Source organism: Lates calcarifer, linkage group LG10 (genome assembly GCF_001640805.2).
Source record: "Lates calcarifer isolate ASB-BC8 linkage group LG10, TLL_Latcal_v3, whole genome shotgun sequence".
Classification (NCBI taxonomy): Eukaryota; Metazoa; Chordata; class Actinopteri; family Centropomidae; genus Lates; species Lates calcarifer.
The window spans coordinates 426,193-489,531 of record NC_066842.1 but is presented as its reverse complement, the minus strand read 5'-3'; the positions used below and the strand labels follow the sequence as shown (position 1 = coordinate 489,531).

The window sequence follows — 63,339 nt, the reverse complement described above, 5'->3', positions numbered from 1 at the left end:
TACTATGATGTTTTTTGAAATTTTGGATGCCATACTATGATGTTTTTGACAATTTGGACGCCATGCTATACTATGAAATTTTTTTACTTTTTTGGACGCCATGTTATGACATTTTTTTTACCTTTTTGACACCTTAGTATACTATGACATTTTTGATGATTTAGGACGCCATACTATACTAAGACATTTTTTGACCATGGACATCATACTATACTATGACATTCTTTTTGACGATTTTGGACACCATACTATACTATGACATTTTTTGACCGTTTTTGATGCCTTACTGTACTATGACATTTTTGACAATTTTGGACACCTTATTATATTATGACATTTTTTGACAAATTTTGGACGTCATAACTATACTATGACAGTTTTTGACCAGTTTTTGATGGCCCGTACGTGTACTATGACATTTTTGACAATTTTGGACGCCATAACTATACTATGACATTTTTTGACCGTTTTTGATGCCGTACTATGACATTTTTTGACTATTTTGACCACCTTAGTATACTATGACATTTTTTGACCATTTTTGACATCATTTCTATAATATGACGTTTTTTGACTATTTTGGATGTCATACTATACTATGACATTTTTGACCATTTTTAATGTCATACTATACTATGACATTTTTTGGGACATTTTGACAGATTTTGACGCCTTACCATGTGATAACATTTTTCCACATTGTTTGACACCTTACAATACTATGGCATTTTTTGATGGTTTTTAATATCTTATTATATGACATTTTGAACCATTTTTGGATGCTGTGCTATACTTTGACATGCATCTTAAAACAAAGGAACTATCTTAAAGCAGCCATTTTACCTTTGCTGTCCACAGACACACATATTCACACACTCACATTCTACAAGGTGTTTGTGGCTTGGGTTAGATTTTGGATTTGAGTTCTGATATTGCACTGTTTGTCATTTCATTTAGATATTTTGCTAATTAAATCTATTACTGTGTACATAGTCCTATTTGTACTAATCATATTGTTTATAATTTTTGTATATATAATCTTGTTTTATATCTTGTCTTGTTTATATCATGTCTTCTTCTATTTTTGCTGCTGCAACACTGAATTTCTCCACTGTGGGACTAATAAAGGATTATTTTACTCTTACTTAAATAAATACTTCTGAACACTGAATATTTTGTCTGTTTAATATTGTATGAAAGTGACTATTTTTAGCCAGAGACCACTTGTAGCCAGAGGTTAGGGTTAGGGTTACAGCTTTTTTGCCACTTGTAGCTAGAGGTTAGGGTTAGGGTTACAGCTCTTAGCCAGAGGTTAGGGTTAGGGTTACAGCTTTTTTGCCACTTGTAGCTAGAGATTAGGGTTAGGGTTACAGCTCTTAGCCAGAGGTTAGGGTTAGGGTTACTGCTTTTAGCTGCTCGTAGCCAGATGGTTAGAGTTATAGGTTTTAGTTGCTTGTAGCCAGAGGTTAGGGTTAGGGTTACAGCTTTTTTGCCAGTTGTAACTAGAGGTTAGGGTTAGGGTTAGGGTTACAGCTCTTAGCCAGAGGTTAGGGTTAGGGTTATAGCTGTTTTTGCCAGTTGTAACTAGAGGTTAGGGTTAGGGTTAGGGTTACAGCTCTTAGCCAGAGGTTAGGGTTAGGGTTACAGCTTTTTGCCACTTGTAGCTAGAGGTTAGGGTTAGGGTTACAGCTCTTAGCTAGAGGTTAGGGTTAGGGTTATAGCTTTTTTTGCCAGTTGTAACTAGAGGTTAGGGTTAGGGTTAGGGTTACAGCTCTTAGCCAGAGGTTAGGGTTAGGGTTACAGCTTTTTTGCCACTTGTAGCTAGAGGTTAGGGTTAGGGTTACAGCTCTTAGCTAGAGGTTAGGGTTAGGGTTATAGCTTTTTTTGCCAGTTGTAACTAGAGGTTAGGGTTAGGGTTAGGGTTAGGGTTACAGCTCTTAGCCAGAGGTTAGGGTTAGGGTTATAGCTTTTTTTGCCAGTTGTAACTAGAGTTTAGGGTTAGGGTTAGGGTTACAGCTCTTAGCCAGAGGTTAGGGTTAGGGTTACAGCTTTTTTGCCACTTGTAGCTAGAGGTTAGGGTTAGGGTTATAGCTTTTTTTGCCAGTTGTAACTAGAGGTTAGGGTTAGGGTTAGGGTTAGGGTTACAGCTCTTAGCCAGAGGTTAGGGTTAGGGTTATAGCTTTTTTTTGCCAGTTGTAACTAGAGGTTAGGGTTAGGGTTAGGGTTACAGCTCTTAGCCAGAGGTTAGGGTTAGGGTTACAGGTTTTAACCACTTGTAGCCAGAGGTTAGGGTTAGGGTTACTGCTTTTTTGCCAGTTGTAACTAGAGGTTAGGGTTAGGGTTAGGGTTACAGCTTTTAGCCAGAGGTTAGGGTTACAGGTTTTAACCGCTTGTAGCCAGAGGTTAGGGTTAGGGTTACAGCTCTTAGCCAGAGGTTAGGGTTAGGGTTATAGCTTTTTTCGCCAGTTGTAACTAGAGGTTAGGGTTAGGGTTACTGCTTTTAGCTGCTCGTAGCCAGATGGTTAGGGTTATAGGTTTTAGTTGCTTGTAGCCAGAGGTTAGGGTTAGGGTTACAGCTTTTTTGCCAGTTGTAACTAGAGGTTAGGGTCAAAGCTATTTGCCAGAGATGAGAGTTTTTTAGCCTCAATTATACATTTTAACTGCAAACTGCAACAAGAGAGTAGTTGGTCAACTCAAACATTAAGCTGCAAAACTTTATTGATTCTGTTCCAGACAACATTTAACAAACAACAGCAAAGATGATGACACGTTTGACCACTTGAAGACACTTTTTTCTATTCTCTCACCCCACATTTGCTGTAGTGATGAACATATGCTTAGTCAAGTCTTAGACATCTCTAACAACATTTAAGTACTTTTGTTATCCTCTTCAGGTGACGTCTTCTCCTTCTCCTGCAGAGACAGAACATGTTAGTCACAGAAACTGTCCAAAGCTTCAAGTCCTGAAACTACAAACATTATTGAAGAAGAAAAAGAAAGTTTAATTATTTTTCAAATGCTTCTATTATTACTTTTCCTAATCTTATTACAAATAATATTCCAAATTATTTCTTACATTTGACAGACAGTATGACATTTTCTGACACTGACCACAAAGTAGACAATTTTGGACGCCATGCTATACGATATCTTTTGACCATTTTTGACACCTTACTATACTATGACATTTTTTGGACATTTTTTACACCGTACTGTACTATAACATTTTTTGACTTTTTTGGACGCCATACTCTGACATTTTTGACCATCTTTAACACCATAGTATACTATGACATTTTTTTGGCCGTTTTTGATGCCTTACTAAACATTTTTGATGCCTTACTATACTGTAACATGTTTACATTCATTTTGGATAACTAATACTTCTACATTGCCTTTATATTACAGATTAATTTTAGTATAACTTCACAGATTACTTTTTTCCATTACGTTACTTTTATATTACATATTTGATGCTAAATACATTGAATACTTTAATACTACAGATAACTTTAACTATTACATCCTTCTTCTGATATTAATAGTTAGTGATTTCTTTTAAATAACATTACTTCTATTAATACAGATTAGAATTAAGAAATATTTTATTGATCTCATTTTTAAAGAAACATTTTCTTACCTTCACCTTTGGTGGATCCTGTTGTTTCTGTGAATTCAACTGAAACACACAGAACATTTGTTTAAAACCATTTGTTTAAAAAAAAAAAAAAAAACATGAATCAAAAATAACTATTACTAACAAGGTTTAACTGGTCATTATTTTGCCAATACTTTAAGGTAAGAGTCTTTTTATTCTTAAATTCTTTCTTTTCTTTGAACTGTTCTTACATGAACTCTGTAAATAAACTTAATTAATGGGTCAAGTCTGTTTTTTGATAAAGAGTAAATCAAATACTGAACATAAACAGTTTAATGTCAGTGTTCTGTTGTTGGACAGTTGTTGTAAAGCTGTTTGTGAATTACCTGGAGGCCTCTGTCCTGGTCTCACAGAACTTCTTCATTGTATGAGGACTCTGTGATTGTGGACGATGTCTCTGAGATCACTGACAATGTCTCCATGCTGTTAAATCAGTGACTCCCATCACCGCTGATTCTTGCGCAGAGCTCTGCGAAGCATGGGACAATGTCTCTCCGATCATGGACCATGTCTCTGATCGTGGACGATGTCTCCCTCATCCTCAACAATGTCTCTCCGATCATGGACCATGTCCCTGCGATCATAGATGACGTCTCTGCGATCGCGGACAATGTCTCTGAGATTATGGACAAAGTCTCTGCGATCATCGACAATGTCTCTCTGAACGCCGGCAATGCCGACTTATCGGGGACCGAGTCACCACGAGTCATGGACAATGTCTCTGATCGAGGACGATGTCTCCCTCATCCTCAACAATGTCTCTCCGATCATGGACCATGTCTCTGCGATCATGGACGATGTTGTGGACGAAGTGGTGACACCTGGAGGAAATCAAAGAGAAACATAAAAAGGAAAATGATCAATACACTACTACCTATTCCTCATCAACAGTTTAACCATGAAAAATCTGGCAAACATTCAACATTACAGCAGCTGAACCACAACATTTAACAAAACTTTAGAGGCCGTTTCAGAAAATCAACAGTTGACTGTCATCACCTCCTGAAGAACCAACAACAACAAATATTTGATAAAAAGTCAAATGATTATTAATTGTCTATCAACTGATCACTGAAGCAGCCACGTATGTTTCTGTGAAGTGCACAACAATAAACACTAAAAATAAGAAACACTATCAGTTAAATAACTTTTTGAATGCAGGATATTAACTTGTTTTCCATAAACCGAGACCTTATCTAAGTCCAGGCTGTGCAGCTGTGACCATCTCTGACTTCTGTATCATGTTTATACACACAACTGTGGGTCAATAGACAGCTATCAGGAACGGACTCAGAGCACAAACGCACTTTAACCCATGCAAACAGAAAAGCCCAAAGGCATCACTGAAACGTGTGGCTGATGTTAACGCTGACATCCAGGTGTAAAGCAGCCAGCTAAAGACACAATATAACACAACATGAACATGTTCAGTTTGTCAGAGTCACAAAGAAAAGAGTTCACCTTCAGATTTGATGCACTGATTTTTATTTTTACAATATTAAAGACAATTTTCTATTTAATCGTGTAGAATTAGAATTAGAATAAATAAATACATGGATGAATAATATTTAATAATCCTTCAGCTGTGGAGAACAGTGAACAAACAGAAGTGTTAGTAATAACAGGAAATTATGCAGAACTATAACACTGCACATATGAAGATGCCTGTCAATATAAAAAGTAAAGAAATTAATTGTAAAATCTCAGTAATACCTTTACCTGCCAAGTCATAGTTACACATGATCACTGTCTCTTTTAAAAAGTGTCCAAAACAGTTTGAAGTGATTTTAGTCTAAAGCTTCAAATTGAATGACTCATTTTCCACATTTCATCACAAATAAACTGATGCTCAACACAAATTAACACGGTATTAACGATCTCAGCGTTAAGAACTGTCTGACTTTATGGATCATTATCTTCACTGTTGGCTGCTGTTGTCATTTGTACTTTGATTTAAAGGCTAGCGCTGCTGAAGTTCTATTATACATCCTTGAAGTCTGCAGCACTCATGAACGAGCCGCACCAGAACACGATTCCCAGACTGCTCATTGGTTTGTTACACATAACGGTTGACAGACGAGCCAGCAGACATGCTTGTTATTTGGCCTATCGGCTTCTGGCTGTGAGTCACGAATGATCTTGAGTACGGGCTGGAGAGTCAAGAATCTGATGATTCCTGATGTGTTTAGTGTTTCAGGGTCGTATTATTGCAGATTTATGAATAAAGACATTGTGGCCATTTTGTTGGCCGACCCCTGACGACATAACGGTCATCGCAGCTTCCTGCTGCGGCAGCGCAGGAGGCTGCAGAAGGTTTTCCTGAAGGTGACGTTGCACAGAGCGTAGCAGCCGGGGTTGATGGTGCTGTTGATGTAGGTCAGCCAGTATCCTGTGGTCCACAGACTGTTGGGGATACAGAAGTGACAGAAGGTGGCGATGACGGCCATGATGTTGTACGGCGCCCAGGTGAGGATGAAGGCCAGCAGGATGGCCAGGATGGTCTTGGTCACCCTCCTCTCCCTCGCCATCACTCGACGCCTCCTCCTCTCCTGAGACCTGAAGCTGGGACTGGTGGAGAACACTGCAGACGCCTTCCTGTGGAGGTCGGCGTTGGATGACGAGTCGTTCTCGATCTTGTTGTAGTCTTCGTCTCGGCGGGGGCGGGTCCGAGTCAGACAGACGTCCGTTGGCTCTGACGTGTCTCCGGGACTTCTGGACGCTCTGTGGTTCCTTCTTGTCTTCGGAGTGCTAGACTCTGACTGGTTCTGAGACAGGTCTGAGCCAGGGTCACTAGTCACCCAGCTGCGTCGTTTCAGGAGGAAGTCTTTAACGGACGGACTGGATGTCCTGAGTGTGCCTCGCTCTGACCGGAGCATGCTCAGGCGGCTGCGGCTGGCGGTGGACAGGCGGCTGTACAGGACGATCATGGTGAAGGCCGGCAGGTAGAAGGAAGGAAGCGTTGTCCCCAGAGTGACGGCGGGACTGACCAGCAGCTGTGTGTAACACTTCCCATCAGGGACGACTCGTCGGCCCCCGGCGGTCTGCCAGCAGAGGATGGCGGGGGCCCAGAGGACAAAGGACAGCAGCCAGGCGGCGCCAATCATTAGACCGGCTATCGCGCCCGTCCGCCGTACCGGGTAGCTGAGTGGCCGCGTCATGCAGAAGTACCGATCCAGACTGATGATCAGCAGGTTCATGACGGAGGCACTGCTCACCACGTAGTCCACAACGAGCCACATGTCGCAGAGCGCAGCCCCCAGGGGCCAGTGGCCCCGCAGCAGGTAGAGCGTGTACAGGTTCATGGAGAGCAGGCCAATGATCAGGTCGGCCACTGCCAGGCTCAACAGGAAGTAGTTGTTGATGGTCCGCAGGTGGCGGTTGACCTTGATGGACAGGAGGACCAGCGTGTTGCCTAGCACGGTGATGATGCTGAGGGAGGTGGTTACCATGACGATGAGGATCAGCTGAGCGGTGCTGTACGGACACGCCGCTCTGATTGGAGGCCGACAGGAGGCATTAACGCAGGGGCGGAGCCAAGCTGAGGCATTCAGGTCTGGTTCAGGTGCTGGTCCCATGTTTCCTACAAAATAAAACACACGGACTCAGACTGATTCTGAAGAAAGAACAAAGGAGAGAAGTCAACTACGACTCCCAAGATGCATTTCACTGCACAAACAGCCAATCACAGAGCTTCACAGTCTGTGAGCTGAAGTTTCCACTTTGTAGAAAACTGATAAAACATTCAGCTGTTTAACCTCTGACTGACTTCTTCTCCACGGCATCGACAGCTGAGGCTCATGGGTAATGTAGTATTTAGATGGAGCTGAAATCATTCACAACATAAATCTGTCATCCAGTTTCCCCAGGTAGAAATAATGAAGCATCAAAACTGTACTTCAACTAATAAATAATATAATGAGTTGACTAATCAATGAGTTGATCAGCAGAACATTAATCAGAATCTATTCTAATGATCATTTAAATCAAAGTCTCCAAACGTTTGATGGTTAAAGTGTCTCAGTGAACTGGTTCTTCCTCCAGCGCTGGTGTCAAAAATATTTCTCGTTATTTTACTGATTAAAAGAGAAAATAACCATCAGATTAATCAATAATGAAATGAATCATTCAAACTTCAGTCAGTGCTGTTTCCTGGGGGCACAGGGACGAACCTTCAGCGGCCACTGGGGGGCAGCATTTCTGCAGGTTCATCAATTAAAGACTTAAAAAAACCATGAAGACATGAAGTTCGACTGTTCATCGATATGAATGAATGACTGTTTATATCACATTGTTTTCAGCAGTTTCCAGCTGAATGTGACAATAATTTGTAATGATGTCATTAATCTAATGAATGTGAGCTGGACCCTGATCAGCTGCATTAAAATGACTGGACGTACTTAGCACTGAGCTTCATCATATTTAACACTTTCAGAAGAACTGAATCAAAACCTGCAGAGACTGAGGCTGCAAATGGTTATTTTTATTATTGATAAATCTGATGATTATTGTCTTGATTAATCATTAGTCTATAGAATCTGCAGTGACGTCGTCAAACGTCTTGTTGTGTTTGACCAACAGTTTAAAACCAGAGACTCAGTTCACTGTGACAGAGGAACCAGAGACAATTAATCAATTGATCGCCAAGAAATGAATTTTCTGTGGATCAATCATTACAGCTTTTTCAGTGTAGAAACACTGTTACAGTAAAACTCCTGCATTCACAGTCAGTCCAACAGCAGTACTCGTGATGCAGAATGAGTCGTGTCAGATCATAAACACTGATGCATCAGTGTCTCCATCACTTTCCTGTTACAGCTGATTTTAATGACTCTTTATGAACATGGGAAACCGGAGAATTTCCTGCTCTTTATTAATAAACAGAACAATTCAGGAGAAGAAAACTACAGCTACAGTATTTCCTTCTGAGACGTAGCGGAGAAACATAAAGTGACAGAAAACTCATCAGTGTTGATGTAAAAATCATCTTTGATATTTAAAAATATTAAAATCTGAAGATAAAAATTAATTTCCCAACAGAGTTCAGAGACTTACCGCTGGTCCTGGAGCAGCTGAGTTCAGCTCAGTGTGTTGGTCCTCAGGAAGCAGCAGCTGTTTATATTCAGCCTCAGTGTCATTAAGAGAGTCTCCTCTGCTGCTGTAACTGACCTCAGATCAGTCTCAGGTTCACGTGGGACGTAATGACACATTACTGAGAACACAGCTTCCGTTACCATCTGAACTCATCCATCTCAGCCGTCAGTCGTTCAGACACAAACTGATCCTGGATCAGAGACGTCAGCTGGATCTGATGACGGAGAAGAAAACAGATGTACTGTTAATAAAGAGAGAACGCAGACCAACTCACCTCTCACCTGGCTGCGCTGACGCACAGGTGCACTCTGGTACGCTGTGACATCACTGCCTCCTTCGTCTCCTTCACACAGGTGAGTCTGAGTGAACTTTGACCTGTGAAATCTCACAGCTGTCCCACGTCCAGATGATCAGTTTTCTGAAAATGCTGAAATATCCACCTCAGCATTAAAAAGACATTATCCAGGTGCAATATGGGAAATGTAGGAGCCAGTGTTTTTGGACTAAAAGTCAGAGCAGCTCCACCTCTGCTGCTCAGACTTAGACTGTTTTAATCAGACTGAAATCACTAACACTTCAGATCTGGAGCCTGAGCTCAGTTACAACCAGGAGCTGTACTTTACTCAGTTACTTCAGAACATTAAGTTACTGAGGTGTTTATGTTCTGTCTCCACGACAACGATGATCCACTGATCAACTAACAACAATTACACAGAGATTATTTATGTTCCTGGTTCATGAGGCCTGACTGATAACTGATCTATGACTGACTGATGAGCTGATTGATGACTGATTGATTAGCTGATTGATGACTAATTGATGACTGATCTATGACTGATTGATTAGCTGATTGATGAGCTGATTGATGACTAATTGATGACTGATTGATGACTGATTGATGACTGACTGATGAGCTGATTGATGAGCTGACTGATGACTAATTGATGACTGATTGATGACTGATTGATGACTGACTGATGAGCTGACTGATGAGCTGATTGATGAGCTGACTGATGACTAATTGATGACTGATTGATGACTGATTGATGACTGATTGATTAGCTGATTGATGAGCTGATTGATGACTGACTGATGAGCTGATTGATGACTAATTGATGACTAATTGATGACTGATTGATGACTGACTGATGACTGATTGATGAGCTGACTGATGACTGATTGATTAGCTGATTGATGACTGATTGATGAGCTGATTGATGACTGATTGATTAGCTGATTGATGAGCTGACTGATGAGCTGATTGATTAGCTGATTGATTAGCTGATTGATGACTAATTGATGACTGATTGATGACTGATTGATGACTGATTGATTAGCTGATTGATTAGCTGATTGATGACTGATCTATGACTGATTGATTAGCTGATTGATGACTGATTGATGACTAATTGATGACTGACTGATGACTGATTGATGACTGATTGATGACTGATTGATGACTGATTGATGACTGATTGATTGAGCTGATTGATGACTGATTGATGAGCTGATTGATGACTGATGACTAATTGATGACTGACTGATGACTGATTGATGACTGATTGATTAGCTGATTGATGACTAATTGATGACTGACTTATGACTGATTGATGACTGATTGATTAGCTGATTGATGACTAATTGATGACTGACTGATGACTGATTGATGACTGATTGATTAGCTGATTGATGAGCTGACTGATGACTGATTGATGACTGATTGATGACTAATTGATGACTGACTGATGACTGATTGATGAGTTGGTGTCCTGAGGTTCATCAGCTCTCGCTGCCTCCACCTTCACTCCACCTCTGATTCTGGTTCAGCTCCATCTGAGAAAATCACCGTCGTCCTCTGAATGTGGATCTGAACTCGTCCCTGTTCACCTGATGTGGACCCTCAGACCATGACCTCTGACCCCTGATGGAGGAGGAGCTCAGTGGACGCCATTTTGACTCAGGTGATGAGGTTTTCTCAGACAGAGCTGGAACAGAGAAACCAGAGTTTAATAGTGGATTCACTCCCTGATGTTACTGTTGCCTGATATTTGTCGTATTCTGTTTACTGGGATCCACAGCTCGTTATTCACATCATCATCATCATCAGGAGAGAAACGATCTGAAGGTTTTCTGGGTCCGGTTTGACTCGTGTTCCTGCCTCTGACGTCTGAAGACTTTAACAACTCAAAGATGAAGAATCAAAGAACTAAAACTCAGGAATTTGCCCGATAAATTATTTATTAGCTTTGAATCTAAATGACTACCTGAGTGTGTGTTTACATCACTGTCTGCTAATAAAAGCTGAGATTAACAGGAGATAAAAGATTTGGAGCTCGACACATGAATATTCCTCCAGACTGGAACCAGCTGATTTTTTTAAACACATTATGGATGAATCATGACTGAATCACCGTCAACGACTCCACCTGGTCACAGAAAAACTCTCAAAGCTCTTTAATTACATCACGTCTAAAAGTCAAAGCAGAGAATCGCAGCTGTACAAACTCCACAGTCTGACAGAGCAGGGTTTGGTGACAGGTGTACCTTCCTTATTTATCTGTTGCATTGTTGAAAACGGTGACGCTCTGTTCATCATTCACAAGAGAAGAAGGGGGAGGAGGGGGGAGGGTAAAGTCACCCCCCTCCCTCCCCCAAACACACACAAAACAGACACAACATCACCCAAACAACGTTTTTAAAATGTTCATTGATCAAGTAAAGCCAGGAGGAGCATTCAGATCACCTGCTGTTTGTGTTTCTCTTTACATGCAGCTGCTGTCCTCCCCCTCCCTCCCCTCCCTCCCCCCTGTCCCTGACCTCACCTGGACTAAACCTGCAGGAAATAAAGGTTAAATAAAAAATAAAAAGTAAACAGCTCTGTCTCCGATCACACAGTGTCTCTGCACAGCTCCAATCAGGGCTCTCCTCCTCCTCTTCATTTCATAGGTCCGTTTACCCCCCCCCCCCAAAAAAAACACACATACACAACTTAAACACTATCAGTACATGAACCTCTATGCAGCTTCATGTGTGGATGGCTAAGCACATGTGGAATAAGAATAAAAAAACAAACTCTAAAACAGCTGCGAGCGTTGGCGGCTGTACAGTCTCACAGGCTGCAGGAGGAAAAGTAGAGCTTGATCAAAAAATTCAAGTTTTCTTCTGCAGGAGTTCGAAGACGGGGGGGGGTTAGTTTTCCACCACAGGAACTGAACCTGGAGCTGAAGGTGAGGACAATCTGTGTGATGTTCAGGTACCTCAGATTCATATACAGATCCAGAGACTCTGTGTCGCATCCCTTCAGACGCTCCATAAGAAACATCTGATGCTGTTTAAGCTGTTTGTCTTAGTGGATTCTAACAGGAAGATTCCGTCAGTCTGAGGCAGGTGTTTACACTTCCACAGAAATGAACGAAGCCCACCTGTAAATGTTGTGAGAGACTCAGTCTGACAGTCGGCGCTCTGCCGTGTGATCATCAAGTAAAGATAAAGAGGAATCATTAAACACAGGAGAGTCTCAGTTAAAGATGTCACAGCCAAACAGGAAAAATGTGACCGATGATCTGATCTGGAGTCAGTCTCCTGGTCTCTTGTTGCTCTGTTCAGCTGACGACCTGCTGAAGGTGGGATCATTTAACGATACCGAGGAAAAGGAAAAATCTGATCAGAGCTAACGACTGACTGAACTCTGATCAAATATGACGTCTGTGCTTCAGTGGCAGAACCAAAAACCAATGGTTCCTGCAGGTTCAGGTTCTGAGGATCTCCAGGTTCCAGGTGGTTCAGTTCCCGTGGTGGAAAAGTGTGACCAGATAACACCGAGCAGAGAGATGCTACACGTCTCCTGCCTCTCCCCAATAAAACACACCACCACACACTCACACACGTCTCTGTACTCACACAAACACACACACACACACAACAGGAGCCTCTGTTTGGACCTGGTGACTCAGATTCTGACCTGATCCAGAACTAACATCTGATTTAAACGACGCTGAAGTTGAAGTCTGGTTTCTCATCATCAAACCTCCTGCTCAGACTGAAACCACCTCAGACTGTTTTAAGTCTTCAGCAGGAACCAAAGAGCTCAGAGCTGAGAGCCACAGACAGAGGGGGGAAGGTGTTGAGAGACGGACCAACAGTTGGTTTGAGTCTGAACATGAGATTTAATAAAACCAGTCTTTGTGTGTTTCCTTCTACGGGTCCAGACAGAATCCAAACTTCTTCATCGTCCACAGGTGTTTATAAAGTTAAAGTAAAGCTGAGGCTCAGCTCTGTTATTAAACCAGCAGAGTCTGGACCAGAGGGAAAAACCAGGATCATGAAGTTTAGATCAACAGCCGTCGTTGTCGGTCTCATGGTTTCACACCAGCTCCAAACAGACTCACACACACATCAAACACACCATAGTGCAACTGGGTCTGGTGGGTATTTTAGAGGGGGGAGGTGTTTGGAGCAGCCCCCCCACCCCCGCCCTCAAACAGGAAATGGTTCGTCTCCTCTTCAGCCTTTTGAAAAAGAAAAATCATTGTTTGTTTGATGAACTGCAGCATTATTGTAGAGACATGCAGTAGATTCAGTTCATTCAGTCTCAGTTCATTCAGTCATCGATGATTGATTCTCCACACGGCGAGGACACGGCGGGAACGTCCTCCATGAGCTGCAGCGTCCGGCCTCCGACGCCTTCCTCTGTTCAAACATCATAATTACACACGGTACAAAAACAGGCTTCAAAATAAAGTAGTGCTGAATTCACTTTGAACACTTCAATCACGCACTATTTCACATCAAATTCAACATCACATGGCACCGAATGCAGCACGTTGGAGTAAATGTGTGTGAGAAAGAGATACCCCCGTCCTCCCCCGTCCTCCCCGTCCTCCCCCTCCCCCTCAGACATGGCACTTTGATACACAGGAACCTTGTCTTCCATGACGCTGAGCAGAGAGGAGCTCAGCACCGACCGGCCTCCGTTCAACTAGAAGCCCTTTCTGACGAGGAATGATCGCGGTTCAGCTTCAGTTTAAGTGCAGAGGAAGTGCACGCCAATGCCACTCATGGTTTCAGGGTGAGGCGGGGTGAGGCGGGGTGAGGCGGGGGTTCTTGTGTCCCTTCTTTTCCAGGCGGGAGACCCTGTGCAGAGTCGAAGCAGCACCCATTTCTTTGTGAGATAAGGCTTTGAGGAGCGCCCTCTATGAAACCCGTCGGCCGACGCTCTGCTTCTCCTGGCCGACAGGAGAACTACCTGCTGTACGGGTCGCCGGGGTAACTGTTGGGGCGGGCCCCCCCGCTGCCGCCGGGGAGGGGGCTGTGAGAAGAAGAGGAGGAGGAGGAGGAGGGGGAAGACAGCAGCAGGGAGGAGGAGGAGGGACCCGGTAGGGAGTCGTCGTCCGTTCGTCCTCCGTCAAACACGTCGTCCATGTCCACAGCCAGAGACAGGCCGGAGGGCCGGGGGCCCGACAGCACCTGGGGGCCCCACGCCGGAGCCAGCTGTTCAGACGGGTCAGGAGCACGGGGAGGGGGGTACGATGGGGCGATGAGGAGGGGACCTGAGGAGGAGGAGGAGGAGGAGGAAGGGGTGGTGGCGGCGGGGTCGGCCGGGGGCCTGGAGGCCCCGGATCCCGTCTGGGAGCCGCGGTGGATGCGGTGGCTGACGATGATGTTGTTCCCGAAGCCGCCCATCGAGGCCATGGTGGTGCTCTGCTCCCGCTGAACCACGGCCGTCATCCCGCCCTCCGCGATCAGCCGGCGGATCCGAGCCAGAGCGTCTTCACCTGAACCAAACTCCGGAGACTCTCCTGGACCAGAGAGACCAAGGACAGGTCAGCACACAGTCAGAGGTCGAGTCAGACATGGTTTATACTTCAGTGTATCAGAGGGCCTCAGACCACAACAGAACAAACAGAGTTAAAGTGAGCAGTGTGTCTGTGGAGGAGCGGTACCTGAAGCTGTGGATGTGTTGGCCTCGGCCGAAGCTTCACCCTGGACCCCGTCCTGAGCTCTGCTGCTCTGAGACGCCTCCAGCTGCGCCTGAGCTGCTCGACTGGTGGAAGGAGTCTCAGGAGGAGGGACGTCTGAGGAGGGAGAGAAGAACATCCGTTAGATCCTTTACAAGAAACTAAAAACTGAAGTGTCAGGGTTAGAGAGCGTGAGTTAGTTTCTACACTGACGGACGTAAAACGACTTAAAGGATTAACACAATTTAGCAGATTCATTTGACTGAATGTTTTTAGCCCTAAAGATGTAATCCTCAGTCTCTGCCACCACCTCAGGATATCAGTCAGATTAATGTTTGGATATCATCACACAGTCTGGGTCTTCTCTCTCCTCAGAACAGTAAGAGCAGACCCAGTGAAGTGATGCCTTCACATGCTGTTTAATTAGCTGTGGGTGTGACAGGAAGAGCTCTGGGTTCATTACAGTCATATTATCATCATTCAGCTTTCCTCTCCATCATGTGTTTCCTATGAGCAGGAAGTCAGATCAGATGATGTGATTAAACAGTGGAGGTGGTGGTTTACGTCAGTCTAATATCTGATGGTGTCAAGTTAACGTGTTGAGCTGTGGCTCAGTACTGAGTGGCAGCTGGGAGACGCTGGGCTCTGATAGGTCCCTCTCCGTTTGTGTCTCAGCGTTCTGCAGCTGGACGATCGGCGTCTGGGTTCCCTGTGACGTCACCGAGGGGGCGGGGTGTCGCGGCTGTAGACCAATCGCGTTCATCAGTCCCATGTCTCTGTCCAGCCTCCAGCCGGAGCGGTTAGGTCTGAAAACACAGCCCAGATGCTCAGTCACAGAAAACAACAGGGTCAGACCTCAGGTCAAAGAGTTCGGTCTCTCTCTGCAACACTCACTCTCTGCTCTTCAATAAAACACACAGACAAGTCTTCATCAGACTCCTCACTGCTCTGAAGGAACTCGTGACTTTACATCACATAACTGACGTTCATCCAGCAGGAAACTCTGCACAGTCCTTCACTCCAGAAACTCTGACACTAAAGCCTTTGTTTTACATGGTGAAGGTGTGAACGGCCATAAACACAGACAGGAACAGTGATCGACAGCCTGCAGGTTTGACACTGACTCACAGCTGTTTTTCTTAAACTCTGTCTGGTCTGTTTGGAGGATGAACACACAACACACACAACAACAGATCTTTGTGGACAACCTCTGATAAGAGATTTACATCTCACACACACTCACACACTCACAGTACAGGAAGTGGGACCAGATTATTTTCTGTAGCTAATTTACAGATGTCCCCTAAACGCCTCACATGCAGGATACTGTGCCGGCAGTGAGGCGTCTGCAGAGAAACCTCCACTCAGACAGAAATGATTTGGCCTGTGACTGTGACAGAGCTGTGATGTTATTCACCTGTGGGAGCAGGTGAGTGATGGAGCTGTGGAGTTCTTTGTAGTGTTTTGTTTGGACACAGTCTGTAGCAGCAGAACATCTGATCCTCACACACGTCACATGAAAAGTTACAGGTTTAAGACTCTCACCCCGGTCTGTCAGAACCTCGGCTCCGACTGGTTCCACTGTTGTTGACGGAGAATAAAGGTTCACTGCTCGACTCTCCGGGGCTCTCACCATCGCTGCGATAGAACCTAAACACACACACACACACACACACACACTCGTTAATTCACTTCCATTCAGGAAGTCCTAAAAGCAGAGGAGGGTTTTCTTCGTGGAATCTCACAGACCACGACCTCATTAAACACACTAATTGAGCTTCTCCAATGAATGCTCTTCCTGTTCAGATTGACCATTAGGATAATCACATCAGTTCACTGCTCGCTGTGGAGGAGGAGCTGAGGCGACTGAAGACAAACAGCTTCACGTTAACGTTCATCCTCAGTCCTGCTCAGGTCCTGCACCGTTTCTCTCGGAGTCCGTCTGGATGTCAGAGACCAGGACCTGGATTTAACATGTCTCAGCCGAGTCTCAGAGTCATGCCTTTTTCTCCTGCATCCTTTAAATACTTCCAAGATATTTACCTACAAACTAACAGTGATGCCATCTTCTGGATTCACTTTAGTCCTGGTTAATACTCTCACTAACGACCACACATCAATATCATCTCTCACTGGAGTCGTCCGTCTGTTTGTTGAAGTTCAGAGTACAAACTGAAATATCCTCTGAAGGTCGAGTGGAGCAGAGTTTGATGGTGAACAGCTGAAATGAGGCAGCCTCAGTAAACAGAATAGAGACAGTGATGGAGACTCACACAGGCCGACAGATGACCAGGTCTCCTTTGTTGGTTCCATAAGCCAGACCCATCCCAGGATCCGGCAGCCAGCGAGCCGAGTTGATGCTGACATGGCGCCTCTGGTCTGGAGCCATGGGGTAAACCACGTTGAACACCATCTGAAACACACACACACACACACACACATATTTAACAGCTGCAGCTGTGTTTACACACAACAACAGTAAAACTGAGAACTGATCCTCTGGTTCTCAGATTTCTCTCAGCAGGAGCAGAAACCGTTAAATAATGAACCTCAAAGCATTTTTTCATCCAAATGTAGTTTTTATACAGAAAGCAAATATTTAATTATCAGATCATCTGATGATTCAGCTTCATTCATTTTACTGCTTTACTGCCACAAACAGCTGAAGGACGCACAAAGAGAGAAACAGCAGGTCATAGTATAGAAGCTGAAAGCAGCCATTAAACCATGAATTCATTAATGAATCAACAGTCGGCTCTAAGATATTAACTGAGCTTGTTTTTCATAGAAATAACATTTTCATTAAAGAAAATGAAGGTTTCTTATTTTGACTGAAATGTCCCTTTAAACTGTTTCCATTCATTCAGACAGTTCATGTTTGTCAGGTTTCTGTCTCTACACCAGCATCACACAGGTGAACCAGTAGAATCTGTTTTTACTGATCTCTATTGTGTATCAGCTGCAGTTAGAAGACTCATGTCAGGGTCAGTGAAGTCAACGAAGGACGTGGTTTTACTGTCTCACCCTGATCGACGTCTCTCCTCCGTGAGGCTGCTGCAGGCGGAAGACTTGCGCCACCATGTGGTCGGTGGTGGGATGCAGCAGGATCCTGCGAGAGGCCAGACCCACCATCACGTAGCAGCCCATCGGAGACAAGCTGACGGAGATGGCGTTCGGACCTGTGGAGGGAAACATCAAACTGTGATTCTTCTGACAGTGACGTGTTTACAGAGTGAGAGCTGCTGATCGTGGGAGAGGCTGTACCAAATCTCTTGGTGTAGAGCATCTCTCCCAGGTTGTGTGGAGCCAGAGAGTAGATGGCCAGGATGCCCTCGTCTGGAAAACCCCGCTGGCTGCTGGGAATGAAGACGGCCAGCAGCTGACCGTCCGCAGAGATGTCGCAACTCGCGTCGTTGTAGATCTTACAGTTTGGCACCAGGACGTTGACCGAGGCTAGAGGAGGAGGCACGAACAAAAACACGTCTCTCTTCAGTGTTTCCTCAGCATCATTTCTCTGTGGTTTCCAAACACTCTCTCTCTAATTATGAGCCCACATCACAGGAAGTCTGTTTTTTGTTTTCTATCTTTAATATCAAGTGGACAATTTGAGGGGACGGAGAAATATTACAGTTAAAAATCACCACCAGGCTGCTCCATCACTGGAGATTTTCAGTAGGTTTTTAAGTTCTAACTCCAGATGAAGGATTTTAGACGTCAGACATCTTTAGTAAAGAAACAAGCTGAACAAACAGCTGCTCTCTACGTCCTGAGTCCACTCAACATCCTCCCAGAGAAACATCCACTCTTAACATCAAACTGTTTCATTCAGAGTTTTACTGGTTTGAATCAGCTGCTCTGTTTGTTTGGAGAGGAGGAGACTCTGAGGAGGATCCAGCTCCTGATCCATCAACACTGAAGGACTCTGAACCTAACCTGTGCACGTGTGAGAAACCCTGCAGTTCAACCAAATATTCAGTTTCAGTTTGAGGATTTTCAGAGGCAGTGAAGTATCGAGTACCACCAACAACCAACAACCAGTCCTTAACTAAATGACAGTGCAGCTCCTTCATCAGTAAAAACCACCACAGACTGAAGTGAAAGTGCAGGTCAGTGTTGTACCGTTGCTGATCTCAGGCAGGTCGAATTTGGTGAAGTCCCACCACTGTAGACGGTAGGTGGTGTTTGCGATGTTGCTGGCGACTGCAGACTGTCCGTCCCCGATTGACGCCCCTGAGGAAACACAACAGATTCTTAAACACAAACGAAAAGCTGCAGATGAACAGCACGTCTCTCATTTCCTCTGAACTGAGAGTTTGTCTGGTGAAGCAGAGAAACCGAAGGAAGCTGGTGCTGGTTTCTGAGCCTAAAATAGTGCTTCTGGTTTCGTCGTGTTTACCGGCAAGGACTCTGTTGACAGAGGAGTGTGTGGCCAGGCCGGGCTGCCCTCTCTCATGGAAGATTCCAGCATAGGGCAGGTACTCAGGGAGGAGGAAACGCCTGCAGGAGAACCAGACACAGAGAGGAAATATAAAACCAAACCTGAACTGAGAACATTCAAATTCAACTTTAACCATGAAAACTGAAACCAGATGAAACCAAACCAGGTTTACGTTTGTGTGTGTTAAAGTCTGGATCAGAGCAGACTCACCGTGGGACGAAGCGACCCAGCGAGGGTGCAGACATCCTGGCGTTACGGGGCGTCCTGTGCCTCGCTCGGTCTCCGTTATCACTGGAAAAAAGTCAGGTCAGTTTTATTCATTCAGAAACAAATCTAGTGGAGAGGAAACACTTCCTGAGAGGAAGAAACCCTGATCAGAGGACGGATTGGTCCATTTTAATACAATACACTGTGACTGTTCCTCCTCTCGACACATCAGTGTTGTGTTGTAGATCACACAGCATTAGATAAATATAACCACACAACTGAAACTTTCAGCTGCTCCAACAACACACTCGTCCCTTTCACACAGAGATCACACTACACTGGCATTAAGATGCTTCACTGCGTCTTTTTATATTGGCTCTCTTTTCAGCTCTGGGACAACCTCCAGTGTGGATTAGAGGTGGGACAGACGTATGCAGTCATATCAGAGCTGAAGCAGCTTCATGTCATTTATCATCCTGGTACTCAGTCAGGACACGGTCACATTTCAGAAGCTGGTTCTCACAGAATGAAAGCAGAGTCAGAGACCTGAGTGTGTACGGCTGTAGCACTGTAACACACACTGTTCACCACTCGACGACTTTTTCTTCTCCACTATTTAAAGTCCGTCTCCGTCTATCCCCCAGTCTACACTCTGTCTACTCACACTTGTGTGAACAAACGGCCCATAATGCATTGCATATCTGACCTCACGATACAGAACGGCGAGGAGGAATGACGACACAGCGTTCCTGCCTCAAACAGTGTAAAACAGGCATCAGTCAGTCTCATACCATAACGCTCCAGCTCCTCAGAGCTGCTGCGACAGAAAAACAGCAGCTCTGACCAGACGCAGAGTCAAACTTACTCCAGCTCCTCAAAGTCCACGTCACTGTTGTCCATGGAGCTGGACGGGTTGCTGGCGGGACTGTCCGATGAAGACGACATGGCCCGCAGGCGGTTCTGCTGGTAACGGAGCGAGCGCTGGCGAATGCTGTCCCGTCTGGACAGATACTGGATCATCCTCTGGGCGTAGTAAGCAGCTGGAGAAAGCCTGGACAGGACAGGAGACAGGCTCAGGGTCATAACTCCATCCTGTCTAAACCCAGAACCAGAGAGGGTTTGGACCCGTCTACAAACTCAGTGACCCCTGACGTTCAGCCCTGGCACAGGAAGTCCCTCTTTTATCTGCTGTTATGAGAAGTGTGTTCGCTTCAGCAGAAACTTGGCTGAGAGGTCAAAGACACGTCCCACTGCTCAGTTTGAAAATCGTTTAACGGAGTAATTACAAGGTTGTTTTAACTGGTAAAACAGAGGGAGTCAGCGTTTCCAGCTGCTGTGACTGCTGAGGGAGCAGTTTATTAAATGACACGGCACACCACTGACTCAGCCTCTCCTGAAAACCACCTTTAATGGTGACAGAGAGAAACTCTGGTTGGCACATGTGTGATTACAGCAGCAGCAGAGTCCTGGTCATTTCAGTCAACAAACACTTCAGCTGCACATGAACTCTGCTGCTACAGGTTTTTATTAGAGCTGTGTGATTCCACCATTCAGATGATGAGCCTTTATTCTGTGGCGTCGCAAAATGTTTCCATCAGCATGTTGTCTGACATGAAGTGTTGTCAGAAGAAAGACCTGCTGCAAACTAATACAATCAAAACGGATTTTGGACTTTTTTATTTTTGAGTAGAACTTTAATCCATTCTTTTGTTGAACAACAAAACTTCTCTCTGAAGTTTGCAGCCCTTCTTGTGAGTGTTTGACCTAACGTCCTGTCTGGCTTAGGTAAGTGAGGTGTGTGTGTGTGTGTGTACCTGGCTGGATCGGGGTAAATGGGGTGGTCTCTTGATCCCGACATGTCGTAACGAGACAACGATAACAGAGATGATTCCAACAGTCGCCTGAGAGAGAAACAGAAGGACGAATGTTCCTGAGACAAATGTTCATGTTTAACTCAGCTTCAGGCTAAAAGGACATGTTGAACCTGAGACACATTATTCTGACAGTTGAGCTACAGAGCGATGACAGAGACAGCGTACCTCCTCAGGGAGTCCTCGTCTGGGGGGTCAACAGGCATTTCTTGGCTTAAGGCCTCCGGTGGCTCTGCCGACCGTCCGGCAGTGGCCTGCCGGTACACCCTCTCCCACTGCGCCGTGTCCTGGTTGTACACCAAGCCCACCGTCTGCTCTCCAGGCTGGCTGGAGGACGGGGCGATGGGGAAGGCCACTGTTCCCGCTCCTCCACCCCCGGGCGGAGGCGGCTGCTCGCTGGGCTCCGGAGGCGCCCTCCTCTCCTGGGTTTGGGCTTCTAGTGTCCTCCTGCTCTCTTCAGGCTGCCAGGGGGAAGAAGAAGAAGCAGGGAAGGAGGAGGAGGAGGAGGGCTCCAGAGCGGAGGCGGAGGTGGAGGAGGACTGGTTTGTGCGCTCCCAGCGCTGAGAGTCGTGGTTGAAAGTCAGCAGGTTGTGGCAGGCCCGGCAGCGGTTCAGGTGGCCTCGGGAGGCCGGGGGTGGAACGTTGTTCTCCAGGCTGTGGGAGGAAGGAGGGGGAGGGAGGGGAGGCTGGTAGTGGATGATGGTGGGGGTGGTGGAGGAGGAGGACGAGGAAGGCCCGGGTCTGTCTGGGTCCATGTTATTATTCAGCAGCTCCTGGCTCTGCTCCTGGCTCCCGTCCGCCATGCCGCCCCCTAACGGCGGCTCCAGGTCCTGCATGCGGTCGAACTCCATGAAGTAGCGGCTCAGGTTGCACTGCAGCACGTTACGGAAGGACGCCGTGTTGCTGCGAGAGCCGTCCCAGAACGGGTGGTGCCCACTGCTTGTACCGGCAGCGTCCCGGGCCCCGGGCCCTCCCTGCTGGGGGAAACCCCGGCCCTCAGTGGCAGAGGTGTAGACAGGGGAGTGAGAGGAGCCGTCCTGCTGACGGAGCACTGACAGAAGGCTGATGGAGGAGGAGGAGGAGGTTCTGGGAGGCAGCATGCCCGGGCCGACGCCCCCCTCCCTCATGCTTAGCAGGTTGCGTGTCCAGTCGGGTCCTGCTCTGGAGGCGGAGTGCGGCTCGATGCCGCTCGGTGCAGGTGGATTCAGAGAAGTGCCGGTGCTGTAGTAGACTGAGGTAAAGGCCGAGGGCCGCTCTGACGGCTGCCTGGGCTCCGTACGGGCCGAGGAGAACGTGGAAGCTGAGGGAGGCTGGGGGGCGTCGGCTGACACCCTGGGATCAGAGGGGGGCGCAGAGGAACCGTTGGTGGCCAGGGAAGGGTTACGATTGACCGAGCAGCGACTGCACAGGCAGACCATGCCCAGGTGCTGCGTGCAGCCAGGGAATGGAGGCCCCCGCTCGGAGCTGGGGAACTGGGCCAGATGCATGCTGGGAGATTCTCCGACGTTGCTTCCATTTTCACCAAGAGGGCGCGGCTGCTCGCCTCCTGCCTGAGCCCCCGGGGAGCGAGACGACAAGATGTGGAGGAAGTTGTGGAGGATGGGCGTGCGGCGAACCGGCTGCGTGGGCAAGAAGGAGCGCTGACGGAAGTGAGGCATCTCTACACTGTCCATAGGAACCTCAGAGTCCTCCTCGTTCTGACAGAGAGAGGAGCAGCAGTCAACATCAGCTGAAACTCACCTGCTGCAGGTGCATCACTGTGTTCAAACTATAACATGTCAGTACAAAAATCTATTCTCACCTGCTGATTGGACGGATTCACTATCGCTGTCAGCAGGTTGTGACCCAGAGGATCAAACCTCACCAACCTGAAATCAACACGACAAATAAACAACAGAGAAAACATGCTTTAACACAAACACTCGTTTTCAACCTTCATCTGAAACATTCAGCGAGTTTGAACTTTGAACTAATGTGACTGTGTTTCCAGCTCCTGAGCCTCATCAGGTCTCATCGCTGTCCCTCTGTGACAGACAGCCACACTCTGTTCGACCCACCGGACTCTCTCCGTGTCGCTGCCCGTCTTGACCACGGCGAACGGCTCCGGTCGGCTCCAGTCCCAGAAGTGGAGCTCGTTGTTGGTGGCGATGAGGAGGAGCTGAGCGGTCGGGTGGAAGGCCAGGGAGGCAATGGCAACATTGCTCTCTGTAAACCAACTCTCACTACCACCCTGCAGAGAGAACACACAATGTTTCCTTACAATCACAGTCCTTATTTCACAGGCACCTTTCTGTTACACTATCATCAGGTTTGACACATCCCAGAATCAACCTCAGCTCATCACATCACATCAACAAGGACTCCTGCACACAAACTCAAAAAAGTCACACAAACTCCTTTAGACTGTGTTAGAGGTGACGTGAAGCCTCCACCTCCTCCTGTCTGTGAGTCCTTTCTTTCTGTACAGTTTTAAATATGATCTGCATCAAATCCACAATCAAATACCAGGTCACCTGACAGGCCTGGAATAATGACTGTGGTATTTAAGTTGTGATGTCACGACAGAAATGCAATTTCAGGTCTAACGGCTGTGTCCTGTGGCACCTGCTGACATCAAGCAGCTGTGAATTTTACAACCAGATCTCAGTGACTAACAAAACTAGGTGATTTAAACAGTAGTGATGGACGATAACAACATCGACTGACTGAAGGATAAAAGGTGCAGGACGTCGTCCGTCGCAGGCTGGCGGCTTTACATTTCCATTTCCAGCTCATGTAGACGTGATAACAGACGCTTCAGTCAGTCAGAAACGTCACAGCTGCTGTCGTGAATCTGTGCTTTTGTTTACTCTGTGTCAGAGATGACTCCTTGTTTACACAGCGTTTGAGCCGTGGTCAGATTTCATCCTCACTGAGTCGTCTGACAACACAGGCACACAAACATGGAGATGAGAGGAACTGTGTTCAGAAGCCTGGTTCACAGGGTCAAACTCACATGCAGGTCCCAGATGCGGACTTCGCCATCAAGGCACCCGGAGGCCACCAGGCCGGGTATGGTGGGGTGGAAGGTCACACACCAGGGGGTTCTACGGTGGCCCACTAAGGAATGTAGGCACTTTCCAGTCTTCACCTCTGTTATGTAAATGTTGTGGTTCACATGTGTGGAAGCCATGAGGGTCCTGAAGAGACAGGAAGTGAGATTAAGTCTCTGTCATTAGCATTGATTGAACGTTTGTGAGCTCTGTATAAAAACACGTCAGTAAAAATGAGCTTTTCGCTAAAACATCTGGAAGTGAAACTCGGGGTGTTGTCAGTCTACCACAGATTCAGTCTGAGTTCCAGTTCACATTAAAACAGATCCAGAGGTTTTCCTGAAACACTCTCTTCTGTTCAAGGTGTTTCATGGATGTTCTCACCTGTCTGGACTGAACGCCAGCAGGAACGTTGAGCGAGGGCTGTCCGGCAGCTCCACTTTCTGTCAGAGGACAAACAGACAGACGTGTGTTATCATACAAAGAAGAGTTCAAATCAATTAGAACTGATCTTCTCTTCTCATATGACGTAGCTTGTTGTAAAACGAAGTCTACAGTTTCTATTTTTATTTATTTTCCTTCTGCAGGGGACCTCATGATTTCTAATCACCTAAAGACTGTTTGATTGGTTTTCACTAAGAAAGATGACAAAGCCTGTTCTGCCAAACTCAGACACAGTCAACGACAGTCACCAAATAAAGACGACAGCAGAATTAATCATCGGCTCTTTGGACAAATGAGTTTCTCTACAGACTCTCATTCTGTTGTCACATCATTAACTGATCTGGGTCAGTCATATATAACCCCCCACCCCCAGACCCCGACCCCCGACCCCCCACCTGTCCTCACCCCTCCTCCCCCTCCAGCCTGGACTGAACAGAAACTGGACATTTATTCTCACTGGGAAACATCTGAACCAGGTCTCGTGGTCTGAGCCAAGATTCAGACGCACATTCACAATAAGAGCAGTGTTGGTCGGGGGGGGGGGGGGGGGGGTCTGTGGGTTCAGAGTCTGTTCTGTTTTAACAAAGTCAAGTTAGAAGATTAATAATGAATGGATCAGTGTGTAGTGATGAGATCTGAGAGCTGCTGTTGGACACAGGATCACGGTGACCTGCAGCTCACCTCAGCTTCACCTGAGAACACCTGAGTCTCTTACTGAGTCAGAGACACACTCAACTCATACTAACCTGTTAACGACCTGAAGGTTTCTGACACGATGCAGTGACAGGAAACAAACACTGTTACTGTTAAAATCTGTTTATATCTTAAAGGATCCCAGCAATAACCATCAGAGTTCCCTTTTCTAAACTAATCAACGACCTACAGATGTAGGTGTCCAGTTTATTAGGTACACCTGTACAGGCTCGTCTGTTCTGCCTGTAGGGTTCAGTTTGGTTTGTTAGTGATGGCGTTGTACTGGGCCATGTCAGACTCAGAGGTGGAGAAAACACACCTCAGTATAATGACGTGTGCAGGTGGAGTTTATGGAGCAGGTGAGGTGGACCTGAGGACAGGTGAACAAAGAGATGATGCTCAGTGTGATAAACTGACTTTAAACAGAAACAGGGCTCAGGTTGGAGTCCACAGTGGAACTTCCTGAATCCACACCAGTGTTATTGTTTACATCCCCCAAAGCATCATGGGAAGTGTAGTGAGTGTGATGAATGAAGACAAACATGTCTCCAGTTCCAGTTGAGTGAATTCTTGAGTTACTGTGACCTTTGACCTCTGACTTTGACAAATCTAATCAACTGAACGTTTGAACGTGTGTTCATCTCCTGTGACTGTGGCGATAACTGAATGAATCTGAGCAGCTGTGAGGATCCAGGCTCAGGGTCCTGGTCTTTGTTCAGTACCTGACTCTGCCATTTCATCCAGCGGACTTTCTCCTCCACCAGCAGCTGCAGGAGCCGCTGAGAGCCAAAGGTCTGGGATCCTCGCTCCCGGCTGGACAGGATCCGGACCGAGTTCCTCTGACGGGACGCCATGTTGCTACCGGTGGCCTCGGCTGATTGGCTGCTCACTCCCACTGCTGCCAGTCCGTCGCCATGCAGAGTCTAGTCTGGGGGGGGGGGGGGGGTGAGAGGAAATCACAACAACACAAACTTCATGAAAAACAGTCGGAGGAGGCGCAGTGAATCTGATCATGTTTGATTAAAGGAGGACGAGGTCAGAGAGGTGAACTGGTCTGATCAGGATTAGACCTGAAATACCTGAGCTCAGTCAGACCAGTCACACCTCACAGTAAAACATCTGAACAGACACGCTCAGTCAGAGCTGCAGCTTACTTTCATTATCAATTAATCTGCTGATTATTTTCTCTAGTGATCGATCAGTTGTTTTATCTATAAAATACCCAAAGCTCAGTTTCCATGGTGAACGTCTTTGTGTGTGCTTTGTTTGACTTTATTATCAGATCATTCACACTGGAGAAGCTGAAAACCAAATTTAAACACTGATCCAAATAGTTGATTCATTTTCGATTAATTGTTCCAGCTCCAGTAAAAATCCACTCAGTTTATTCCTTTATATATGAAGCTTCCTTCTGTCAGAATCTGAGCTGAGATCAGCTGAGTTTCTGTCACGATCTAAAACTAAATTCACTCTAAGATCTCCTGCAGCTGATGAGAACTCGTCACATGAAATCATATTTGTTTAAAAATCATGTTTTAGTTCAGATCTGTCGTCCGTCTCTGTCGTCGTTTTATTGATCTATTTATATCTAAATTATCAGTTCATAAAATCTTACTATCACTTCCTGTTTGTGTTGTGCGTCTGTCACAAACCTGTTTACTGTTTACATTTTGTACAAGCTGCACTAACAAGGTGCTACACAAATAAAGTGAGACGTTGACTCAGGATCAGTTTACAAAACAATAAATCTAATTATGATTATAGATCAATAAGTAAGCTGAGAGGAAACAAGACGATGTGTTAAACTGGTGATTTATCACAGAGACAGAAGCTCCTGAAGTGACATCTGAACCCAGAGATTCAGTCAGAGTCACAGACAAGAACTGATACCAGAAGACTGAACCATCAATTAAACCACTAATGATTTATCAGCAGTTTCCAGTGAACTTTAACTGGTCACTTCATTAACTCTCTGCCTGTGGAAACAAGCGTCAGCAGGTGAAGAAACAAACGACCACAGTCAGAGCTGCAGTTTGTCTCTGGTTGTTTACAGCTTCAGTCCTGGATCATTTCCTCAGTCACTGAGCTGTCACACATCACAGATCACATCTGAACCTCACAACACAAACTTAGCATCAAACTATTTTTATCTTCCCTCACTTTGCCTTTTGTGTTGCTTTGCCTTGTTCTTTATAATGAAGTGAATATGTGTGAATATATGTGATGTGTCATCAATCCACAACTGTCAGATAATCAATACTGACAATAACAGTCAGCTGCAGCTCTATAATCTCTGTAACACAGAGAATATGACAGGTGTTGGTTTCATGTTTCATATTCCTGAATTAAAAACTGATCCAGTGTCAGCGTCTGCAGACACATCGACATTAAAGCTGCGACTAATGATTATTTGTCTAATCGATCAATCTGCTGATGATTTTTATTCATCATTTTGTCTGTTAAAGAACAAGACAGAGAGAAAAGTCCGTCTCAGTCTCACAGAGTCACAGAGCAATAAACTAATCAGTATTTAGTTTGAACAATGATCAAAGACGATCAGTCAATATCTAAAAGTTGCAGATTCTCTTCCTATTAATCGACTGATAAATTGAATAACATTGTGGCTACCAGCTTTACACTCTGACAGTGAACTTGAGGCTGTGATCACAGACATTAAACCCTGATCTGAGTGTCAACAGTCTAAAACCAGATGTGGTGGACGTCACCAAACAAAGACCAGCTCCTCGGTCCTGGGCTCTCACAGAGTCTGAATGCCACAAGCCAGACCAGACCAGCCTGGAAAGAGAATCCAGGCCCATTTCAGGCCGATCAGGTCCAGTCTCTCCTCAGACTCGTCCCTGATCCCACCTGGTCCGGCCCGGCGGCAGCAGCAGAGCTCTGCGGTCACACTGCTCCGTTCCCACTGTGAATGTTTTGAATTTTTTGGATGTGTATGAATGTGGAGGAGAGCGGGGGGGTGGGGGGAGTTCAATCAACTTTCACTGGGATAAATAAAGTCTGAGGAACGAAAACACCAACTCCTCAACAACTGTGAATTCAACACAGCCTGGAAATAACAACTGATCTGTCCATTACATTCTCAGCTAAACTGATTAATGCTTTGATTTCTACAAGAAAACATCAAATTCTTTTTACTTTAAAAACAACCTAAACAATGAATCTCTTATCAAAAGAGCTGCTGATTAATTTCCTGTTGATCGATTAATCAATTGTTTGACTGAAACCTGAACTAAAAATGAACACCAACAGTTTGAACATTTTCTCTGTGTGTGATGTTGATGAATCAACCTGTTTGTGGTGTTTCATATTTGTCTGCTTGTTTTAGCAGGTTAAACTGTTTCCTCCACTTTATCTCTCTGAGTTTAAACACTGAGCTGTTTCTAACCCAGCCACATTTACACTGATATTAACATTAATGCTGATTCATGTGCAGCCACATATAAATATACAGACAATAAACTTCTTACACACTAGAACTGCAACGATTAATCACTTAATCAATCAACAGAATATTAATCAGCAACTATTTAGATATTCAAAGGTTTGATTCATCAGTAAAATGAACAAAAACTTGTTTCCAGTTTCTGAGTTGTGAGGATTTGATGCTTCTCTTTGTCATATGAGACAGTTAACGAACAATCCATTAATCAGGAAACTAATCTGCAGATTAACAGACAGTGAAAGTAACACAGCTTGAACCAATCCATCCCTTCAGATAAAAAACGTTCTCCATTCTACACAACTTAAAGTAACATTTTACATTTAGAATCAGAGACGAGCAGCCACTCTGCAAACTCCACCTATCCATATTCACTGTTTCATACACAACAGATAGAAACTGGACATTACAGCAGTGAAATGTCTGCACCACGAACACAACACAGCCTCTACATTAAACACGGGTCCATTTAGATTCTTGGTGTTGGTGATTATTCTCTCTGAGCCTGAGCAGGTCAGAGACAGGCTGATTATTTCCCACCGTCAGTGTCAGTGTGAGTCTGACAGTGAAACTAAATGATCTGACCTGAGGATAAAAGGACATTTAATGTGTGTGAGATGAAGCCACACCAAAACAAACATTTATATCCGTTAAAACACACAGAGCCCGCTGCCTGCAGACAGCTGATATCTGAGCTGTAATTCAGCCTGACAGCTTCTACTCTGACCAACACGACTCCAAACCAAACTGCAGTTTAAACACAATCGTTAACAACCTGTTAGAAAGTTAAATCAGGGGATGTTAGCCGCTCTGAGGCAGTTAGCCGAGGAGCTACATTAGCCCGTTCCGGATACAGCTAACAAGCCCACGACCTGGAAAAACAGGCTCCGACTTTCTAACGATTTTAATCAGACTGACGCGAACCCACAGATATTATTTACAAACGTTACAACGACACTGGTGTGGAAATGAGGAATAAAACCGGAATGTGTGGCCTACCTTCCTTTATCCCGTCGCTCTCCGGCTGTGCCATCACAGGCGTGCTAACAGGCTAACAGGGGCTAGGCTAGCTCGTCAGCTAGGAGCTAGCTCGGCCAAAAACGGAAAATGTGGCCGCTGCAAAGAATAAGCAGTCTGACGCTAACATCGGTGTTTCACGGTTTTTCTAATGAACAGCGTCCACTGACATCAATTGACAACATTCATATTATCAGAGGGAGGCGGAGAAAAGGCTTTTCTAAGGCATTGGTCCAATGTTTTATTAGCTGCCCGACGCCGAACTGCTACTGCGTAACTAGCTAGCTGCTAGCTAGCCACACAGGCTTATCAACAGAGCACCGATTACAACTAATCGAACGGATCACACAAACCTCCATTCACCAAAAGCAGGGTTTTATGATGTAATCCTGAGAGGAAAATAATAACAGTTATAACAAAGAAAATATTCTTTGTTTTCCTAGATTTTTACTAAATCCTTTTGAGATATTCTCTCAGTTACATCCACTGGAGATTGATGTAACATGCAGCAGGAGGAGGCTGCTCTTCAATCGACTGTAAACCCTGGAAATAATTCACTTGTCAGTTTGGATGAAATTTTTATTTCAATGCTATGAAACTGGTTTTATCAGTTTAAAGATATTCACTGAAACCATCACGAACTAAAACATTATTAACTTCACTTCCATTGAAGCCATTTCAGGAAATGAACGCGGTGGTTGCCATGGAAACCAAGGATGTTTTATTGATGATGTAAACAGCTGATTATGTCAGAGGAAAATTAGCCACCAGTCACAGCCTCAAATAACAGTAATAGGTACTAATACTTCAAGTGGTGGAAGAAGTACTCACATGTTGTACTTCGTAGTACTAATACCACAGAACAGAAATACTCTGTAACAGCATTCAAGACGTTACTTCAGTAAAAGTACAGAAGTAATGGCAAAATATATACTTCAGTAGCAAAAGTAAAAGTAATCAATGAACAGTAATAGTAATAATATGAATAATATACAGAATATGAATGTATGTATGATTATTATTATACTTTGTGATTTACAAAACCTTTTGGTTTAATAAATGTATTTAGTTTAATTGTTATCTACCACTAAAGCATCACAGACAGACAGACAGACATGGGACTAAAAACAACTGACACCTTTTCACTTTAAAGTTTTAAATTCATTGAAAAAAAAGGAAAAACAGAAAAAGAAGAACATTTTTAAAATGTTTTTTTTCTTTTTTGTATTCTGATCATTGATGCATTAACATGTTCATCACTTTCATGTTGGTGATGGTGAAGCTGATTCTAACTATTCTCACACTGCCGAGCAGTTTCATCGTTATTTACATGTTAATCAAGTTTTGTTTCAGTGCTGTGAATCTGCAGAGTCACTGTGATAAATGTACAATATTTACCTCTGAGGTGAGTTTAAATATGAAGCAGCAGAAAATGGAAAACTGCTTTCCACCAGTTATTACCACAACACATGATGTTTGATGGTGTGATTCTGATGATATTTCTGTTTTAGTCTCAGATATATTTGGAAAGTTCCTCACAGATCTCTTCCACAAACAAAATGTGAAACGGTTTAAAAGGTACAAACTGTGAACAGCTCTTTTTAAATTTCTGTGACTTTTCAAACAGTTTGTGTCTCTTGTTATGTCTCATGTAAATCACTGTGTATTGTGTTGTTGCTGTTGAATAAACCATCCAACAGTTTTATTTATTATTCTTATTTATTACAGCCTCACAGCTGCTTCATCGACTCTAGATGCAGTTTCTGTTGTTTCTGTGCTGAATGTAAGAAACTGATTGGATCAATGAAGAGATCAGAGGAGACTTTCCTTTAATGAGAAGAGAAACAATCTGATAGATGTTCTATATTCAGACAGAAACGAGTCATTAAAGACCTACACAGGTTGGTTATATAAGACGATGTGTCACCAGGAAAACCATGAAACCACACAGTGCATATATGAGAAGAACTAACACAAATGTCAGACTGTCCAACAAACTGAGGAGGAAACACAACACAGACGGTCGTTATGGAGAAAACCAGGAGTCTCACACACACACACACACACACACACACACACACACACACACACACACACACACACACAGAGGATGGCACAGCAGGAGTTGTGTGTTGAACAGCAGGAAACCTCCTCAGAAGTTTTCCTTGTAGAAGTTGAAGCCGAAGTGTTCACACTGAGCTTTGATGACTTTAGCCAGAGCAGGAGAGCCGCAGTAAAACACGTGGACCTTCCCTTTATTCTCCTCAGACACCTTCTGAAACACCTGACACACAAAGGCCCCGTTAACTGAGGAACAGAAACATTATGAGGCCTCACCTTCACCTGCTGCAGCACTGATCCTAAAACCAGGAAGTCAGTTAGCATGTTAGCATGTTAGCTCTTCCTGTTGTCAGTGTGTTTCTGGTTAAATGTCTGAAATAAGGTCTGTGGTTTTAACACAAGCTCAAGACATTTTCAGGTTTTATTCTCCGACATAAAATGGGTCAGTAAATCCCCCACTCCTGATGTTTGAAGCTTTTACGTGTCTTAAAAAAGGCGGTTGCTAACGAGTGTCTAAATGAGACTACTGAGGTTGTCGGGGACGTTAACATGAAAACCCATCTACTCACCAGTCCACCTTTACAGCCTCGTTGTGTTTCTACTCACGCTCTTTCAAACTCTCACTAACTTTCTAAGAAGAAATCCCATTGGCTTTCTGTGGAGGAACCAGGCTGATGCTAACTTCAGGTTGGACTACAGAGACACATCATCACTGTGGGACTGTACTGTATTTAGATCTGGTTTAAACCTGACAGTCTCCTCACCTTCCCCCACTCAGGTCTTCCAGGTTGGGTCCTGGTCCTCAGTCCAGTGATGGAGTCTCTCTTCTCCTTCTTGGCCAGCAGGTCCAGCGCCATCTGCAGGCCGATGGCCTTCATGTCGTTCTTACTGAGAGCTGACGTCATGTACATGTGCATCTCCAGGAAGCGGCCTGAGAAGAGACAGGAGTGACTCTGCAGAGGTTGTCCACTCTCTCTCTCTCTCTCTCTGTTTGTTTAATGTCTCTCTCTCACCTTCTGGCTCCTCATCAGCCTGGTCCATCTCCAGTTTAGTCAGTAAACTCACAAACCATTCAAATGACTTCTGGTCTCTGTTGATCCAGATGAAGTCCACCTGCAGGGTCACATCAGACACATCATGTCACACTCCACCTGTGATCACTGATACCTGCTCCTGTTCGGCCTTTTCTTACTTTGCGAAGCTTCATGTCGCTGTCTTTGATGTTTTCACACCAGGAGTAGTTACAGTTGGGACAGTTCTGCTTCCTCCGGCGGTATCTGTGTCACACAAACACAACATCAGGCAGCAGCTGCATCACACAACAGCTCAGTTTATACATAAGGAAGTCCTCCACTGTCTGTCCCTGTCTGTCCCTCATGTGTCTTTGTCTCTTGCTTCTTTTTAATGTCTAATAATGAGACTCGCTGTGATCATTTGGTAAAAACTGAAAGGACTTTTAGAGTTGTAATCATTTCCAGATGAGACTCTGAGGAGTCTCCTCTGCTCTGTGTTTCTGTTTCTACATATTCAATCAATACAGTCCTGTGTCACACTGAGGCATGCTGGGAGATGTAGTACCCCTGTGAGCTCGACCTCTCCCAGCATTTTCACACAACAATCCCAACTACATGTTATTCTCTGCTCTGAGCTGAAGCATGCTGGGAGATGTAGTTTCTCATGTTTCTGTCAGTGATGCAGCTGCTGCTCCTGAACCTGATCCAGGATCTAAGCAGGTCTGATGGAGGAGTGGAGCATCTCACCGGTACATGATGCTCTGCAGGATGGAGGCGAAGGGCGTGATCCCGATACCGGCTCCGATCAGGACGGCGTGTTCAGAGGCAAAGATCTGTCTGGTGGGAGTCCCGTACGGTCCGTCTACGTAACACTGACACACAAAACAACCAGAGTCTAATCACACACACGCTGATTAAAATCATGTTTCTGATCAATAATCACATGTAATTATCTGCAGCAGCTTCTGTCTCTGCTACAGTTACAATAAGATCCATTCAGCATCAGGCCAGAGGTGGTGGAGTAATCTGATTACTGACAGTCTCTGATTACCTGAGGAATCTGCTTTATTGAGTGTCTTTCTGTGATACGACCACTAGGAGTCAGCAAAGACCTGATCCTGTTTCTGTGAATGTTCAGGTGGTTTCTCACCTTGATGTTACAGAACCGGTGGTTTTCACCAAACTTGGCAGAAACCTGCAGTTTGAAGAGAGAAGCAGCTGATGAGGAAACATCCACAGCTGATATTGTTCAGGTGATGTTTACTCCTGCTTCCTTTACCTCTCTGAGCGGAGGAGCCTCTCCTCTTTCTGCCGGCCCCAGCTCGTCCAGAGGAGGCTCCACCGGGGTCACGCAGGACCGGGAGCCGTTCTGTCGGTACATGGTCAGCTCGATGGCGTCGTCCTCGTTAGACGCTACGGCGGTGTTACAGTCTGAGGAGCTGAACAACTCCTCCTGCAGAGACAGCACGGGGAGGAGGCTTACACATCATTTAATACGACCAGGCTGTGTGAGTGTGTGTGCGTGTGTGTGTCTGTGTTGGACCTGGGCCTTCATCAGCTGTCTACGGTCCCTCAGACTCGTGGCCAGTCTCTTGTGACTGACCGTCTGACTCTCTGGTTGTCTGAAGTACTCGTACAGTCGGTTCGTCCACTGACCCATCGAGCGCACGTGAAGCCACAGAGAATCTGCAGGTCAAAGGTCACAGCTTTAGACTGATATGAACCATAAATTAAAGCCACAATATCCTGCCTCCACACTGGCTTGTGGTGGATGAGAAGAAGAAGTTCATCTTAATTTTAAAGAGTTATAAAAACCAGAGGAGTCTCTAAAAGAAATCCTGCGTTAAAGCTTCTGACTGTGAAAATGAAAAACTCTGATTACAGCAGCAAACTGACAGAAACTCTGCCGTCACGTCACAGAGAGACTCCCTCAGATAAAGAGGATGTACCTGACTGTTCTGGAGCGCTGCTGATGGTGAACGGATGCCACTCGTACTTGGCGATCACGGGGATGTTGATGTAGACGTAATCTCCAGGTTTGAAATGGAAGAACTGAGGACGTTTGATCACCAGGTGAGTCACCTGCACACAGACGGAAACAACCAGTAAAACTAAATCAGACACGTCGGAGACAGCGTGAGCATCAGAGTTCAGAGTTCAGAGCAGTTTGGAGTCTAAGATAAAATGTTTGAATAAAAACTGAAGCTGGAGTTTGTGTTTGACCTTTGACGGCAGCAGGTTGACCTCCACGATGTAAAGACCTCCCATACGAGAAACAGCGATGCCCACGATCTTCTCCAGGAGGAAAACCAGACCTGGGACCACGAACCACTTCCAGAAGTTTGCACAGTGAACCATGAGCAGGGACCAGACCCAGACGAAGGACAGGTGAGACCAGTAAAACACCTGCAGACAGTTTGACACAGTCAGCAGCAGATATTCATCACAGCAGCTCTGTAACGTGAAAAACTCAGTCTGAGTTTTACCTCAAAGTGTCCGCTTCGTCGGACGAACGTGCTGGAGCAGAGAACCATGAGGCAGATCACCACCTGCAGAACGACTCCGGTCACCGAGGCCGTCCCCTTCACCCAGCCGATCCCCGGACGAGTGGTCAGCAGGTACTCCCACAGACTGTACTCACTGCCCTCTGACAGCTGGACTGAGAGACAACACACAGACACATTTCTCACCTGTTTCCTGACCTCAGGTGAAGATAAATTCACTGTGTGTGTGTTTGTACCGAAGTTGAAGATGTGAGCGGTGGTGTGAACCAGCGTGAAGCAGAGGATGGCGTAGCCTACGATCTGATGCAGTAAGATGTTCTGGTCCAGAGGTAAAATCCTCACCACCCAGGTTGCCCTCAGCCACGTTAGACAGCGACGCAGCATCAGCACCTGCACAGGTAAACACAGGTAGACACAGGTAAACACAAGTAGACACAAGTAGACACAGGTAGACACAGGTAAACACAGGTAGACACAGGTAAACACAGGTAAACACAAGTAGACACAAGTAGACACAAGTAGACACAAGTAGACACAGGTAGACACAGGTAAACACAGGTAGACACACAGGTAAACACAGGTAAACACAGGTAAACACAGGTAGACACAGGTAGACACAGGTAAACACAGGTAGACACAGGTAAACACAGGTAGACACACAGGTAAACACAGGTAGACACAGGTAGACACAGGTAGACACAGGTAAACACAGGTAGACACACAGGTAAACACAGGTAGACACAGGTAAACACAGGGAGACACACAGGTAAACACAGGTAGACACAGGTAAACACAGGGAGACACAGGGAGACACAGGGAGACACAGGTAGACACAGGTAGACACAGGTAGACAGAGGTAGACTCCCCCTAGCAGCAGTGACTGCTCCACCCTGTACAGGTGGTGTGTGCACAGGTGGGGTTGTACCATGACGAAGGTGCAGTTGAAGTTGAGGCACTGTCCGCAGCCTTTGGCCACCATGTACCAGGCGCCCCCGTAGCTGTGCTGTAGCACAGCTCCAACAAACAGCAGCAGACTGAGGCAGGCGTAGACGCACAGGAACAACAACTTCCTGCTGTTGTTGTGCCAGTAGGCCCGGGTCAGGTACCGAGGAGTCTGACGCTTCTTCTGATCCAGATCAGGAGGCTTCAACCAGTTAGCTGCACTGAGGGGGGAGGGGGGGGTGTACGGTCATGAGAAAGAGCTGGAATGAATTTTAACCCTAAAAAACACTTTTAAAATCAGGAAATTCAGGTGAGTTCAGGTGTGGTCAGGTGAGTTCAGGTTTGTTCAGGTGAGTTCAGGTGTGCTCTGACCTGATGGTGAGGTTCTCCATCACCTCGGGGAACGTCTCCAACTCGGCCTTCAGCTCCTCGAAGGTGATGGCGCCGCTGTTGTCTTTGTCGGCCGACTCGAACAGAGCCAGCGTCAGGTCATCCAGCTTCTCCTCCGGCAGAGAGATGGCGCTTTCACGCAGACACGACTTCAGAACCGTTCTCAGCTCGTCCGGGTCGATGGAACCGCTTCCTGCAGAACCAGAGAGGATGAACACCTGTCCTGAGTCAGAACTGACAGACCTCCACCCTCTGTGAACTCAATAAACCAGAATGCACTGCAGCTGACAGCCAGGCCGAGTCCTCTCTTTCTGTCCTCACAGATAAAACCAACAGGTCAAACAATGTCTGGAGGGTCTCAAGGTGGATTCTGGGAAATGTAGGACTTCAGCAGCTGATGCAGAGGTGAACAGAGGTGAGGTGCTGAGTTATAAAGAAAAATCACAAAATGGTTTCCACTAAACTTTGTCCACATGACAGTACACACTGAGTCTGACCTACTACAATACGTAGTACTGGTCATCATATACATATACATCATATACTGATACAGCACTGCTGTTATTTTCTCCACAGGTCCAAAGATTAAAAATGACGTCTCACAAAGTGTCAGATCAGACCGACAGCAGCCAATCACACTGAACCACCAGGTGTTTGTGTGTGTCGGTTCATCAGGAACATGTAACTGTATTTATCCAACAGGTAACAGAGGCTGAGACAGAGAGAACATCATCACAACCAGAGCAATGTAAAATATAAAAATATAAACTTATTATCTGATTGTTAGAAAGAAGAACAGATTAATAATCAGCAATGAACAAATATTAGTTTGTAGCAAACAAACAGCTGTTTATGTTCATGAAACTTGAATTTCAACTGTTGCCTGTTAATGGGACATTCATTGAAGATATTTAGCTCAGTATCATCAGCTCAGCCACAGAATCATCACAGGTATTTATTTCAGTTTATATAAGGTACAGAATGTGAACGTCCAGGTACTGACCGTCGACATCGTACACCTGGAACAGGAACCTGAGCTTGTCGGTCTCGCTGCCGTGGATGAGCAGGTCCAGAGCTTTGAGCAGCTCGTCCAGACTGATGGAGCTGCTGCCGTCCGAGTCGAACAGAGCAAAGAAACGCTCGGCAAAGAAAGACTGCGCCCGACACAGATTACAACAGGTGAGTGGACAGACATGACAGCAGAGATCAGATATCAGCTCTGTCAGACTCCAACCTGTGACTGACCTCTTTGACCTTCAGAGCAGTCTTAAACTCGTCCAGGTCAATCTCTTTGTCGTCTCCTGCGATGCTCTCAAACTGTTTGGTGACCCACTCCAGCCAGCGAGCGTCCTCGTCCAGACTCATGGCGACTCTGCTGCAGCTGGACGACACACAAACACCAGCACTCAGTAAGTTCCTGTTCTCACCTGTCACATCAGCTCATTTCAGAGCTGTGATCAGAGCCTGGAGGTCCTGGATCGACTCGACGTGTTGCTCAGAGGAAGCTAAACTCTGTGTTCAGACGGTGCTGATTATAAAGTAACAGGTGATGTCTGACAGCAGAGGTTTAATCAGGTGTTCTGTGTGTGAGCTGCACTGCTGTTCACTTCTGTAGATGTGGTCATGTGACTCGCGGTCTCACCTCGTCCTGTGTGTTTGTGGCTCGGCTCAGCTCGAATGGCCAACCTTCATGAACAGCTGAAGCGGTGCAGACGTCCTGCTGTATCCCTGCAGACCGCAGCATCATTTAGGACGTTACCATGGAGATGTCAGACACAGAAAGAAAAACAACAAACACACAAACTGTGACTAAAACACACGAGAGACGACACTGATGAAGCACTCAGTAAGTGACTCCTGTTAGTGTATCGACAGTAACAACAGGTCATCTTCAGGATTAATGATGAGAAACTGTTCTGAAGTCAGTTTCATTTCTAATCTTAATGTTCACTTTGATTTCCTGGATTTAACAGAAACTTTAAACCTGAGCACGTTAAATAATCTTCACTCAGTCAGGATCCATGGTTTCTGTTGATTGTTCTGTATGAAGGATGAATACTCGCTGAATGATGAGGAAACATCTTGATGTATTTAATAACATATTGTTCATGAATCGTTACCAAAGTAAATGAAATCAAACATGTTTTACTGATTTTAACCTGAGATTGAATCCTTTCATCCACAATAAAGCAGCTTCAGAACTTCCTGCAGAGAATGATTAAACAGATGAGTTTTACCTGCTGCAGTGTCTCTGTCTCTGTCTCTGTCCTCAGCTCTGACTCTTCATATCCTCTGTGTGTGTCTGATGTTTCTGTGTCTCTGCTCCGTCTTTTTCTTCCTCCTCCTCCTCTTCAGACGTCCTGTCTGTGTCAGCTGGAGCTGACATCCTGTCGCCCGCTGAGCCGCTGCCTCTGAACGTCTCTGAGAGCAGAGACGATGAGGCAGCAGAGGAGAGAGGACACAGGAGAGAGGACAGGGGAGAAAGGACAGAGAAGAAAGGAGAGGACAGAGGAGAGGATAGAGGAGAGAGGAGAGAGGACAGAGGACAGAGGAGAGAGGAGAGAGGAGAGAGGACAGAGGACAGAGGAGAGAGGAGAGAGAAGACAGAGGAGAAAGGAGAGGACAGAGGACAGAGGACAGAGGACTCAGAGTCCTGAGTTCAAATTTAACAGCTGATCTGAGAAACATCTGACAGTTTTAAACCTAAAAACCGTGGAGTCTGTTCCTCATTAGAAACAGTTTGATCTTGTTCTGGGAGTCATTAGAATGATTGATTTACTGTGTGTAACTCCAATGATGACACTTTGATTATTAACCCACTTTACTGAAACTCTTCATTAGAGCATAATACAAAACTCCATAGAGGAAACATCAGATTTAAGGCATGTTTGTGTCTCTGCTGTAAACAGCCTGAAGTGTTCAGGTTGGACAGTTTACTCACACTGAGACTAATCCATTAAAAATCAAACTGCTGCTGCTCAGCTCAGAGACACACAACAACCTACAGCTCAACCCTGAACCACAGAACGGCTGCAGACTAACAACCCTGCTGAAACAGCTGAAACAGCTGAAACACAAGGAATAACTGCAGAGGATAAACTCCATGTCACAGTTAACAGCCTCCACAGGTTCCATCTGCAGTTAAATCATTTACATGTCGTACAGTAGAGTCCTCTACCTCAGAGGACTGCAGAGTTTATTTTCAGTGACTGAGACTGAAGGTCACAGTGTGACCAGCGTCAGGTTCAAACTAAACCTTTATTTACAGCTCAAACGTCTCCATGTTCAAACCAGCAGGGACATTTTCACAGTGGACACAGGCAGCTGATGGTCCTCACAGTTCAACAGCTGACTTCTTTTCTTTTTCATGAAGTGGATTAAAGTGAACCTTTTCCTGTGCTGGAGATCCTGGAGATCCATCCCACAGTGTAGACACGTTGGTGAACCAGCGTCAGCGACCACAGAGGAACTGTAAATAACTGTTCACCAGTCCTGTGTCCTCTGTCTGACGTCTGTCAGTGATGTCTCAGGCTCATGGAAGCAGGGACAAGACCGGGGTTTGTTCCTGGTCCCGGTCCTCCATGATGTCCCTCAGAGCCTCCAGACCCTCCACAGACACAGTCAGACTGCCGACCACCTCACTGCTGTCCTCCACATCCACCACTGCAAACACACACACACACACACACAGACTGTGACCAGCAGGAAGACATCTGTGTGTTAAATGGTGGAATTTGTCTGTGTGTGTGTGTGTGTGTGTGTGTCTCTCTCTGTGTGTCTCTGTGTGTGTGTGTGTGTCTCTCTCTGTGTGTCTCTCTCTCTGTGTGTGTGTGTGTGTGTGTGTGTGTGTGTCTCTCTCTGTGTGTCTCTGTGTGTGTGTGTGTCTCTCTCTGTGTGTCTCTGTGTGTGTGTGTGTGTGTCTCTCTCTGTGTGTCTCTGTGTGTGTGTGTGTGTCTCTCTCTGTGTGTGTGTGTCTCTCTGTGTGTCTCTGTGTGTGTGTGTGTCTCTCTCTGTGTGTGTGTGTGTGTGTCTCTCTCTGTGTGTGTGTGTGTGTGTGTGTGTGTGTGTGTGTGTCGCTCTCTATGTGTCTCTGTGTGTGTGTGTGTGTGTGTGCTGACCGTTCAGTCTGGTCTCAGTCAGGTCTCGTTGTCTCTCCAGGATCTCTGGGATCCTCAGGAAGGCGACTCCCACGTCCTCACACTCCCTCTCCTGCTCCTCCTCCTCTGGAGGTTCACTCACCACCGTGAACCTGATCCTGATCAACACACACATCACACACATCACACACATCACACACATCACGGTCCACACACTTTAATACACACACACTCTGAGTGATGATGTTGTCTTCTTCCTTCATCAGAGAATGAAACCTGTTCTGAGTCTGGATCCTTGAATCTGAGTCCTGAGTCTCTCTCCTGTCACCTGTCTCTCTCTCACCTGTCTCTCTCTCACCTGTCTCTCTCTCACCTGTCTCCCTCTCTCCTGTCTCCCTCTCTCCTGTTTCCTCACCTCTCCATCGGTGGGTTTCGTCCCTGCAGGACTCCTCTCAGCAGCCGCCGCCTCGCCTCGTTATTCTCAGCATCCACAGGAACAACTGAGGATCAACAGACAGACAGACAGACAGACAGACAGGCAGGCAGGCAGACAGACAGGCAGGCAGGCAGAGGCAGACAGGCAGCAGACAGGCAGACAGACAGAGAGACAGGCAGACAGGCAGGCAGACAGGCAGGCAGACAGGCAGACAGACAGACAGACAGACAGGCAGGCAGGCAGACAGACAGACAGACAGCAGGCAGACAGGCAGACAGACAGACAGACAGACAGACAGGCAGGCAGACAGACAGACAGACAGGCAGACAGACAGACAGACAGACAAGCAGGCAGACAGACAGACAGTCAGACAGTCAGACAGGCAGACAGACAGGCAGACAGACAGACAGACAGACAAGCAGGCAGACAGACAGCAGACAGACAGACAGACAGACAGACAGACAGTCAGACAGGCAGACAGACAGACAGACAGACAGACAGACAGACAAGCAGCAGACAGACAGACAGTCAGACAGTCAGACAGCAGACAGACAGACAGACAGACAGACAGACAGACAGACAAGCAGGCAGACAGACAGGCAGACAGACAGACAGACAGACAGACAGACAGACAGGCAGGCAGGCAGACAGTCAGACAGGCAGACAGACAGACAGACAAGCAGGCAGACAGTCAGACAGCAGGCAGACAGACAGACAGACAGACAGACAGACAGGCAGGCAGGCAGACAGTCAGACAGGCAGACAGGCAGACAGACAGACAGGCAGACAGACAGAGATGGTAATACTGATGTGAAACTGCAGATTCACTCAGACCTCCCGTCCAATAACATTTAACTTAGAGAAAACCTGTCAGTGCTCTCTGATTCGCTGATACTGATCAGCTGACACTGGGGTTACATCATCTGATCATCCTAAAGAGTCAGAACCTGAATCAGAGCAACAGTGGACCAGTTCTCTCCGTCTGGGACTGAAGTGAACTGAAGTGACCTCAGGCTGAGCTGGGTCTGTTTGTCTCAGTAAAACCAACATGTTTCCTGAACGTCTGTGTGACGCTCCTGAAACCTGGATTCAAGCAGATCAGCATCTGTGATCAGTTTTATATTCAGCTGCTCCAGGAAGTTTCAGCTTCAGAACAGGAAGCAGCTTCTCAGTGTGTGTGTGAGCTCTTATGATACGACACAGAGCAACAAGCTGAAGCTGCTGAGAAAACCCACCAACACCGATGATCATCTGGGTACTTAAAGGCAGCATGAATACAAACCAGGTCCAGGTCCAGGTCCAGACTCTCACCTTTGCTGTAGTTGTAGTTGATGCTCTTGCCCTGCGGGGGTTTGGGCAGAGACAGGGGCGTTTCCTCGGTGGGCAGATCCAGGAAGGAGTACTCCACAAACAGACGAACCACGCTGGAGTCTCGAGCCACGCGAGACTCGGGCCTCAGGCTCAGAGACACGATCTCCACCCGCACTCGCTCCGACGGCTGAAGGAGCAACACGACAGAGTTCAGGTCAGCTGCAGCATCGACTCGTTTCTACTGATGGACTCACATTAAACAACAGATTCCTCGTCCTGTACTGTGTAGACAGAAAGCTAGAAAACTCTTCTGATCACTGATTAACTGTTTACTCTCTAGTGAATCTCTGTGTTCTGATGTTATACAGACTAAACACGAACAGTTGGTTTCAGTCCTGGATTTAATGAGTCTCTCCTGATTGACCTGTTGTTGAGCTCAGACTTCTGTGTAACAGCAGCAGAGAATTAGAAATAAATAATGAATTTGTTAACAAACAGACTGAGGAACGACCTCCTGCTCCAACACAGCCAAAATAAACACCTTCACAAATCACTCCACAATCAAAACATGGATTCAGCTGTGTTTGGCCGAGCTGGAGATCTGTGCTCTCCGGCCTGCGTTTCACTACAACAACACACACTGATCTATTCCTTCTCCTCCTTCTGTTCCCCTCCTGCACAATGACTGCTTCCTCTGTCCGAGGCGCCGGCTCAGTTCTGTGGAAGGTAAACAGAGGGAGGCGTTTCACCGACCTTCCTCCCCGTGGCCTGTCCATGAACGATGCAGTCATCGCTGTCAGACTGAGTCGATTCGCTCTGATCCTGTTTGGCTGCTGAGGCCTCCTCCACATCTGGATGGACGAGAACAGGGAGCAGGAGAAGGAGATGAATCTCTGGCTCAACACAAACAGACTGTGATTGTGTAGAAAACAGCTCGGACTGAGTCTGGTTTTTAAGCAGGAAATAAAAAGCGTCTGCTGATGTTGAGTAACGAGGTGAGTGAGCTGTACGCCGTCTCTCACAGGGCCGTCATTAACATTTATGAACTCTGCTCTAAAGATTATTGGCAGCCACATGCAATATTTATGTCTGTTCTGCTCAGGCTGCATTGTTAGAAAACAAAAACATTTGCACCTTTAAGACAGAGTGCAGGGCCTAAAAACACCAGGGCTCCAACTGATGCTGGAGTTTGACCCATGATGAAAACAAACTGGTCCAACACTTGTTTTCTATCCACAGTGGAAATCAGACTCTAACTGTGTTTTGTTAACAGAGAGTTGAATAAAACAGCAGAAAACTTCGGTGGAGAATAACAGATAATAACATTTTATTTTCTTATTTATTATCATCAGTGACTCTAACGATCAATAATCAATACATCTCCTGACCTTCGATGATTTCCTCAGAGATTTCCGAGTCGTCAGAGTAGGACCGAGAGCTCGCTGGGACCAGCTGACCTTCAGAGAAGTGAGACTCGTCTTCATCATCCTCGTCCTCTGTGGTGTTCTGAGGAGCTGGACTCACGTCTGACACAACCTGCAGAGTCCAAACATAAAGTCACATAAACTTTACGTGACTTCACTCTGCAGCAGAGTGTACACAAAGTATTCAGACCCCTCACTGCACTTTATTTCCTCATTAATGGACGCCTCAGTCTACACTCAGTAACTCAGACTGACAGAGTGAAGAACAGTTTGACTTCTTTGTAATCCCACAGTGTGGGGGTCTTTACCTTTACAGCAGGTGATGATGTCTCTCTGTCGTCCGCTGACACACTGGGACCTGCTGCAGTCCTGTCCTCCACCTGACAGAGGAGGAGGGAAAACATGAAGCTGATCCTGGGTTCTACACCTTGTTACTGGTTAAGGTTTCTGTTTCCACATTATTCTAATCAAATGTAGGCTGTTTTATTTTTCAGTTAGAGAGGAGGAAGAAAAACATGAAGCAGGACATGCAGGAGTCACAGTAACGTCACCTGATCATCTGAAGCTGTGGGATCAACAAATGTGACTTTTTTGGCAGCTGATCCGTCCTTCAGCAGTGTCCTCTGTCTGAGCTTTGGCAGTGGGACCTGAGAGGAAACATGAAGGAACAGAGAGAATAAACATCTGGACTATAATGTTTCCAGAAGAAACTGCACTGGTTTAACAGAACAGACACTTCCTGAAGAAACTGATCTGATCACAAGACACAGTCAAACAAACAGTTTGTAACGTGTTGATCAGAGGCAGCTGTTTCCCCTTGTTTCCAGTGTTTGTGCTAAGCTAAGCTAACCGGCTGCTGCGAGTGGGATCAATGTGAACTTCTGACTAGAGGAGGTTTTATCTAAATGTTGAACTGCTCCTTTAACACCAAATAAACATGGAATCATGAGACCAGACTGCTCTGTTGTTGATCAAACTAATAGCTGCAGTGTGTTATTTGACCTTAGAGGAGGAAACATCAGGGAGGGAGGAGTGATGAGAAACATCCTCCTGCAGAATCTCCTCCAGATCTTCATCTCTCAGGAGTTTGTCTTTCTTCTCCTCATCCACTCTGTGTTCTTTCTTTCCCTCTACAACCTTCTCTTCGGGGATGAACGGCGGCTCTTCAGCGGTCATGACGGAGCCTGACGGAGGGAGGTAAGTGAACTTCCACTTCAGAGTGACTTGTATGCGGCCGGCGGGGAGTCCAGACGGGTCGCTCAGCTCAAACACACCTGAGGACAAACAGGAGCTGAGTACATGAGGAGAACATTCAGTTTATTCAGATTCAGGTTTCATTTCCTCTCACCTGTGACCTCCTCGTCCTGAGCCAGTGAGAGCAGAGGGACTCTGGCCTTCCCCAGGTACATGTCCATCTGCTCCTCTTTGTAGTCAAACACATAGAACTGGAGGACCTCGGACTTCAGGTACTGGTCCAGACCCTCGTCCATCAGCACTGAGAAAGACTTGAGGCTGTTGAAGTGGGGGTGGGGGTCGTCCTGAACGGTGACGGTCGGGTAGTCGGGGAAGTCAAAGAACTTGTAGACGACGTAGGGACTCGGCTGCTGAGAGGTCCTGGACTGAAGATCCTGACAGCGCTGGACGGTGATGAGGAGTTCGTTCCAGCTGCTGCTCGGCTGACGAGATGAAACAGAAGCGTTAATAAAGTGAAGTCTTTCTTTAAGTGACTCAGGTGTAGCGGGCAGGTACCTGCGTTCCTTCACTCAGAGCAGAGCTGATGCAGCTCACGGCCGACACCTTCTCTTTATAAAGGCGGATGGTTTCTGTCATGGGAATCCTCAGCCTCAGCCAGTAATCCACTGAGCCGACAGATCGCACCTCAGCAGACGTTCCTGACAATTTAACAGTCACGACATTTAGTTTATACCTGCCCAGAGTTTAGATAGAACCTTTTATTTAATTCAACCTCAACCACTGAACCGACTTTATTTATTTATCTACTGTTCATTTGACTCAGTTTTAAACTAAACTCATTATTGGTCTTTAAACAAATCCTTCTTCTTATTATTATTATTATTATTAGCAGTATTAGTATTAGTATTATTCTCAGGAGCAGTGATAGTGTTAGAAATCCTCAGAGCTGTGAAATGTTTGCCTGTTGGAGTCTGACACACTGAAACACTGAGAATCTTTTTTGTTGATTCTTTTGCCAGGAGGTTTCTTTCTGGTTGTTAGAAACCACACTGGAGCAACGGGGGGTTAAGTGCCTTGCTCAAGGTCAACAAAATACAAGTGTTTTCTACATTTTGCACCTAAACTTCCACAGTCAGTCTGGGGGTTTGGACCTGCAGCCTCTGGTCAGATAACACTTGATCGGACAAACAGCCTTCAGGAAGGAAACGGTTTGTACAAAACACTTGTTACAGACGAAGTGTGAAGCGTCTGTGTGGCTGCACGTCTCAGTCCGTCTCTACCTGCCCACAGTTTGATCTCCCCTCACTCACCCACCAGCGGCACGGTCCCATGAACTCTGCCGTCTTGCTCCAGCAGCTGCTGCAGTCGGAGCTGTCCGGAGCCCAGAGTCCTCCAGTCCAGACCCAGAGCCTGGTGCAGCTCCACGGTCACTGAGCACCTGTTCAGGTAGTCCAGGAACCGCTCGTCCACGCTCACCACGTACTTCGAGGTGAAGCCGTATTTCGGTTGGCGGCCTGTTACCACCGGAGTGGAGTGCAGCTCGAACAGGTAGAAGGAGTATGTGCAGAAGGTGGAGGGCTCTCCGTCACCCAGAGCCTCCAGGGCGGACGGAGTCAGTGTGGCTCCGACCAGCTGAAGCTCCAGGAGGTTTTCTCCTCGCTCCAGATGAAGAGTTTCATCAAACTCATTGGACTCGTCCTCATCTGTGACGTCGGGTTTGAAGACGTAGGTTTTGGTGCCGTAGGCGATGTCTCTGAGCTGAGCTGAGGAGACAGAAGGAGTTTAAACCACAGAGACAACACAACAACAGCTACACATCAGAACCTGTCTCCTGACACCTCTCTGTTCTTCACTGGTTTAGTGCATGTGGAGCAGAAAGAGCAGCAGCTACACTGCTTACTGTCCTGGGTGAAGGAGATCTACATTTGGTTGTAGATGGTGTTTAACACAGCTGCTGCTGACAGAACCTGGTCTATTCATAACTGTCCATTAAAGGAGCAGTTTGACGTTCTGAGTTCTTCATATTCTGACCTTCCAGTTTCTTGATCTTCGCCGTCTTTGTGTCCAACAGCTGAGCCTGTCGCTCCAGCTTCTGCTTATACTCCACTTTGTCACTGTTCATCTTCTGTAACACAGCATCCAGCTCCGCCTGAGGAAACCAGGAGACTATCATTAAAAAATCAACAGCTTCACTCACTGTTTGGGATTTACTGCAGCAAAGTGAGAAAGTGAGAAGGTTTGATTATTCTGGGATGCTGTGATGAAACAGTCAGTGTCTTAAACCCTCTCATGTCCCTGACACACAGGGTCTGAAATGAAACAATAACTAAGAGTTTAAGCTTTAAGGGTTGAAATGGCCTTCACTGCTGATGTGTAAAAATGACACATCAAAAGGACAAAGAATGAAAAAGATGACAAGTGATACAAATAGAAATGTAAGATATAAAGCTATAGAGGTCGTCAGTCAGAGTGAGACCCCCTCCCTCCTCCACCTTGTAGTTCTTGCTGATCTTGCTCTCCATGCTCAGGATGTTTCTGGTCTTCTCCAGCTCCTGGATGGTTTCAGCGTGAGCGGCTCGGAGCTCTCTGATGGAGCTCTCTGCGCTGCCGCTGCCTCCCTCCTCCACCTCCTTCAGGAAGCCCAGGCCACCGCTCTGCTGGGATTTACGTGTCTGCGAGAACAACACTCAGTCAGCCAGCAGGAAAACACATTCATGATGAAAATATGAAGACAATAAGATAAGAACCTAACCTGCAGGAAATTCATTCATCACTACTTTGAAAAGGTTTCTTTTCCCTCTTACCTTAATAAGCAGCAGAGCCTCAGTGAGTTCAGCCACGTCATAATCATTCTCCTTTAAAAGACACAGTGGAGGTCAGTCACCACCTGACTGTGGAGAGTTTCAGTCTGCACCAGGTCTTATGGCAGGAAACCAACAAGCTGTTTAATGATCAGGTAAACAAACAGTGTGGTGACACAGAGTGTTGGTGGTTCAGAGGAGTGAGGAGCTCAGCAGCATCAGGACTCAGGTGACATTAGCAGGCTGTTTAATGCTGTGCAGCTGAGCAGATAATCAGTCGTCCAGACTGCTGCTCATGTTTCTGAGTGAGATGAGGAGGAAGCTTCAGCAGGAACAGTATTCTGAGGGATTCTGCTCTCTGTGAACCAGGACAGCTCTGAACCAAGGTGCAGATCTACTGTTGATTTCTAACAGTGAAATGCCACGGGAAATGTACATTTAACCATCTTACCCTGCTGTACACCTTCAAACGATCACGGAGTTCCTCCATTTGTTGTTTCTGTTCCAGGAACTGGAGGTGCAGTCTTTTATTTTCTTCTGTCAGCTTCTCCTTCATATCTGAAGAAACACGACTCACATTAATGAAAACTGGACATTCACTTAAATTACAACTCTGCTTTTCATGAGTTACACTCAGTAACACCAAACTGCTGTTCTTCATATGACAATAAATAAAATGCAGCTACAGAAATCTGTGCAGAGCAGGAAATGAGTATTTGTCATGTTTAACCAGATCTTTCCTCTGACTGTAGATCAGTCTGACAGGATGTAAAAGTCAGAGTACCTCTCTCAGCTTTGATTTTGTCGAGGATTTCGTTCTTGTCGACGAGGTCGGCCTTCAGCGCCGTCTCTAACTGAGCGATCTGTAACTTCAGCTGCTGCTCCTGAATCTGCCATTTCTGCTGCTGAGACACATCAAAGGCACTGGAGACACACACAGACGACGATTATCAACAACAATTCATCTGAGACATTAAATCAGCTCCTGTTAAATGATGAGATGAAGCGTCAGAGAGTTTCTCACCTGTTGACCAGCTTCTCGTTGTTCTCCTTCAGCAGGTCTCTGTCCTGCTCCAGTTCACTGATTCTCTCCTTCAACTGTACGACAACACGAAACACAACGAGGAGAAGAGTGTGAGGAGGCTGATCTCCACACACACACTGATGCAGCGATATGATCCATCTACTGTTCCCCACATATTTCAGTACTGATCCTGACTTCACAGATGTACTGTGTGTTATGGAAACAGAGCTATGAGCTTGTTTTAACCTCATAACTTAATGCTTCATTGAAATGTCATATATTTCATATGGGACAAAAATCAGCATTTTATTATGTAAAAGTTGCTGAAATGATTTGATTATTTTGAAAACAGCTGCAGGTTCAGTGCTGCAGCTCTGTGTTGACTCTGCTGTTCTGATCTCAGTGAGGAGTTCATTCTGTTAATTCAGGAGCAGAGGTGGAGAGGAGGGACCAGAGAGTTGTCTGAGGAGGAGGAGGAGCTGTGTCCTGTAGATCAGCTGGATGGAGCTGAAACATAAAGCTGTGGATGTAGTGCAGCAGTCACCTGCTCCATCTTCAGCCTGGATATGTTGGAGCTCTGCAGCTCTTTCTCCAGCTCCAGACTCTTCAGCCTCTCGTCTTTCAGCTCAGTCGACAGCTCGTCCACCTTCAGCATCGCGGCGTCGTGACTCGCCTTCAGCGTCTGCTGACTCTGAAACCCACAATTCAACATTAAAATAACAACACTCATTCAGTGTAACAGCACCTTGTTCCTGAACGGCCTCTCTGTGTGGACATCATTAAAACAACATGTTTCTTCCTCTCAGCGTATTTACAGCTCAGCTCAGTGAAGAGAAGGTGAACAGAAACTGGGAGCTCACCTGCTTCTAACACTCATATCGATCTAGTTTCCTGTTTCTTTGTGTAACTTTCATTACTGGGGTTTTGTTTAATAATTATTACTTGTGTAATGTCTCTATATGTTTTAGTAATTATTAGATTTAGATGAATTATTATAATATAGAATTTAGTATAATTACACCCTTATGAAATCGATCAGAACAGATCTTCCACTGATTCACCTGTACAAAGACGTTACTGTTTTTATTCAAACTGTGTTTATTACTCAGGTCTTAGTTGTTGGACTGGACTTCATATTCCTCCACCTTCATGTTTGTAAATGAGCTGAACAGAACCTTAGAAACACCTCCTCCAGTACAACACTATCATCAGAGTTACATTAACCCTCAGTCAGAGCTGGGACTTCACAGGCGTACCTAATAAAGTGCCACTCAGTGTATATTTGAAGGGTAATCAGCAACAAGTCAGTGACACTGAAACCTGGGAAATATATTTAGAGTCTGAGAGAATTAAATCAACTAAAGCTGCTGTTTATTAGTGGTTATTTAACAGTGGTGAGTATAGAAGATGGTGAGAGCTCATATCGTGTGTTTCCTCAGACATAGACTGTTTTTCTTGTCTAACAATGACAGTTAACACAGAAGATGAGAGATGGAGGACAGATAAAGATCCAGGATGTTTACCGTCCTCAGCTGAAGGAATAAAACCCCCAGACTCAGTGTGAGAAACTCTGATCTGTCAGATCAGGATCAGGTGGGAAATCAAGGCCTGAGAGTCTCAGCCTGTGAAGATTCACTGTTTTCTTCAGAGAGTTGTCGTGTCAGAGACAACAGCTGAAGCCTGCTCCTCACAAGGATACAGGTATTGATTTGTCAGTATTGAATTCATTATTTTCCTGAGCTGATGTTGCTGTTGGATTTCAGTGAGGCTGTAAACACATCTCACCTCCTGCAGCTGCAGAAATCGACCCTGCAGCTCTGTGACGGCGTTGGACCTGTCAGCCAGCTGCTTCTGCAGTTTGATCATCGTCACGTTGTTGTTGACGTGTGACCTGAGAGAGAAAACAACACGCGTGTGAAACCCTCACATGTTTGTTTCCACATTACAAACCTGTGTCCTCTGACTGTTCAGTAAACAGCTCCAAACAAACACAATCAATACTCCTCACATTCAGGTTCAACACGGTGTAAACAAACACTCCTCAGGTTTCCTGCAGTTGGACTAAAACACACTTCTCCCTGAGCAGTTAACTAACACACTCAGGTTTTCATTACTGAGACCACACAGTAGTTTAAAAGACTCAGTTCAGCCAAATGATAAAACACCACTTCACCTGAGTTTGGAGGTCTGCTGCTGTCGGGCCTGCAGGAGTTTCTCCTCGTACTCGGCCTCCTTCTTCCTCAGCGCCTCCCTCAGCAGCTCAGCAGCTCCCTCCATCTCCTCCATGTGGCTCCGCTGAGACTCGATCACGTTCTCTCTGGGACACAAACAAAAACCACGGGTTAAAATACTGATAGAATGGTTTCCAGATGCTCAGTATTTACAGCACTGTCCATCAGCGTCTGTTGTGTTCAGGGCCCGAGCTGTGAAGGACCTGCCTCATGATTATCACCTCTCGCCTGTATGAGCTACATTCTCTCTGTTCCTGTCTTTACAGTAGAAACAACCTGTTTTATCAAATGTGTGTGAGACAGATGAGAAGAAAACACAGGTCTCAACTGCCAAGATCAGAGATATAGGGTTTTGGAAATCAGCTTGAAACTTGGATACTCAGTGTGTGAACACAGAGCTACGACACAGTGTCCCTGCAGGTTTTAGGACCAAAATGGACCAAAATTTTCATCAAGTATCTAACTCCACAGTTAGTTTTGATGTTTGGTGGCTGAAATGTTTACAGTCTGTTGCTCTGTGTGTGAAGTGTGAGGCAGCTAAATAAAGTGGAACAACTCGTCCACTGACTGTGACTTTGGTTAAAATATGATAAACTGTTAACGTCAGAGTAGTGAGCTCTGAATTGCTGTGTTTGCTGTGTGTGGTCACTGGACTGATGGACGATGGACTCACAGGTTGCGGATCTCGGCCCTGGCCTCCTCCAGCAGGCTGTGTCCGTATCGAGGCAGCTGGCCGGTCGGAGGCTTCACGCCTCCCTCCAAACTCCTCGTACCTGCAGGACAGAAAGTCAGAGTCAGTTCACAGAGGAGTCACAGCTGATAGTTACAGGTGAACCAGTGAGGAGGATAAACACAGATGATAGTGAAGTCTTCTGTCAACAGTGAAGAACATGAAATCATTCTTTAACATTATCTGCAGCTCACTCTTCGGTCGTGTCTGAGGAGGAGATGGACTGTCGTCTCTCAGCTTCCTCAGTCCGGAGTTGACTCGTGACTGGACGCGGCCGTACGGCGACGGCCTCCTGGTCTGAGAGTTGATGAGCTGCTGTTTGGCCACGAGGAGGCGCTGCTTCAGCCCCTCGTTCTCGGCCTGCAGCCCCCGGACCTTCTCCTGCAGCTCCTCCATCATCTCCTCCATCTCCACGTCTCGAACCCGGGACACCGGCTGGGCTCCCCCCGCCGCCAGCTGCTCCATCCGACCCCGGTCCTTCACCAGCCTCATCAGCTTAGTGCCGAGCCTGAAGGGTAGAGGAGGAGACGGAGGTTGGAGGTCAGAGTCAGTTTGAAGTTTACTCTTCATGAGGAGGATTAAACAGCCTGTGAACTCTCTGCAGGGAGTCTGCAAACACTATCACACTGCATTATGGGAAATGTAGGATCCAGTGTTTCTGGAGTTTGACCCATATGAGGGTCTAAGTGTCAGGATCTCTGTCTCTGCTGCACAGACTTCTGATTCTGTGTCTGATGATGATTTAAACTTTAATATTAAACATTCCCCAGTTTCAGTTTTTCTCGGTTCCATATGACTGTAAACTGAAAATCTTTGTTGTTTGAACAAAACAAGCAGTTTAACGAGTTTTTCATGGACTAAACAAAATAATTAACTGTTTCAGCTCTAATTCAAACTAAATGAGGTTTAGAGCTGCACAAAAACAGTAGGGAGTCTTAAGAGGTCAAAACTCCATCAACACATATTTTAGTTTGTGTTCATCATGAATGTGATGAATTTCTCTTATCAGGAAGGCGTTTGAACTGTCATTAAAACTCTACACGACATGATATCGATCGAGAATCTGAGTCAGGCCTGTATATTTTTGGTCCTGGTGTGTGTGAGCGTCTCACTTCTTGATCTTGTCGTCCTGTTTGTGGATATGTTGTTTGAGGAGCAGGGTCTCCTCATGGAGGCGCAGGTACCGATCCTCCAGCTCCTCCCTGGACACCCGAGAGATGTCCTGTCGCGCTCGAGCATTTTGATATGAGTCTGTCACCAGAGAAAAAAAAATGAAATTTGTTGTTTGTAATTATCGGAAGTAATCGGGTTTAATTTGTCTCACTGGTTGAAACAGAACACAGAAACCACAGGTCAATAATCTGAAAATAAAGAGTAACACATAGAGCTCATCTATCAGCTGAGAACAGGCAGCATCACAGACCTTGTGTACCAGCTGCAAGTCGGGACAGGTTGACTGTGATGTCTCTGACTGGGACATCTGCTGCTGTCTCATCCAGCAGAGTGGACATATTTCAGTCTGAAAATAAAGAGTCCTTCATTGAACACAAGCTTCAGAATGTCACCTTAAGCCAAACACTGGGTCAATACATGGTCCTAAATTAATATAAAGTGGACCAAAAGTTAGTACGCCAAACTCCATTTTGAAATTATATTATTAAACGTTATTTCCACTGTGGCGATCAAAACGTACAGGGCAGAACCAGACTTAAGACCTTTTAATGAAAGCTTATGTCTTCTAATGTATTCGGCAGACAACTGATATCTCAGCATCTTTTCATTTTAATATTATTTGAAATTCTATTGCAAAAGTTTCCCCTGATGCCACAGCCATCAGTCTGTTAAAAACTGGACACAGACGAGGCGGCCCTGCTCTAAAATGTTCAATTACATTAAAAAACCTGTTGCCTGGTGTGTTAAATATAAGCCGAACTGAAAAATGCTTATTGTTCTTATTTAGTGTCTTGAGTCATTTCTCTGAAATGATATGTAACGTTACTTTTATCAGCGAGCAGGAAAAACTGCTAGAATTTAAACGGAGTCTGGCGATGCATCATCTAGCGTTTTAAAACGAACATTACTGAGTTAGGTAGAACGTATTACATAAAGCTTAATGTTAATTAAACTTCTAAACGCCGGTCAGAAAACTGTAGGTGGGATAATAATACAGAGGTTCACTGTTTGTTATTTTCTGTCTCCATCAAATTTCAAACTAGCGGCGAGTTAGCTATGTTAGCTAAAAGGCTAGCTCCCTCCTCTAATTATGATAACATGCTACAGTAGAGACATAAGTGTCCTTGTATTAAATAAAACATTGTTACAGAATTTCCAGACCCACTTTTTAAACATTTCTTACCTTTTCCAATGACTTTATTCAGTTCAGAGTAACGGTTGCTACTGAAAACATAACAGCTCGTCATGTCGTTATGACGCAACTGCGCCTGCGCGCTGTAAAGACACATGTGGGGAATGTAGTTTTTTAAAACTGAAACCTTCTTGCAGCTGGATGTGATAATACTGGCTCCAAACATGTTTTATTTTTACACCAACGATGCAACATTTATTTATCACATTTAAATAGGATTTAAATCTAAATGAAGAGATCTGTGTGTGAATGTGCAATTATACATTTTTCTTTCATAGGTGTAAAGTTAATTTCTTTGAAGTCCAAGATGTTACATACCAAACATACAGCCATCTTATAAGCTATGATAAGTATAAAAATCAATGCAATGATCTGAACTCACTGGGATAAATGATACCATATTAAAATACTCTAAATGAATCCAGCTGTGACTTATAGCAGAGAAATCTCTGTCTTTAATAAGGTCAGTATGAACTGGTTACCTGCTCAACAGATTAATACATCCTGAAAATAAAATGCTGCTTCTAACAATCAGTAGTCACCTTTTACCTCTGATACTTTCAGATTGCTGTGAGATTACTGTGCTTCAGTAAATGTGTGAAGGACTTGATTTTTCACATTGTGTTCCTTCAGTGAAGATACCTCCTCCAGTCCTGGTCTCCAGTGTATCCAGTCTATCAGCTCTATCTCTGCTGATTTCCATGATGTTTTACCCATGACAATCTTTCAGCAGGGACACTGGGCCAATTTGAGGCCCGTGTCTCACTTTACATGTAGGCCTGTTTATGAGCAGCGTGGTGGAGAGACGGCTCACTGGTACACACGGGGAATTTGACAGGCGTGCTGTCAGACATCTGCCTTTCATGAATTGGCAATGGATCTCATTTAGCAGCCTGAGCTGAGCGGAGCCGGCTGGACAGAATGAGTTCACTCTACATGTCAGGCTCCTGGCTTTCTGCACAGCGAGCACTGGGCCGTGACAGTCTCCCATCACTGCTGCTTCTTCCAGCCGTAACCTTTGACCCCCCACCCCGTCTCTTTGGGCCGGGACGGCACGGTAGAAGCCGGCGATAGAAGACGCGGAGTGTGCGTCTGTCAGAGAGTCAGCCTGTCGTTGAAATCTATGATGCCTGCCGACCTTTTGTTCACCAGGCCGTGCCCACCTCCGCAACAACTGTCAAGCACATGATCAGACGAGCGTGGGGCTCCTGTTACCTTCAGCTCAGCCCCTCTATTGTAATATAGGCAGATTTACCCTCGAACATCCCCGGCTTGGCTTTCATTCAGTGGATTCTGAGGAGCGTCACGGGGCGGCAGGTCGGAGCCTGTTACTGGGCAAAAACCACAGTCTTGTCAGAGAGAATCAGGAAATACCATCGGAATATATCATCCACCGTCTGACTGTTCTGGAAGAGCAGCACAGATATATGTTACTCTAATGTTAGAATCCTTTACTTCCTCTAGTGTTTGACCTGTGACCTCTTTAAAAACAACCTCTCATCAGCTGTGAGAGGAGATGATCCAGAGCTTTAAGAAGATTAAAGCTTGTTTCTGCTTTACTGTCGTTTTTTTTAACTGATCTCATGACCCCTCTGAATTATCTACTGACCTCTTTAATGGGCCCTGACCCCCATATTGGGAACTCATAAAGTACAACACGGAGCTGATCTGGATCATCAGAGTCTGATCAGGAGGAGGAGGATCACTGAATCCCAGAAGTCTCCCAGATGTGACACTAGGTGGCAGTTGGTGAACACGTCTGAGGAGCTGAACGTCCTCCTCCTCTCCTCCTCCTCTCCTCCTCCTCTCCCTCTCCTCCTCCTCCTCCTCCTCCTTTCCCTCTCCTCCTCCTCACTTACTCATATCACACACTGATGACAACTATAAAAACATACGCTCTCTGTCACTTTATTAGGTACACCTATACAATCCAATGCAAACAGCTCTGCCTCATATTCTCCTTCATCAGGCTTTAAATGTCCAGTTTCTGTTCAAACTGTCCGTTAATGAATCTGCAGTGTGTTGAAAATGTGTTTTATTTCCTCCATCCTCAGTGATGAACAGAGACTCTGATTGCATTAGATTTCACAGGTGTCCCTGATAAAGTGACCATTGAGTGTATTTTTAATCTTGAGCTCAGGGTTTACCTGCAGGAGCTCATGTCTGACCAACCAGGTGAGTTCAGTTTGAGTTTCTCTGACACAGTGTGAACTGATCTGTTCTTATTCATTTCTATACATTTAAAAGATATTCAGATTTATTCTAAACCTATAAAGACCACTGATCAGAGGTACAGATATTTATTTTACATTTGAAATATTCCTATTTGAATTTAGTGGGAAGGTGAATTAAATAAAGCATAGATCAGTTTGATGGAGAGGAGCAGCCAAACTGAAGCTATAATAAAGAGAGAATATATCAGACGTGTGAAACAGTCAGAGTGGAATAAAGAGAACATCTGCATCAAATTAAAACCTTCACAGATTCATATATTACTATCATTCGTACAGTAGTTTCTCTGCTCCAAGTGTTTGAGTGTCTGTCCTCCTCTCTGATGTAGGCCACAGCAGTCAGGATGATGGAGGGATCCGTCTCCATCGCAGCCAACATGCTAACACGCTGCTGTTTAGAGCGATGAATAACACCTCCCTGCAGACCGCAGCAACAATTAGACCACTCCTGAGTTCAGCTTCACTCCGAGACGCTGAGACGCTGCAGAGTCATTACTCACCTTTTATTCAGTTTGTACTGAAACAGTAGACAGAAGAGAGAGACGGCTTCACTTCTGTAGGAGGGAGTCTGTGTGTGTTAGGTGTTAGAGAGAGTTAGAGTGTGTTAGAGAGGTTAGTGTGTGTTAGAGTGTGTGTTAGAGTGTGTTAGAGGTTAGAGTGTGTTAGAGAGAGTTAGAGTGTGTTAGTGTGTGTTAGAGTGTGTGTTAGAGAGTTAGAGTGTGTGTTAGAGAGTTAGAGAGTTAGAGAGTGTTAGAGTGTGTTAGAGAGAGTTAGAGTGTGTTAGAGAGAGTTAGAGTGTGTTAGAGAGAGTTAGAGTGTGTTAGTGTGTGTTAGAGTGTGTTAGAGTGTGTTAGAGAGAGTTAGAGTGTGTTAGAGAGAGTAAGAGTGTGTTAGAGTGTGTTAGAGTGTGTGTTAGAGAGAGTTAGAGTGTGTGTTAGAGAGAGTTAGAGAGTAGAGTGTTAGAGTGTGTTAGAGAGAGTTAGAGTGTGTTAGAGAGAGTTAGAGTGTGTTAGAGAGAGTTAGAGTGTGTTAGTGTGTTAGAGTGTGTTAGAGTGTGTTAGAGAGAGTTAGAGTGTGTTAGAGAGAGTTAGAGTGTGTTAGAGAGAGTTAGAGTGTGTTAGAGAGAGTTAGTGTGTGTTAGAGAGAGTTAGAGAGAGTTAGAGTGTGTTAGAGAGAGTTAGAGAGAGTTAGAGTGTGTTAGAGAGTGTGTTAGAGAGTGTGTTAGAGAGAGTTAGAGTGTGTTAGAGAGAGTTAGAGTGTGTTAGAGAGTGTGTTAAGAGTGTGTTAGAGAGTGTGTTAGAGTGTGTTAGAGAGTGTTAGAGTGTGTTAGAGAGTGTGTTAACCCTAACCCATTTAACCAGAAACACACTGACTTTGGGACGAGGGAACAGGAAGTGCTAACATGCTAACTTACTTACTGGTTTAGAACTCAGGTGTTCACCTTATCTTGACGTCTCCTTCGACACCTGACTTTTCCTGCAGCGCCACCATCAGGTCACATTTGAATCTGTCCTCGGGTTTATGACCAGACACCTGCAGAACTAACGACGTTCCCATGATCCTCTGCTCTGTTCACAGCTGATTATCTGACGTCAAGCAGCTGAACATCCTTCAGTCGTCCACCTTTAACCACGGTCTGCTCTGGAGCTGCTCATTAATTATGTTGAAGGTGAACTCTGACTTGGGGATAGGTGGTTATGAAAATTTCATCAATCTGGTGAGTCTGGGAAGAGGGGGGAGGAGGGGGGAGGAAGAGGGGAGGAAGAGGGGAGATCCCAGCTGCTCCTGTCAGAGGACACTTCTGGTGGACGAGCAGGGGGTCAGATCAGGAGGAGGAGGGGGGGGTGATCCATATGATCCACACAATGATCAGATGATAAGTGAGGAGGAGGAAGACCATGAGATGTGGTCAAAAGCTGCAGTCTTGGGGAAATGGTGTTTGTTGCTATAGAAACGAGTTGTTGTGTTTCTGGTCACTGAGGTCAGTAAATAAAATCAATCTTTGAAAACAACATGGCGACAGTTGGAGTCCCCCCCCCCCGCAGAGCCACTGACTTCCAAACCAGGAGGACATGTGACCTTCTGTGTCGGGGCCGTGCCCTCTGCCGCCGCCTCCCCCCTCCCTCCCCCGCCTCCCCCTCCTCTCTGACAGACGTGTAAACAGATGCAGCCGTTGTTTGCTGTGACAGGTGATTAGAGTTGGCACCGCTGCCAAGGCAATTAAACCCGACGGCTGACAGCACCATTTGGCGGCCTGTGACTTCCACACCGGCGTAATTGTAGCAGCACGTTTTCACCTGCTCGGCCGAGGCCTCCGAACATCATTAATGTGAGCGGGAACACGGACGGCTGGAGGTGTTCGACGCACAGGAGCTGGCTTTGGGCCGTGTTGGTTTGATGTACAGTAATGAGACGAAGAGAGAGGATTCACTTTATGATAATCAGCCTCAGGGAGCAGGACTGGGACCAGGGTCTGAGCAGGAACCCTCTGTCACCTCCAGATGAGAATTAAGACTAAAAAACACCAGAAGAAAAAGGTTTTAACCTGTAGCAGCTCAGATAAAATCATCATGGTGGTTTGACGAGAACTGAGTCAAAGATGGCGCCTGTTCTTTCTGAATGAATTGTTTGTCCAGTCCACTCACAGAGAAATAACTTTTCTCTTCCCTGGGACAGTCTCACAAATATTAAAACTCCTCATCTAAACTAATAACTGACCTTGTTTTGCAGTTGGAGGTCCAACATTAAACTGACAGCAGGGCTGAGTGGAGGCGTCACATCATATCTATTAATACACATTAATACAATACAGCAGTAATAACTGTCACCAGCCTGGTGAGTCAGTCTGCAGCCAGTCTGAACCAGTGACCAACACCAGTGACACCAGTCCAGCTACAACAGATCAATCAGAGCAGAAGAGTCGACTATAAAACTGAAAGTCCAAACATCACTTTATGTTTTAACCATGAAGATTAAATATTAACAACACTTTTCCACAACCCAGAAAAACTAGCTTAGCTTAGCATAAAGACTGTTAACAGGGAAACAGCTAGCTTAGCTTAGCATAAAGACTGTTAACAGGGAAACAGCTAACCTGGGTCTGTCTAAAGGAAACGACATCCATCAGCTCCTCTAAAACACAGACACTAACATGTTAAATCACCTTTATTTAATCTGAAGAAAAACACACATTAAAACTAACGTTAGACACCAGTTCTCCGTTTTTATGTGCTGACCCTGGACCCTGGTTAACATGATAATATGAGGGCTGATGATGATCAATAACTGAGATAAACAAAAGCAGACTGAGGCTGAATAATCGGGTTTCTGCAGCAGACATCTGTCTGTGTAAACAAGGTTATTTTTAACCCTTTACCCTTTAACAACACATTAACATTTGTCCCACAAATCAAATCACTGCTGATTTGAGTAGTCAGATTACTGTAGTGTGCGTGTTTGTGTTGTCTCAGAGTCTCTGTCAGGTTTATTGTGGATCGTCAGAAACTCTGGAGCACACAGGACGGTGTTGACGAACTGTCTGAGCTGAGTCTAATGTGGGAGAAGTCTGACATTGCAGAGCAGTGAACTGGGGATCAGTAAATCCTCCCCAGCGAAGAGTCGGTCACTCTGCCAGCTGGTCTGGACGAGCACATGACACCATTTGTCAGCGCAGAGTGACGCACACTGTTTTTCTTTAATCATGATGCTGGGACTCAGTTGACCTCTGCTAACAACATTTAATCAGCAGAGATTTGACTATTGGACAGACTTTGATGAGGCTCAGACTCAACTGTCACGACTTCCCTGTAAGAACCCCCGCAGCATTCTCTCTTTATTTAGCAGAGCAGTGGAAACAGAGCTTCATCATGGATCACGGTCAGAACAAGTGTCAAAGACTGGGATCAAACCTGTGGACCACACAGTGTCAGACACGATCTGAGATCTGTGTATCATGTCCTCTAAATTAAATAACAACCATAAGAGTTGGGATTAAATCACTGTCAATGTACAGTCAACTTTGAGTCAGTTACAGCAAATCAAACATCTTAGGAACCTGAACTGAGGCTCTGTGGTCTTAGTAAAGATGGCTCCTGCACTGCAGGTTGTGTCACTTTAAATGGATTTCAATGGTGAAGGTTTGTAACGTCAGATCTTCATGGGTCCAAGAGATAAATCTGCCTGAACCAGACATAATAAACAGTGTTTTTGAAAGAGACCTGATCTGAGGATAATTACACCTGAGCCCAGATGGAGTTAACCTGAACAGACTCACACACACAGAGGAAACAGATACTGTCAACATGGAGTCAAAAACTACATATGTTGTTTGTGCAGCAGCTCATTGCAACAGTTACGTCTTCCTGTTAAGTGCCATCTAGTGGCCATAGATATTATGGCATCTATGAAGTAGATGTAGGATAAAGAGGGAAAACTGGGAGGAGGTTGGGGTGGATCACTCGGACCTTCTCACAGGATACCTCAGTTTGGTTCCTGTTCAAACTGTCGTTTCTTGTGTCGTTTCCATCTATTGACTTATGGATCAGTAAACTAAACTAATCAATAGTGAAGGAATAAGGCATCTCTATGGGTTGGGCTCAGAAGGACTGACACTGAAACATTTTCAGTTGACTTCTTTCTGTTTCACGTCACTTTTTAAATAACGGTCTGACTCTGATCTGAAACCAGATGAAGGATTTTAGTCGTCAGACGTCTGGATCTTCAGTGATCAGAGAAACAAGCTGAACAAACAGCTGCTCTCTACGTCCTGAGTCCACTCAACATCCTCCCAGAGAAACATCCACTCTTAACATCAAACTGTTTCATTCAGAGTTTTACTGGTTTGAATCAGCTGCTCTGTTTGTTTGGAGAGGAGGAGACTCTGAGGAGGATCCAGCTCCTGATCCATCAACACTGAAGGAACCACTGTTAGCAGCAGCTCAGCTAACAGCTGTGTCCACTGAAGAGCGTCACAGAGAAACACTGATTTTAACATGTATTGTTATTCAGTGTTTTTTCCTGTTTTAATTATCAGGTCTGTTTGTTTTAGAGCAGCCGAAACCTTCAAAATATAAATTGTCTCCTGGTAAAAACCTCATGAGCGACGAACACAGAGGGAATCTAAACCTACAAACACGACACATGATGAAAATGATCTCATATGAAATCATGGCTCAGTCAGTTTTAGTAAACTGAGTGTGTGGTCATAAATGATTTACATGGCATCTGAGGTCGTGACCTCCACCATCCTCCACACTAACAGGATTAATTAAAAATATCTTTGTGCTCTTAAATTTAGAGCTTCACTCCCCGATATCATTTTACTGCAGAGCGTGTCAGTGTGTCAGTCGGTCTATTGTTGTCCATTTAAACTGAAGCAGCAGGGTCAGAGTGTTAATCTGAGCAGAGCAGTTCATTTGTCTGAAGGATCATGTGTTCATCAGAAACAGTCCAACATATCAGAGTATCTTTAGGAGTGAAAAGGTGACAGTCTGGCCCTGTGAGTGGAAGTTAAGTGAGATTTTAATAGTTAGACGTCTAAACCTGTCACAGACGGAGCTGCGTGACAGAAACGGGTTGTGGCAGTCGGCGTCTGGAAAAGAAAAACCTTTGGATCATGTGAGATAAATCATGTGAGATCACGCTAAGAGAGCAAATTTTAATTCCTCCCAAAAAGACAGCAGACATTTTGTCATTTCCTTAAGTTATCAGGAAAACTATTTTGCCTTTTCAAGTTTGTGGACGAAGTCAGTGGGTTACTTTTTGCTTTCTAACTTCTAAACTATAATCTTCTTTTAAGCGTGCAGTCAGGCCGCTCAAAGAGACGCTGCAGCTAAAACAATGTTTAATCTGGGCCTCTGGGGGATCATGGAGTAGTGTTTTAAAGGAGATGAGGGTGTCACTTAAGAAGAAAAAACTTCAAAATGGAGGTGATTAAACTTTGAAATCTTTAAAATGCTCCCCGCTGAATTGTCTTCTCTGTGGAAAAGGTTGGCAAAGTGCACAGCTTTATTCTGCGTTGAACAATGAGGAGAGACAAGTGGTATTTATTTACTCTGCTGCTGCTGCTGTCACCACGCCTCTGCCTCAGTGTTTCTGTCGACTCTCTCCACATCCAACCTGTCACACTGCTTTTTAAACACTCGCTGAGAGATGTCAAGTCAGCTCTCCGCCGACAGGACAGCGCTCCAACGAGAGGAGGATTCAGGAGAAAGACTGAGAGACGTAGAGAGACACAGACAAACACTCGGCTGTAATTATCTGCTCACAAACTTATTCCCACTGATGATTTAAAACAGTCACTCTCTCCTGCCGTGGAGTTTTAAAGGCTGCTTTCTAACTGATGTTTTATTTACAGTCAGTCTGTGACTGTGTGAAGAGCTCACTTACTGCAACTGAGCAATTTAAAGAGAAAGAAAGAAAGACATAATAACCCACAGCAGAGCCCTGAGAGACGCTGAGTACAACACACACACACACACACACACACCTCCTATGTCTTATTTATCTCATGGAAACTGACAACTACACATCATGTTGAAATTCAGAGCTGGGCAGTAACACGTCACAGTAATGTGATTATATTTTTCATTAAAGAACAACTGGGTCTTATTTTCCATGTTTGTGGGTGTAAATGATTGATTGATGGGAATCGGTACAGTATTGATCAGGAACAGTGTAATCTGTCAGCGTCAGAGTCCGTCCACTAAAGTTCTTGTT

The 63,339-nt window shown here is 45.5% G+C and overlaps 4 protein-coding genes across 5 annotated transcripts; all 4 read right to left on the bottom strand.

Annotated features, from left to right (window-relative positions):
* Window positions 1-3,036: 3,036 nt before the first annotated feature.
* chrm4b (cholinergic receptor, muscarinic 4b) lies at window positions 3,037-9,021 on the bottom strand. The gene is made up of 4 exons (XM_018679483.2): window positions 8,711-9,021; window positions 4,850-7,238; window positions 3,985-4,479; window positions 3,037-3,679 (listed from the first exon to the last, which is right to left on the bottom strand). Exon 2 carries the CDS (start codon window positions 7,231-7,233, stop codon window positions 5,929-5,931), a length of 1,305 nt encoding a protein of 434 aa, XP_018534999.1. The 5' UTR covers window positions 7,234-7,238; window positions 8,711-9,021; the 3' UTR covers window positions 3,037-3,679; window positions 3,985-4,479; window positions 4,850-5,928.
* A 1,948-nt stretch (window positions 9,022-10,969) lies between these two features.
* ambra1b (autophagy/beclin-1 regulator 1b) lies at window positions 10,970-30,160 on the bottom strand. The gene is made up of 19 exons (XM_018679450.2): window positions 29,851-30,160; window positions 26,114-26,319; window positions 24,639-24,697; window positions 24,218-24,401; window positions 23,280-23,452; window positions 23,024-23,090; window positions 21,391-22,919; window positions 21,166-21,252; window positions 20,217-20,402; window positions 19,355-19,435; window positions 19,103-19,203; window positions 18,826-18,936; window positions 17,971-18,159; window positions 17,731-17,885; window positions 16,980-17,119; window positions 16,252-16,356; window positions 15,325-15,512; window positions 14,692-14,823; window positions 10,970-14,547 (listed from the first exon to the last, which is right to left on the bottom strand). Exons 2-19 carry the CDS (start codon window positions 26,243-26,245, stop codon window positions 13,991-13,993), a joined length of 4,176 nt encoding a protein of 1,391 aa, XP_018534966.1. The 5' UTR covers window positions 26,246-26,319; window positions 29,851-30,160; the 3' UTR covers window positions 10,970-13,990.
* Window positions 30,161-30,471: 311 nt separating this feature from the next.
* nox5 (NADPH oxidase, EF-hand calcium binding domain 5) lies at window positions 30,472-39,236 on the bottom strand. 2 transcript variants are annotated; one of them, XM_018679454.2, is made up of 18 exons: window positions 39,016-39,236; window positions 38,421-38,506; window positions 38,024-38,159; window positions 37,782-37,932; window positions 36,761-36,971; window positions 36,372-36,609; window positions 35,683-35,836; window positions 35,429-35,601; window positions 35,166-35,348; window positions 34,892-35,024; window positions 34,486-34,628; window positions 34,222-34,395; window positions 34,093-34,137; window positions 33,690-33,814; window positions 33,122-33,206; window positions 32,943-33,042; window positions 32,694-32,860; window positions 30,472-32,152 (listed from the first exon to the last, which is right to left on the bottom strand). In XM_018679454.2, exons 3-18 carry the CDS (start codon window positions 38,141-38,143, stop codon window positions 32,021-32,023), a joined length of 2,334 nt encoding a protein of 777 aa, XP_018534970.1. In that variant the 5' UTR covers window positions 38,144-38,159; window positions 38,421-38,506; window positions 39,016-39,236; the 3' UTR covers window positions 30,472-32,020. The 2 variants fall into 2 exon arrangements, with proteins under 2 accessions (XP_018534970.1, XP_050929052.1); XM_051073095.1 differs by lacking the exons at window positions 38,421-38,506; window positions 39,016-39,236 and having other exon boundaries at window positions 38,024-38,225.
* Window positions 39,237-39,581: 345 nt separating this feature from the next.
* rpgrip1l (RPGRIP1 like) lies at window positions 39,582-54,471 on the bottom strand. Its single transcript, XM_018679451.2, has 26 exons — window positions 54,383-54,471; window positions 53,450-53,545; window positions 53,139-53,277; window positions 52,221-52,534; window positions 51,970-52,069; window positions 51,239-51,382; window positions 50,851-50,956; window positions 49,610-49,756; window positions 49,066-49,139; window positions 48,826-48,965; window positions 48,493-48,599; window positions 48,045-48,095; window positions 47,733-47,912; window positions 47,272-47,389; window positions 46,551-47,003; window positions 45,796-45,938; window positions 45,395-45,722; window positions 45,049-45,320; window positions 44,598-44,693; window positions 44,355-44,426; window positions 44,011-44,158; window positions 43,376-43,473; window positions 42,623-42,809; window positions 41,291-41,375; window positions 40,897-41,033; window positions 39,582-40,441 (listed from the first exon to the last, which is right to left on the bottom strand). Exons 2-26 carry the CDS (start codon window positions 53,535-53,537, stop codon window positions 40,311-40,313), a joined length of 3,858 nt encoding a protein of 1,285 aa, XP_018534967.1. The 5' UTR covers window positions 53,538-53,545; window positions 54,383-54,471; the 3' UTR covers window positions 39,582-40,310.
* Window positions 54,472-63,339: the final 8,868 nt, after the last annotated feature.

Coding starts and splice junctions, on each gene's coding strand:
- ambra1b (XM_018679450.2), bottom strand. CDS start 26,245: ATGGCGTCCCGTCAGAGGAACTCGGTCCGGATCCTGTCCAGCCGGGAG. Junction 20,403..21,165: donor ATTTACCCCGATCCAGCCAG/GTACACACACAC, acceptor TGTCCTGTCCAG/GCTTTCTCCAGCTGCTTACT. Junction 16,357..16,979: donor CTGGTCATCTGTCGGCCTGT/GTGAGTCTCCAT, acceptor GTGTGTGTTTAG/GTTCTATCGCAGCGATGGTG.
- rpgrip1l (XM_018679451.2), bottom strand. CDS start 53,537: ATGTCCACTCTGCTGGATGAGACAGCAGCAGATGTCCCAGTCAGAGAC. Junction 49,757..50,850: donor GATTTCTGCAGCTGCAGGAG/GTGAGATGTGTT, acceptor TGTGGGTTTCAG/AGTCAGCAGACGCTGAAGGC. Junction 44,427..44,597: donor CCACAGCTTCAGATGATCAG/GTGACGTTACTG, acceptor CTCCTCTGTCAG/GTGGAGGACAGGACTGCAGC.
- chrm4b (XM_018679483.2), bottom strand. CDS start 7,233: ATGGGACCAGCACCTGAACCAGACCTGAATGCCTCAGCTTGGCTCCGC.
- nox5 (XM_018679454.2), bottom strand. CDS start 38,143: ATGAGTCTGGACGAGGACGCTCGCTGGCTGGAGTGGGTCACCAAACAG. Junction 34,629..34,891: donor CAGCGCTCCAGAACAGTCAG/GTACATCCTCTT, acceptor TTTGACCTGCAG/ATTCTCTGTGGCTTCACGTG. Junction 32,153..32,693: donor GAAGACCTGAGTGGGGGAAG/GTGAGGAGACTG, acceptor TTTGTGTGTCAG/GTGTTTCAGAAGGTGTCTGA.